Below are 72,089 nucleotides of genomic sequence, written 5' to 3'. Positions count from 1 at the left end.
TCCCTGAAACATCAGATAGTACAACTGGTCAATGCAGATCCTTCACTCTCATCATGCCTCCCCTTCAGATTTGAGGAAATATGAGGTCGGGACAAACGCTGTCCTTGTGGCTATGCTACCAAGTGTTCCTTCTGCAACTGGGCAAGCCCAGGCTTTGTGACCTGGAAGAATATACCCTTGATAATGTAAATATACTCATCCCTGATTACTGCCTCCAGGATAGCCTCTTCAACCTTGCAAGCATCTCATCATCCTCTTCATCTGAAACGGTATTGCCATCCCAACCCTAATCCCTGGAAAAAAATAAGGAAGTACCCCATAGGTGATAGCTAAGCCCTTTGCTACTTATTTAATGGGGTGGAAGTCTTGCTGCTATATAGTCAGGTCAGAGATATGGGGTTTTACCATTTAAAGGCTTTCTTCCAAAGCTATGTATGTGGGAAAGGGAGGAACAGAGACTTTTTTTTGGAGGGGGAAGGCAAGGCAATTGGGGTTAATTGACTTGTTCAAGGTCACACAGCTAGTGTGTCAAGTGTCTGAGGCTGAATTTGAAATCAGGTCCTCCTGACTCTAGGACCAGTGTTCTATTCACTGCAGCACCTAGCTGCCCCTGAGACTTAACTGAAGCCCAAGTAGCCAACAAAACTGCTGAAGGGTTAGAAGCATAGGCTTGCAGTCCAAGCTCCCTAGATTGCATGATGATAGATAAGTGTGTCTCTAGACCATGTACTGTCCAGTCAGGGAGATGCACTAGCTACCACCTTGTGTTGTTTGGGGGTTAATACCAGTTTAGAAATTAAACAGACCATAGGAAAATTGGCTCTCCAAGGTGTGGACATCTCCTGGTGTATAGAATTATCATGTCTGAGGATTGGGTCCTGGTCCAATGCCCAGAAGGCATCATCATAATCCTGATGAGAATTCAATAAGTGGCAATGCCTTCAGCACCAGATTCCTTCTGGTGCTCATAGATTCCTTCACTATATGCCTTATACATGCCTTGGGTAGAAAAGCTTTTGATATGAAATAGTGCTGGGTTTAAGGGGGTGGACTGTGAAATGGTGAAGCCCAATTTTACTGCTTTGTTCTCATGCCTGTATATCAAGGTTTAATTAACCAAGGAGACCAAATATTTTCCTCTTCCCCAACCCCACCTCTCCAGTCTAACCACTCTAATACTTTGACATAAGTAGAATTAAGTTTCCTGGCTCTATGCCCCTCATTCTTTTTATAGGGAATTCAGAAAATATTCTCATCTCAGTGATCTAGATTACCCTACTGCCTTGCCTCACTGGCAATGTGGTAGTTTCCTATTAGTGCCACATCAGTCCTTTATCTAACAAGTTTACGTCAGTTTGAGCCCTGAATGGAATCCAATTGGAGTGTGTCCCACTGCAGACCTAAACCATCCTAATGTTCAATGACTGCTGGATTAAGGCAATGGAGGCTGAACAACTATAATACTCTCTATTTGGAGGGGAGGCAATAAGTGAAAGGAATAAGCATTTTTTAATATGCCAGGGACTATGCTAAGTGCCTTATTTACAAATCTTTTTGATCCTCACAACCCTGAGGGGTAGGTGCTCTTATTTTCCATTTTATAGTTGAAGAAACTGAGGCAGGCAAGATTAAATGACTTGCCCAGGAACACACAGCTAGTAAAATGCCTGAGGCTGGATTTGAACTCGACTCTTTCTGACTCTAGAACCCTATCCACTGGGCTACCTAGCTGCCTTCCTTTGCATCTGTTCTATCAATGAAGTTTTTGGTTTTATTAAACTGCTATCACTGTAATTTTTCATTTGAAATATGCCTTCCCCTTTTGCACTTCAGGAACCTAACAGATATCCCAAGGCTGCATAAGTAACCACACCCTACCTTGCTTATTGCTGCTGTAGTTGGTCTTTTGTTTTTGAAGAGAACTAATGACATCACAGGTGATGTCTTGACTTATACATGGAGGCAAGGGGAACTATCTGCCCAACTTGAGTTCTACAGTATCCCAGTTGAATATCCTTTCTATGCTATAGCTAAGTAAACCTTCTGTTAACTGGTGAATGACCTATACTTCTAATACTGAACCTACACCTACAAGGAGCTAACCTGAAGAAGGTTCACTCAGTTCAATTGTGGTTTTTTAATCAATAAATAAACATTTAGGCTCTGGGGATACAAAAACAAAAAAAGTAAAAAACAGTTCCTGCCCTGAAGGAACTTACGATCTAACAAACAAATATATGCCAACAGGCTATATACACGACAAATGGGAAATAATTAACAGAGCCAAGGCACTGGAGTCAATTGTATGCCTTCATTCATGTTCATCCACTGTGTCCCCAAAGGCTCTTCATAAATGTGTACACACATATGTACACACATGGATATATACACTCACATATTTATACCCATATGTATATGTAATATGCAGATATGGCAAACAGAACATGGGTAGGAAAGAAATCTGAGTTATCTTTGAAAGACTGCCAAGTTCTTTAATGCTGCCTAACTCCTCCCTGAAACGGAGAACCTTCTTTTTAATACCAATATTCTTCTGCTAGTGTTGTATAATTGTACACCACAGTCCCCAAAGAATTGAAATTAAAGATTACCCAAAGGGCAACACAGAAGTGACAAGGCAGCAACTCATATCAAACATGGAATTCTATAGGAGAAATGGAATAAAGGACACAATCAAAGAAAGGTACGATCAAAAAAGATGGGCTTGTCAAATGGTGAACATACCTCTAAGCTCCATTGGTGTCTATGATGTCAAAATAAAGTAAGGGAGGTCCCAACATCTTGAGTAGACTCTGTGATGAACTTACAGAAGGAAAAAGACAAAAGTCCAGAAGACAGGCAAGCATGGATGAATTGGAATCTATGTCACTTTTGGGCACACTCACAGATCCAGTTGAGTGTATTAAGTAAAGAGAGCTATTGGCCCAGTCTGTGTGAACCTTCAGGGCTAGTCTGCATGGAGCTTTAGTCACAATCCAAGTATGCTTCTATAGTAGAAGGAAATGAACTGAATAAAAACAAAGATGGGAAAAGCAGCTGGCTTGGACCAAATATGCATAGAGGAGATCCTTGCTGGAGACTATAGGTATGGCCATATTGAGAGAGCAATTCAAAGAGTATCTAAGAAACAGGAAGGTACTAAAAGCATGACAGAAAATCTGGGATATTATTAATACATTCATATGCCACAAATGTATTCAATCATTTCCAAATCAACGGGTACCCATTTTGTTTCTAGTTTTTTTATGGCATTTTTTTATATTCACAAAAAAATGTTGAATTTTGGCATACGTAGTACTTTTCTGTCTTCAACTTGGACTATGTGACTGGTAGTGGGATAGCTGAGTTAAAGGGTTCAACAAGTATCATTTTTCTTGCATGATTCAAAACTTTCCCAGGCTTAATCATAATCAGTTCACAATTCCACTAGAGTTTATAAGCAACCTGACTTCCCACAGCTCCTCCAATATTGTATATTTAGTAGATAAAGAAGCAACTTGGAGCAGTGGTTAAAGAGCAGACCTCAAACGCAAGAAGACTTTCATAATAGTCATATGACCTTAGGCAAGACTCTTAAGAGTTGCCAGAGCACTTGGAGACTAAGTAGCAGACAAGATGCTAAACAGTAAGGATGATGGGAGTTCCCCGTACCAAGAGAAAATACAAGTCCACCTAGCCCTAGAGATCTGGCATCTTCAGCCAGTCAAGATTTAGGTTCTAGTATGGCCTCTGACAAAGACTAGCTTTGCTTTCTAAGTGTTTTAGGTGACTCACTTAAGACTCTTACTTTGCAGAAAAGCTACTAACCTCCATGGGCATTTTCCTATACCACTTAAATCATGGGTCCTGTCTATCCCTATCACCCTAGTTCACTCTATAGGCCTGAGCATAAAAGCTCCAAGTTGTTTTAATTTACATACATAACGTATGTATGTAAATGTATATTCTATTAATATTATTAGTTACTTAGAGCACTTTTCATAGGTTGTTGATACTGAAGTTTCATTTTTCAGACTGTTCACAGCAAGAAGTTTTTCTTAACTCAATACCCGTTTATTAACCGTTTATTATGTGCCAGGCACTTCGCTAAGTGCTGGGAATACTATTTAAGAATAGCTGGAGTGCTTTTTCATCACAAAGTATTAGCAGTAGGAACAACAGCGCGCGTTTCGAAAGCGCTTCCAGATCCGTAAAGGGCTTTCCACGTTCATTCATGCGATGCTCACACAGACCGTGCGGGGCGGGCAGGCCGGTGCTCCTCGGACCCCTCGGGTTAGAGACAAACAGCTCGCCCAATCCTTCTCTCCTCCTAACTCTGAATCACGCGCATCGGGCTCCTCGGGAATCAAGCCTTGTCCGGCAGCCTCTCCCACTGACTTGCTCCAGGATCCGGGTTGAGGAGGAGGGTGGCGGCCACCTTGAACTGATGACGGATCCCTCTGATTTATACTACGTAGAGCGAGACGGAAGCCAATCACGCTTCCCGCCGCGGAGGGGGGTGAACGGACCGAAAATCCCCTCCTGCCCGGAACCAACCGGAAGAGCGGAAGCCTACCTTCCGCCCCGCCCACTAGGCCACCGCTCACGAGGGAGGCTGGGGGAGGGGAAAAGGTGACAGGTCGGCGGGCAGCTAGCATTGCCCAATTTCCAGTCTTTCCCTAACGGTCGGAACAACAACAACAACAAAAAACCCAGTTATGCAAGAAATGGAAACGATGGCGGAAATCTCTGGAGCCGCAACCAGCTCCACAGTTCGCCGAAACAGCGGAGACGAAAGCAGTTACAGAAGCCAGTCTCTTCCTCTTTGGCCCCTCCCAGCACTCGCGTTCCCTTTTTTGTTTCCAACTTTAGACCAATCCGGGAAGCTTTCTAAATCGACCAATCAAGAGGCTCCCTATAGAGTTCCACCAATCATAAACTGGAGGCGGGAAATTTAAGCGTCCAGGAGGTGGAAAGTCTGACTTCATTTGGAAAACTGGGCGTTTCCGGTTTGGTGGGGAAAGCAGCGTTTTTAGAATTTTCTTTTGATAGTTTCCCAAGAACCTTTTTTGTTAGGAAAGTCTGTTTCTCAGGCAGGTCTATCCGGAGGGGTTGGTTGGGGGGCGGGGTGAGGAAAGGGGGGGAATAGTGAGGGATTATGTGTGGGATAGTGTGGGGGCGGGGGAGCATCCCGTCAGTGCCTATGGAGAAGGGACAGTTTGGGCCACTCTGGGGACAAGCGGCTCCGTCTCTGTGTCCCTGGGCTATGACCCTGAGGGTTCCTTCGCTCTGTGATAACGGTTGTAGAGAAAAGAGAAATTGAGTAAATTACTATTCAGTCCCTGGATAGTGGATAGAGTCTGGCGCCTGCCGGTGCACGGAGAGCTGCCTCGGCAAGTCTGCAAGCCCTGGGTTCAAGTCTAATGATACAAACCCACATGCTGGCCGGGTGACCCTGGACAAATCACAACAAACAACCCTCGTGTTCTAAGCAATTCTCTAAAGCCATGAAGTGCGGAGATGGTGCCAATCACCATTGGTAGAGGGAGTTTCTTTATCTGGGAGTTCCTTATACCTTTGGCATCACAAATTTTTCGTAAGTCTTTTCAGTCATGTACGACTCTCCGTGACACCATTTGGGGTTTTTCTTGGCAGAGATGCTGGAATGGTTTGCCGTTTCCTTCTTCAGCACATTTTACAGATGAGGAAATGAAGGCAAACAGTTAAGTGACTTGCCCAGAGTCACACTGCTAGTGTCTGAGAGTATTTGAATTCAGGTCTTCCTGACTTCAGGCCAGGCGAGCTATGCACAGCTCCACCTAGCTACACTCTACCAAAATAACATACTATAATTCTAATGGCATTGGCACAATGGGTAGAGAGCATCGGACCTGGAGGCAGGAAGACTCCATCTTCCTAAATTCTGATGTATGACCTGGGCAAGTCAGTTAACTTTGCCTCGCTTCCTCATTTTGTAAAATGGGGACACACTGGAGAAGGAAATGGCAAGCCACTCCAGTTTCCTTGCCAAGAAAACAAGTCCGTAGGATCTTGAGGAGTTGGACAGATTGACCAACAGCAATTCTGAAGGTGTACAGCAGATGATTTTCATTTTCTCTGTCTAAAAAAAAAAATACAGTGATGACATTTTTTTTCATTTTGTTCCTTTTTTGGAATCACTTATTGCTACTTTCTCACCAAATCCCTCTCCCATAAAAGGGGAGAAAACCCTCCCATAGGTTATGAGTAGAGTCATTCAAAAGGTTTATCAAATACAGCTACTTTTTGTGTCTCATTCTTCATCTCTAGTCCATCAACCTATGTGCCAAGTATAGATCCACATCAGTCTTTTGGAGTCCTTGCTGTTCTTTCATCATAGTCTTTAAGTCTTTCATGATTTCTTTTTACATTGTTGTCTGAATCCTTTTCTCATGAATTAACTGTGTAATAACATTTATAAAAAAATTTGTTCAGTAATTTTCCAATTGGTGAGCACCCACTCTGACCTCAGTTCTTTTCTACATTAAAAAGTGGTGCTACAAATATTTTTATAAATATGGGTTTGGGTATAAGCCTAGTAGTTGTATCTGTAAGTCAATGGGTATGCATAGATTAGTGACTTTGGGGCAGTTCCAAAAGGTTGAACCCTTCACAGGTCCACTAGCAGTGTCTTAGTGTGCTTGTCCTCTTCTTCAGTTCCAATACAGACAAAACCAGTACTTGGTTTTAGATAGATGGTATTTGCCATATTGAGGAATGCTTCATTCCTGTGCTTTTTAACATGTTTAACATGACAAATCGATTTATTCTTAAAATTTTTTCCCCTCATTCATTGATATAAAAATATGGTATTTATTGTTTTTGTTAATCATGTTTGTTATGTTTATAATTTTCTACTGTTGAATCGAACCCTATATTCTTTGTATAAATCTAGCCTGGAATTTTCCCCTCTCAAAAATAATTTTATTTATTAATTGCTTTTAAAACCCTTTCCTCCTTCCCCTCCCGCCCCCCCCCCCCCCTCTCCCCGGAAAAACACTACAGTCTTTCTAATGAGTAATTACAGCTAAGGAAGCAATAGCTGGCCTTTGCAAGTTCCCAGTTTTCAAATTTCCTCCCCCTCCATCCCTCACCCCCCCCAAAAAAAGAATTATATAACCAATGGAATGACCAAGGACAAAGAAGAAACAAAACAAAACAAGAGAGAGAGCAAGTAGTTTGCTTCAATTTGCATTCAGATTCCATAATTCTTTCTCTGGATGTGACTTTCTATTATGAGTCTTTTAGAGTCGTCTTATAGCCTTGCATTGTTGAGAAGAGCCCAGTCTATCAAAGCTATCCATCACAGATACAATGTGTCTGTAATTGTATACAATGTTCTCTTGGTTCTACTCTCCTCATTCAGCTGTCAGTTTATATAAGTCTCTTCAGGTTATTATGAAACCTGTCTGCTTCTCACTTCTTATAGCACAGTAGTATTCCATTACATTCATATACCACAACTTGTTTAGCCATTCCCTAATTGAAGGGCATCCCCTTAATTTCCCGTAGTGGTATTTTGCAGAGTTAAAGGGTATGTATGCACATTTTTATAGCCCTTTGGGCATAGTTCCAAATTGTTTTTCCAGAATGGTTGGATCAGTTCACAACTCCACCAACAATGCATCAGTGTTCCAATTTTCCCACATCTTCTCCAGCATTTATAATTTTCCTGTTTTGTCATGTTAGCCAATCTAACCAGTGAGATGTAGTACCTAAGAGTTGTTTTGATTTGCATTTCTCTTATCAATAGTGATTTAGAGCATTTTTTTCATATGATTATAAATAGCTTTCATTTCTTCCTCTGAAAACTGTCTGTTCAGAATATTTGTATTTGAACAAGATTTCAGCATGTAATTCAGTATACAAGCTTTGTGTATAAATGTTTGATGGTATGAATCTCTGTACTTGGCAGGTTTTTTTCTGTTTGGATTTTTAGATAATATATATTGATGTTTTTAAGTCATCTTTGCTTCTTTTTTTTTTAAAAGAGAAGTTTGTAGTCACCTTATAACAGATAAAAATAAACCTTTCCTTTATAAATAAAAAAAAACCTTCCTCTTCCTATCCTTTGACCATTTATCAATTGGGGAATGATTTGTATTTTTTATAAATTTGACTCAATTCTCTGTATATTTTAGAGATGAGGCCTTTACCAGAGACACTGGTTGGAAAAATTCTTTCCCAATTTTCTGCTTCCCTCCTAATCCTGGTCGCATTGGCTTTGTTTGTACAAAAACTTTTCAATGTAATGTAATCAAAATTATCCATTTTGCATTTCATAATACTCTGCCTCTTGTTTGGTCATAAATTCTTCCCTTCCCCATAAATCTGACAAGTAAACTATTTCTTGCTCTCCCAGATTGCTTATAGTATCAGTCTTTATAGGTAAATCATGAACCCATTTTTTACTTTATTTTGGTATATGGTGCAATATATTGGTCTGTGCCCAGTTTCTGCTATACTATTTTCCAGTTTTCTCAGCAGATTTTGTCAAATAGTGAGTTCTTTTCCCAGAAGCTGGAGTTTTTGGATTTATCAAACAGTAGATTACTATAGTCATTGACAACTGTGTCTTGTGTACCTCATCTATTCCACTAATCCACCACTCTATTTCTTAGCCAGTACAAAGTAGTTTTGATGACTGCTGTTTTGTAATACAGTTTAAAATCTGGTATGGTGTAATGTAATACCAAGCAAAGGCAACTTCCCAGGTTCAAAATACCAGCATAGGTGCTCTCTATTTTATTCAGTGACAAACCAAGAACAGAGAAGATTAAAACATGACATCATTCAAAATACAGCATTTACTAAGTGTGATTAAATAATCTCCAAGTACTACCCCACCCCAGGACCTTCCAATCATTCAATCAATTACAAAGTCTCTGTTCTAAATACTTCTCCACCCCTAGGCTATACCTTAATTAAGTCCACCACAAAGCCCCTCTTCTCAAATGGAGATTAGTTTCCAAACATAAGGTCAAAAGTTCCCCACCCCTGGATCACAATTGAATCTACCCCAGAGTTACATCAAGTTTAAACACAGCACTTAATACCCAAATGGAGGTCTTTTCTTCATCTTGACACGAGGCAAGTTCTCAGCAATCTTAGTTCCTGGGGAGACAAGGCTTAGCAAAGCCACAAGATACATTGCCAGTCCCTTCATGAATTTATCCTCTGTCTGTAGAACAGTCCTAGAACCCCTGAACACATTAGCAAAGCCCTCTCCCAGGATTTCTGTAAACATACAACAAGAAAATCCTTCTTCAGGGCTTCTGAACCAACAGAAAAGCTCCCAGACCCCTGCAACAACAGCACTGTCCTTCACCAGTGGACAGTATTCACTCTGTCTGCAGGACAGTCTCCAGACCCCTGCAACAACAGTACTGTCCCTCACCAGTGGACAGTATTCACTCTCTGTCTGCAGGACAGTCGCAGGCCTTCTTAGCGAACAGCCAGGTTCCAGGACTTCTTCAACAAAAGGACAGTCTTTCACCAGTGGACAAATCTGGCAAAATAACATCAAAACAGACAGACAAAGTACCAGCAAAACAGCCATGTCTGCTCAGTCCTTGGCAGCTCAGGGGGCAGGTCTCAAAAGTCTAGGGCAATTCAAAGCGGCCACCAGCAATTAATTCTCTTAGTCTCTCTCTCTCCACGAGGTGCTGCTACCAAAAAAGATCTTCCGCCTCTCTCTTGTGTCTCTCCAAATCTACATCACCAGCTCCTCCCAGTTCAGGACTTTCTTTTCACATCAACAAGCCCATCCCACAGGTGGGATTAACAAACTCTGGGTTTTAACACAATCAATTTGAAAACCAAGCCAATACAGGGGAATCTTTAATTGCCATTACTATCACATATGGCTAGTCCACCATCCCTAGCATTTCTTTTCATTAATTCCCTTGATATCCTGGACCTTTTGTTCTTCCAGATGAATTTTGTTGTTACTTTTTCTAGCTCTACAAAATAATTTTTTGGTAGTTTGATTGATATGGCACTAAATAGATAAATTAATTTAGGTAAAATGCTTTTTTTAAAATTATATTAGCCTGGCCTAACCATTAGCAACTGATGTTTTTCCACTTCTTTAGATCTGACTTTATTTGTGTGAAAAATGTTTTGTAATTGTGTTCATATAGTTTCTGGGTTTGTTTTGGCAGGTAGACTTCCAAATATTTTATAATGTCTACAGTAGCTTTAAATGGCATTTCTCTTTCTATTTCTTGCATTGGGCTTCTTTAGAAATATATAGGAATGCCAAGGATTTATGTGGGTGAAAACAGTCCTTTCTTCCATCACATTTGTGTGCTGTAATTTGTTCCAAACCATTCCCCAATTGATGATTATCTATTTTGTTTCTAATTCTTTGTTACCATGCAAAAAGTTGCTAAAAATATTTTGTACATAGAATATTTTCCCTTTTTTAACCCTTTGGAGTATAGACCTAACACTACTATTGCTAGGTCAAAGAGTATACATAGTTTAGCAATTTGGGGGACCTACTTCCAAATTGCTTTCCAGAATGGCTACCATGGGTGGGGAACCTTCTAGGCCCTTGGGTTCAGCCTTTTGACTGAGTTCAAGTTTTACAGAACAAAACCCTTTTATTAAGGCCAAAGGTTCTCTACTCCTAGACCAATTCACAGCTCCACCATGGTACCATGGATTCCTGAAACCATTCCAACAATTGTCATTTTCCTTTTTTATATCTGTCAATGAGTACACTATGAAACAAAATCTCAGAGTTATCTTAATTTGTATTTCAGTATTCATGATTTGTTTCCACTTTTTTTTTTTTAAAGCAATCAGGGTTAAGTAAGTTGCTCAAGGTTACATGGCCAGGTGTTTCTGGGTGGGTGCTAAGTGTCTGAGCCCGGATTCAATCCCCAGGTCATCCCGACACTGGAGCCAGTGCTCTTACTCGCTGTGCTACCTGGTCGCCCCTAGTATTCATGATTTGGAACATTTTTTTTTTTATGACTGTTGATTGTTTGATGCCTTACATTGAGAATTGCTTGCTCATATCCTTTGACCATTTATTTTTTGTGAAAAACTGCCATTCCTACATATCTTAATAAATTTCTTAGATATTTTGAATATCAGTTTTATCAGAGAAACTTGCTACAAAGATTTTTTCCCTAATGAATTATTTCCTTCTTAATTTGATCTTGTTTATGCAAAACCTTTACAATTTCATGTAATAAAAACGAATATTTTCCAAGTTCTTTCCTATCTATGAACTCTTAACCTATCCATGGTTACAAAAGTTATCTCTTTCCCTAATTTATTTATTGTGTGATATTTTATATCAAGATTCGTGGTCCATTTCAAGCTTATTGTACTAAATGTGAGACCTTGTCTTGTACTAAACCTAATTTGTCCTAGACTGCTTTCCAGTTTTTGTCAAATAGTGAGTCTTTCCCCTCAGCAGTTGCAGTCTTGGGTTTTTCTAACTCTATATTTCACTGTATTCTTTTACTTCTGTATGTTATGGATCTAATGTACCATAGAATAATGATAATGATAATGTACATCCTTGCATTATCCATGAGTCTATAGTTTATCTCCATTATATATAAAGTTAACCATTGGCTTAGGTGGATACTATTTAACATATTGAGGAAAAGATCACTTATTCCTATGCTTAGTGATTTTTTAAAAATAACAAATACATATTGAATTTTCTCAAAAACTTTTTCTGCATCTACTATAATTAAGTGGTTTTGATTGTTTTTGCAGTTAAAATGGTTAATTGTAATTTTGCTAATTGACCCTTTCCTACTTGATCAAAATGTATAATTTTGTGTTATTATAACCTCTTTGCTAGTGCTTTATTTAAAAAATGTGTCAATGATCTTTAAGAGTATTGTTCTCTTATTTTCTTCTGATTTGTTTCTCTCTAAGTATCAGTACTATATTTGTATCAGAGAAGCAATTTGTTAGTACATGTATTCCTTTTGTTCTTATTTTTTGCAAACAGCTTATGTAGTATTGGAAGTAATTTTTACTTGAGTGTTTGAGAATATTCACTTGTAAATTCATCTAGTCCTGAGTGGGATTTCCACCCTCCCTACTTTGGAAATTCATTTATGGCCTATTCAATTTCCTTTTCTGGGACTGGGTTATGTAGTGTTTCAATTTCTTTTGATTGAGGATCTTGGCATATAATTGGGCAAAACTTTTTGAAATTACTTCCTTTATATATTGTGATTACTTCTTTTTTCATTTTTGCTGTTGGCAATTTATTTTTCTTTTTTAATCAATCCCTCCTTCCCAACTTCTCTGTTACTGTCAAGGATACAAGCATCCCAATTACCTAGGCTCACAAGGTTTCATCCTTGATTCCTCACTGTCACACATTCTACCTATCCAATCCATTACTAAGTCTTGGCATTTCTACCTTCACATCATCTCCTGTATCTATCCCCATCTCTCAGCTAACACAGCAATACCATGCTGATATCTAGCCTAGATTGTTATAGTAGCTTGCTGGCTGTTTTCCTTGTCCCAAGGCTACTCTAGCTCATCTTCTACTTAGTTAGTAAAATGATTTCTATAAAGCTCAAGTCTGACTATGTCATCACCTCTATCCCCCCCCATTTAACAAACTCCAATGGCTCCCTATTACCACCAGCATCAAATAGTAAGCCCTCTATTTGGCTTTTAAAGACCTTCACAACTCGATCGCTTCTAACCTTTGCAGTCTTCCCCACCTTTATTCCCCAACATGTATCCATTGACACTAGACTTATTGTTACACACACACACACACACACACACACACACACACACACACACATACACACACACATACACATGCACACAATATTCCATCTCCTGACTGGGCATTTTCTCTGGCTCTCTATTGTGAATGGAATGCTCTTTCCCTTTGCTTCCCAGACTTCCTTCAAGACTCAGCTTAAATCTGACCTTCTGTAAAAGGCCTTTTTCTGGTCCTACACATGCACACACACACACACACACACACACTCTACATTAACTTGTATACTGGCTCTCTAATGAAAGATGCCAATACAAGCAATTTTTGAAGCAATAAATGTTGATTATTTGGTGAAGCTAATTTTGTAATATCTGTTGGGAACCATGATAAGAAAAAGACCCTAACACAGAGAGTATGCTTATAAAGATGAAATTCACCCACATTTTTATACAACTAATGTTCCAAAAGGAACATTGCAAAATAAGCAAAAGCTTCAGATGCATGAGATATTCTCCTTCGTCAAAGACAGCGTAGGCACCTAAACTGGAAGATACTCAGTGCCAAGGAAAGAAGGACAGGCTGTGTGTGTGTGTGTGTGTGTGTGTGTGTGTGTGTGTGTGAGAGAGAGAGAGAGAGAGAGAGAGAGAGAGAGAGAGAGAGAGAGAGAGAGAGAGTGAGAGCACACTTTAAGAGTTATTTTTTTGAATTATCAGTGGTGTGTCAATACTCATAAGGATAATAGTATTTTGTAACTCAGAATTTGACAACCTTGGAAGTGTCAACAATATTATATGGAAGGATATTAGACCTTTGGAAAAGCATGAAAAAGACAGCCCATTTGGCACTTCCTGAACTATAGATACCAAAAGCTTTAGTGATCAACTGCCTTTTCTCTCACTTACACCTACTTTATTCCTTTTCCATTTTCTCAAGCTTGAACAATTTTTTTAAAAGCTTTTTTGTCAGTGATACTAACATACAAAGGAGTTTTAAGTAAAGATAAACAAACTATATTGCTGTCATTTGGGATGTACCAAAAATATTGGGTGCTGATAAATCCTTGAGTAACATAAGATTATAGACCACAAAATTTAGATCTCAGTAATTTCTTTTTTGTATTACCTAGGAATAAACAAGATTGTTTATTTTTGGAATAAGATGGAATTTTACTCAGTTCCTAATTGCTATGGAAGGGATACAAGCACAGAAATGATAAAAACCAAAATTGCTCACCAGAAATCAATTACATGGAAGGAAAACAGATATAAAAAATATGAACAGAATAGACACTTTGGCTTAATAGATGTCAATACCACAACCTTAGAAGAGAGAAATCTTCCTCCATTGGATGAGACCACTGAAAACATTCCGGAAAAGGACAGTGTCAAGCCAAGTGAGTATAGCTTATTGTAGCTGGAAAGTCATTGGAAAATTCCTTAAGAAACTGATCCAAAGGGTAATCACCTCCTGTGGAGAAGGTAGAGCTTCAAATTATTATGTCTCTTAAACACTTCAGCTGAAAGTATGCAAAAAATGTAATGTAAAAAAGTGACAACAGCCACTAATTGCCTTATAGGAATTCAATTCAATTCAACCAATGTTTATTAACCACCCACTAGATGTAATGCACCATGCTAGATACTAGAGATACAAAGATTTTAAAAATTATGCAGATGGAGTTTTGGTACTGATAGGATGTTCAAGAGATGGAAGAGTCAGTGTTTTACTTTGAACTTTGGTAACTGGGAGGGTGGTAGTGCCACCAATATAAATGAAGAATTGGAAGTGGGGGAGGTGGTGCAGCTAGGTGGCACAGTGAATAGAGTACTAGCCCTGGACTCAGGAGGACCTGAGTTCAAATCTAGCCTCAGACACTTAACACTTACTATCCCTGTGACCTTGGGCAAGTCAGTCAACCCCAATTGCCCTGCCTTCCCCCCTCCAAAAAGGAAAAAAAAGAATTTGGGGTTGTATGGAAGGGAAAGTGATGATAAATTCCATTTGGGATATGTTGAATATATGGAACATTCCTGTGAATATGGCGAGGTAATTGAAAGTGCAGGGCTATCATACCTAATCCTAGAGTTTGGTTAAGAAAGAAGAGTTGTAATTATAAATTTGAATCATTCGTATTAAAGTAACATTTGATGCCATGAGCCAGAATCAGTTCATCAGTGGAAAAGGGTGTGTATGTATGTGTATGTGTGTGTGTGCACGTGTGTGTGCATGTAATATACTACACGTATATATAATACATACAGAAACACATTTAAAGAGAACAGTGGCCCAAGAACTAAGGGTTGGAGAATATTACAGTTAGGGACCAAGAAGAAAAAGAGAGGGAATGAGAAGGGCATCAAAGACAAAATGGAATTGGGGAAGCTTCATTTCAGGAAAGTAAAGGGAAGACAGAACATCAAGAAGAAGGCTATTCCACAGTGTCTGATAAGGAACTGAGAAAAGACCACTGAATTTGGAAAGGATGAGGCTACTTAAGTTATTTAAGGATTTACTTTCGGTAAAATCATAAGGTTAGAAGCCAGATTGCAGTTTGTTAGATGGTGTAATCAATGGGTTTGCATCAATAAAACATTGACTTTTTTTTAATTGAGAGAACAGTGGAATTGGGGATGGATGGAGAATGTAAAAAGTTAGTAATAACCTTTCTGAAAGTATTCAGGGAGGGATGACTTGATGCATAGCTGGACAGACTGGTCTTATACTGAGTCATGGTATCTGATTTCACTAGGACTAGACAGTCTTTTTAAGTATCTCACATGTTGTATTGTTTCTTTTGCCTTTAGAGTTAACTCTCGATAGGATGTGCCAGATGCTAAGTGATCAGCTAAATGAGATGCTTCAACAGTATAAAAAGGGAAAGCTGCTTCAAAAAATGAAAGATCAGCAAGAGAAAGCCAAAGGAGGAGTATTTAAAGACCTGACCCATCCCAGTTTCTTAGAGCTTTTCCAGGACAGAAGACAGTGAGACCTGAACCAAAGAAGGTAAACTGACATCTTAAATGGACAAAAGTGAGTTAACTGTAATCTTTGTAAAAGTTTAAAGAATAATGTAATAATAATACCTAACATTAATGTAGTACCTTAAGGTCCAAAAAATGCTTTGCAAATATCATCTCATTTGATCCTTATAACAACCCTGAACTCTTCTATTCTAATTCCTTGAGGAAATTAAATCAAATAGAATTTAAGTGACTTGTTGGATTTGAACTCAGGTTTTGCTAACTCTAGGTCCAGTGCTTTCTTCACTGACACCATTCTATCTCTACCACAAACGTTATGTGCATACTAACTTTAAGAAGGTGATCAGAAGTTTCTATTCTAAAATGACTTTTTTTTCTACAAGGAATATAATTAAGGCATGAGATTTTTGGAGACATGAAAAATAGGTGAGAGACACTAGAAGTATCAGAATTTACAATTAAAAAGCCTAAAATGCAGGTAGAAATAAAGAATTAGCAAAAAAAAAAAATAATGTCGAGTGGATCGTAGTAGAGTTTGTAGGTACAATTGGAATAACATTCCTGAAGGCAAAAATAACCTACTTAGCCACTCTGAATTTCAATTAATTGTTCCAGGACTTTCAAAGAGCATTGACACATTTTTTTTTTTTTTTGCCAAAGAGTATTAGTGTTTATTTCTATGAAACAACATGTAAGTTTGTGTCTATGGAAATGTTTTATAATAGTTGTTGTTTGGGTAGGAAATACATAATACAGATAGACAGGTCTTTTAAGCTGAGTGGAGGGCTAATGAGTTCTCTCTGCTTTTTCTTTTGTTCATTAAAAATGGATTTTGAAACGAGAATATGCAATTAATATATTTTCAGATAATACAAAGCTCTTTTGATTTTGATATTTGATTTTTGATATTGAAATGCCACACTTGTGGGTGTATACTGCAAGAAGACCTCACAGAGCTATTTGATAAAGACAAAAAACTACCAGATTAGCTTTTGTATATAAAAGATAACATGTTTTTAGAGAGTAATCCTTCTAAACTAATGAGGCATGAATTATATTCTTGGAGTCCTTGTGGACTGTTTTGGGAAAACCTCAACCCTGTATTCTGAGACCAAAAAGACCAGAATGTGAGCATCATTAGTAACGGTTTTGAAAGCCAAACAGGTAGTTTTATCCTAATGTGAAACATGCATATATAGAAAGGAGTCAAAGATAAAATGGAGTCTTTTTATACTTATGATATATACAATTCTTATCTCTGGGCCTTAAGAAAGAACCAGAAAAGACCCAAAGAGGGGCAGTTAAAGTAATTAATTCAGTATTTGACAGGTATCTCATGAGAATAGATACCATCCCTTCTTCCTCCCTTCAAGTATGGAAAGACCAAACTAAATTGACATATTTAACGTTTTATTAAAATAATGAGAATGGATGGTATTACTCTGAGCATTTTCTCCAAATGACTATCTAGAATTTGGGAACATATCTTGAAACATGAATGAAGCAGTTTTATGACAAATTAAAGGGAGTAACAAACTACTACTTCACAGAGGACATAGAAAGCTTTTAAAAATCTTACTAGTTTAGGCTTCTGCTAAAACAATAGAATCAAGCATTTAAATTAATCAATCAGTTAATTAGATTAGTTCGATAATGGATTTCAGGGCATGTTCAAGTAGATCACTAATCTTTTGAGGTCTGTTTTATGTAAGCAACCACATATTTTCTACAAAATATCCTTCTCTGCCAGCATAAGAGACAAAATAGTAGATTGAGACCATCGAACTTATTCAATAGAGCAGGCTATTATATATGTCCAGTGTCATTATGGTAAACTCCCTAAACAAATAATAGTAACAGCACTATAGATGGTGTTTGATTTTTATGCATTATCTAAAATTCATTTAATTCATGATTCAAGTAAATCGGAGCCAGGCCAATTTGTAAATTTAATTTACCCTTTTAAAGTTAATTAATAATGATATAAGAGTACTTGAATTGCTTTCTGCTTTCAAATATGTTAAAAATCAATGTAGGAATTGTGATATTATTCAGCATATTGTCTAAGTTAGTGTGGACTAAAACATGCTGTTTTATATTCATGACTGAACTATAACATTAACAGTATCAGTTAAGCACCCCCAATTTTGCCTATACTTTTTTGAGGGGGGTTAAGTGACTTGCCTAGGGTCATGTAGCTAGTAAGGTCAAATTTGAACTCAGGTCCTCCTGACTTTATGGTCTGTTCTCTAACCACTGCACCACATTTCTGCCCCTTGCCTATTCTTTTAATCTCAAATCGTTTTTTTGTCATTCAGTCTGTCTGGTTCCAATGGTATTAAGTAATGACTGTAGGTGCTCTTGACAAGCTGATGACTTAGGAGTTTAAAGAGTAAAAGTATGTAGGGGAGGAGTTAGAGAAGGAAAGGGTTCTAGTGGTGGGGAGTGATGAGGCCAATAATTACTTTAGGTTTCCCTGAGAACACCTCCCTACCTGTGTATAACGCCAAGCACAAGCAACTTCCAGGTTCTGATTATGAGCATAGTAATTCTCCATTTTTTTTTCAGTAACAGATTAAGGCAAAACATTCACAGAAAAGAGAATATTAAAACGCAGGGTAACTCAGTCATTTAGTAAGTTCTCAGTTCAATCACAAAGTACAAAAGTCAAAGTACTCCACCCCTGGGTAGTCTCAATTGTAGATTAGTTTCCAATCATAAACAAAATACATTCATTTGGTCAGTCACAAAACACAGAGGCCATCCCCTCCTAGGTCATAACTAGGTTACAGTATCTTCACAGCATTCAATAACCCAAGGAGAGGTCTTTTCTTCATATTTACCCGAGGCAAGTTCTCAGCAGTTTCTGTTCCTGGGAAGACCAAGCTTAACAAAGACACCACAACATTTATCCACATTGTCGGCATCCACTTCAATTTGACTTTTGCTTGTGAAATCAACCTCAGCCCAACAAGGTCTGAGGCCTCTATCAACAAACAACTCTGATACAGTAAATCAAAACAGATGGAAAAAGTACTGGCACTGCAGTCATGCCTCCTCAGTTCTTGGCAGCTCTGGGTGACAGTTCTCAAAAGTCCTGGGGAACTCCAAATGGCCCTCAGCGGTACAGGCAGCTTCAGCTGGCAGTTTCCTTTCTCTCACAGCAACTCTAGCCCCTGGCAATTCTCTCTCTCTCTTTGCTTCCACAATGCTGCTCCCAAAAGCATTTCTGGCCTCTCTCAGTTTGGGCCTCTCCCTATACCTGGCACCAGTTCCTCCCAGTTCAGCCCCTTCTTGTCATGTCAACAAGTCCATCCCACTGTGGGGTTCACAAGCTCTGGGTCTTAACACTTAACCTGAAAACCAAGCCAATACAAGGGGATCTTTAAATTCTATTACGATTACACTGGGTTGCCAGTCTCTTAAACAAATAGAAACAAATAAGCGAAGCATTGCTTGATTAGCAGTAGTTTTTCTCTGGGAAAATGAAGTGCTTCCTGAAAGTCTTTTGGGTTAAAGTTACTAGGAATTATTATAACAACAAAATTTAGCTTTCAGGGGAGAGTTCATTGGGTTTGGGGATAAGGGGAGTGCTACTCTGATAGGATAATACCAATTTTGCATTTGCCTGAATTGGGTGTTTGATCCAAGAAAGCCTCAGTGATATAGAATTTGTCAAACTTAGGTTTGCTTTTAACATGCTTACATTTACATAGTGATCAAGTTTGTCATCTTTGAATGAGAAGGAAAATGTGAGGTTAAAAGAGTTTTACTAATCCCTTTCCCCAAAAGGAGAATTTGAAGGACTGACTTGGGGAAGCAGGATTAGTAGACATGTTCTACCTGACTCCAGAGGACAGAAGTAGGAACAGTAACTAGAAGTTGCAAAGAGATAAATTTAGGGTTGATTTAAGGAAAGAATTAACAATTAGAATAATTCAAGATAGTTGAATGAACTTTCCTTCAGAGATAGTGGGTTCCTCCCTTCCCTGGACATCTTTAGGCTAAAGTTAGCTAGCCATCCTATAGAAAGGATACTTTTTAGTTAGATATTAATTTAGATGGCTTCTAAAGCCCCTTTTAACTCAGAGGTTCTCTGATTCTGAGTGACATGACCAGTTATATTATACCTTAGAATCATTTGAAATAATTCCTTCAACAAATATTTTAAGAAATAAGATATAATTTGTGAACCTACATTTAAAAACTTTGTTTTAAAACCCTGCAAATAGATAAGCAAAACATTATAGAAAAGCTCCTTAACTTCTGGGAATTATTCCTCATTCAAGAAAGCAAAAACCTAAGTAGATAAAAAGAATCTTCTCTTAGTTTCATGGAATAGTATTGAAATATGGAGGAGTTAATTTAAAAAAAGTAAAAAGAAAGAAATGGCCCAGAGGAATATCCCTTGACTGTTAGATTTTTTTTCTCTAAATTTTTTAATTTATTTTATTTACTCTAGGCTATCCAGAGCTCTGTACGGATCACCAGGTCAAAGGCTAAGGATCAAAAGGAGCAGCCAAAGGTATTTTAATCAGCTTATGAGGTCTCTTTGTTGTCTTTTCAAAGAATCAACAGTAAATTTTCTGGATTTTGCACACTTGTAGATATTTATCATCTGTAAAGTATTGTTAATTCTGTGAAAATTTTAGACCAATTAGCCTTTCCAATGCTTTAATAAGGAACATCTGATCATTGTATATTGACATACTAGTGACATGTATTTGCAAAAAGATCATCGTGAAAACTGCAGCTTTTACACCAACATTGGTTGCTGAGGTAGTAGCAAAATTTTACAGAGAACTTGATAAAGACCTGTCAAATCAATATATATTCTGATACAGGGTGACTTTAATGCAAAGGTAGAAAAAAATAAGGATAGAAAGAAGTATGTGTGAAAATATGGTTCACGAGAAAAAAACAAAACCGAAATACTTATAATTTATATTGAAGCCTCGTGTGTCTGTATCATGAACACTTTCTTTTAATAAAGATCCTAAGTGCTATTAATGTTGAGCAACCCAGTCCAAGAAAGGACAGAATTGACTACATTTTTAAAAAGACTTGATATTGATATGGGAGTTATCCCTGAGTTAGCTGTTTTTTTTTTTCATTTTTTTTTAAAAGCAATCGGGGTTAAGTAACTTGCTCAAGGTTACACGGCCAGTTATTTCTGGGTGTGGTGATAAGTAACTGAGCCTGGATTCGATCCCAGGTCATCCCGACTCTGGGGCCGGTGCTATTACTCACTGAGCCACCTGGCCGCCCCTAAGCAATTGGGGTTAAGTAACTTGTTCAAGGTTACACGGCCAGGTATTTCTGGGTGGGTGCTAAGTGTCTGAGCCGGGATTCAATCCCAGGTCGGGATAACTCTGGGGCTGGTGCTCTTACTCGCTGTGCTACCTGGCTGCCCTGAGTTAGCTGTTTTTGTACATTCTAACCATTAACTTCTCAAAACTGATAAGAAAAGAATTGGTTTTAAAAAAAGAAAAACGAGAAAAGGATGGATGAATGGAAAGGCACTTATTAAGCTTTTACTGTATATAAATTCTGAGCTAAGCAATGAGATTACATGGAGGAAAGCTAGTATTGTTCAACAGTGGATCTCAGTTAACTGAAAGATGTTGAGAGATCTCATTGTGCTTATTGTTGATTTCAAAAAAGTATTTAATTCCATAGAACAAAACTTCCTTACAAGCTCTGATAGCAATCTCGACATCAAGATCATTCTTAGTTCCTTGGAAGACACAACAGAAATCACCCTATTCAGTGACCCTCTAAGAATACATCAGGTGAGGAATAAAACAGGGAGATGGGTGCTCATCAGATGTGATGGAGGCAGTCCAGGGCACAGTTTGGGTCAAGAAGATGTTCCATGTGACTCATGATGAAAAAATGCTGTCTTCCTCCCGAGAGAGAACTAATGTTATGAAGAACTGATGAACTTTGAATGTAAATTGAAGTATAATTTTCTCACTTTATTTTTCTTACTTTTTAAAAAAAATATGGCTAATATGAAAATATTTTGTATGATTTTACATGTATAATTGATCTGTTGCTTGTTTCAGGGTGGAGGAGGGGAGGAAGGGAGGAAAGGAATTGAGAACTCAAAAAAATTTTTTTCTAAGTAAAAAATAAATAGTAAATTAGAATGTCAGGAAGGAAGGAAGAAACAAACATACAAACATTCCATGTGAATGGTGAGGTTCTCCAGGTTTTGCTCACAGATGGCATTGTGATGATTATATCAAGCCCCAAGGGACTGCGAAGCTTCTCTTTGTCTCTAATCACTCAAAGGACTTTGGTCTGTCCATTTGTTCAGGAGAGATCAGGTGGACTAAGAATATCTTGCACAGGTTTCAACAGACACGTTGATAGATAACTTGCTCTGTAGTAGATATATCTGGGACAGACAGTATGGTCTGACAATGAGCAGGGCTTAGAATTAAAAAGGAGGCAAAGTGAATTGCTTCGGGGAAATTCCTTTTTATGCTGAAGTTTTGCTGATGTTCCTGTGACAGAATAGCACTACCTACAAAGAACCAAAGATGAGCGTCATACAAAGGGCAATGGGGACAAATGGTGGGTGTCAGCAGTCTGCAAGACGTAACCAATGAAAAACTGAGGAATAGTAGCAAAGGGCGTCATGATGAAACTGAATGATGGGAAGAGAAGATGGGTTGGTCATATAACAAGAGGGATGAAAGATAGGCAGCCATAGTTTCTGCTGCGGACTCTCTCTGTGGTGAATTGTTGGAACAACATGGACAAGTTGCACTGGATGTGCTATAATCTTAGATCACCAGCGATCAATGAGATCACAGATCCAATTGAGTATTTCTTACATTGTATCATTTGAGGTTTGAAAACAACACTCTCAGGAACAATGGATGGTAGTACCTTTATTTTATTGATGAGAACTAGGGCTTTCAAGAGTAAAGTGACTAGGGGCGGCCAGGTGGCTCAGCGAGTAAGAGCACCGGCTCCAGTGTTGGGATGACCTGGAAATCGAATCCCAGGCTCAGACACTCAGCACCACACCCAGAAATAACTGGCCGTGTAACCTTGAGCAAGTTACTTAACCTCGATTGCTTAAAAAAAAAAAAAGAGTAAAGTGACTTGCCCAAGGTCATGTCACTGGTAAGTAACAGAGGTGAGACTAGAACTGGATCTTCTGATTTCTAGCCCATTATTCTTTCTACTCTATAATGAGATACAGATAATCTGAGTTATAAATGAGCAATTAAACTTACAAGATATTAACAGGACCAACTAGATGGTCTTAATCTTCATTTAACAATAGTTAAATGCATTAAGGTTATGCTATGTGCTGGGGGTGGGGGGTGCACAAAAATGTTTTCTCCCTGCCCTTAAGGAACTTGCCATCTAGGAGGGCAATGTGAATTGTGTATTCAGTACCAGGAATGGTGGAAATAGTGTTTATTGAGGGAAGAAGAGGCCACTTCTACCTAGGGGTAGTATATGTGCTGGGCTTTGGAGAATGAGTAGGCTTTGGGCAGTTATAGATGCAATGGGGAGAGAGAGTGTTCCAAGGACATTGAGAATCATGTCCAATAACATGGAGGTGGAAAATGTAAGACATTTTCAGGGTGTGGCTCAATCCAGATTAGCTAAGGCTTATAGTGTGTGGGCATACACATGAGAGTAGTAGGAAGTAGAGCTTCAAAGGTAGCCCAGGACTCTAATGATGGCAGCCCCAAACAGATGGTCCTTCTTCATCCAATGTTTGTCAAATTCCTACCCTCTTCTCCCTTTATCCTGATAATTCAGTTGATCATTCCATTCCTTTGCCATATCTCACTGAACTTTGCAGATTTAGATTAATTTTGAGGAACAGCTTTCTAAAAGTTAGATCCAAAAGTAAAGTAGATCTTCAAGCAAAGGTTGGATGATTACTCATCAGGTATATTGTCAAAAGGATTCTTGTTTAGCTATCACTTGGCCTAGTTGGCCTCTGAAATCACTTCCAACTCTGATGTTCTGTGATATTTATCCCTTCTCTTTTTATCTTATTATTATTCTCTTATTGTCACTTTGGCCTTTGTTGTCATTTATGTTTTGTGTGTTCAAGTCATCTGACCCTTTGCCAATTTTTGTGGAAGAACTCAGCTTAGCATCTAATACTTTTTAATAGATCTATGTTGATCAGGTCAATAATGGGCAGAATATGGAAGCAGTCCAACCTGGCCAGAAGCCAAATTCTAAACATCATTCTAGCAAAGAAAGGAAAGGTATGAAGATTTTGGAACTATAATGTGTTGATGCTGCCACAAGAATAGCTTACTGTATTCTACATAGAATTTGATTTCAGTAAAAAGGACTTTTTTGTCACAGCTCTACAACCTGATATGAGAGTGACTAGATCAATAGCCAAGCAGATCCCTAAACTAGCTTCCTCTCTTCCAGTGAGAAGACCAATGCCAAAACTTGTCAGTGGTGAGTAAAGTGTTCATCATGGGCTTATCAGATAAACAAATGTTATAGTTACTAATGGTTTGTGTGGTTACTATTTCACATTGGAAGTTGTGTGTGTGTGTTTCATTTTTTAATTGTAGAACAGGAAAAATAGGTTAAAGTAAAGCTTGAAAAGCAAATTAGCTTACATGGAGGGGAATTTTTTTTCATTTACATGCTCTCTCATCCCCATTTTATAGTAAGCTCTTCAATGACAATCCTTCCAAGATAATGCATTTTTATAATTTGCTTTAATCTCTCAAATAATAGCATTTGCTTAGCTATGGTTTCTTTTGTCAAGTGAAATTGAATGTTTTTATTTCATCTTTCAGAAAACCAACCAGAAAGAAAAGCACCAACTGAAGAAAGACCCTCCTGCAAAGATTGAACTTAAAGCTGACAAAGCGAAGGTATGAATTTAATCAGTATGCCCAGGAACATTGTATTGCTCCTCCCCAAGTAGAATGAGTGGCTTCTCCATCACTCGTCTTCAAGCAATGATTGGAGACTGGTCATAGATTCTTCTTCAGGAATGGGTTGGACCATTTGACCAATGAGGTCTCTTAACTCTTAATATTATGTAGGTCTAAGATTCTATAATGCTCCCTTTTACTTAGCAAGGTTCTTTTTATAAGCTTATTGTTATTCCCTCACTAAATTGTGGGATTTTGGAACTGGGATGACAGTCAGAGGTCATTGAACTATTTTCCTACCTCCAGCCCTGAGAAGAATGTAAGCTTCGTGAAGCAAGGGCCTATTCAGGAGAGTTTTTTTTTTGTGTTTGTCTTTGTCTTACTAGTCTGTACGTGGCACACAGTAGGCAATTAATTAATACTTGTTGAATGGTGGGGGGGAGGCATGTAGGAGCTAAATTTTCCTAAATGCCTTTGGAAACCTTAAATATGTAAAGTACCTGAAATAAGAAAGCAAAAATTGAGAATACAGTGCTAGTTTGATTAAGTTAACTGTCATGTTCCCAGGCTTTTACTTAAACATAAAGCATCATGGCTGTTTCACAAACCAGATGCTCCATCTCTTGACTCTGGCAGTGCCTCTGGCTGTCCTCCAGGCCTGGAATGCTCTCCCTTTTCTGCTCCAACTGCTGGCCTCCCTGGGCTTCCTTTAAGACCCAACTAAAATTCCATCTTCTACAAGAAGCCTTCCCTAATTCCTCTTAAATCTTCTACCTTCTCTTTGTAATTATTTCCTACTTTTTCTCTATATAGCTTGCTTTATATATTTTTATTTACATGTCTTCCCCATTAGATTATATGCTTCTTGAGGGTAGGGTCTGTCTTTTGCCTCTTTTTGTATTCCCAGTGCTTAGCATGGTGCCTGGCACATAGTAGGTGCTTAATAAACCTTTATTGATTGATTGGCATTTTTTTAGATATCTCAAAGCATTCAGATTCAACAACTATATAAGGTGTAAGCTAAGAAGACTTGGGTTCAGGTCTTACTTCTCATACAAGATGCATGATCCTCACAGTGCTCTAAGACTACTAAGTTGCCAAGAAGGGGTCAGCCAGCATTGGTGGATTTGTCTTATCTGTGAATTCCCTATATCAATGAAATTACAGGTTCAATCCCTATTCTTATTATCATCAGTTCTTTTATAATGGAGGAAGACAGGTAGCAGGACAAAGAGGAATATAAAAATAGAAGAAGGCCACTGTAGCAAAGACAAGTTATGAAGAAGAAACTGGATCCATTTTATGTCCTGTAACCTTTCCCATAGTTCCAATAGTTCAACTTTTGACAGCTCTGGAGTACCAAGGTTTGTGGTTTCCTGCTGTAATGCTGCATGTGTTTAGTGGCCACAAGGGAAAAGAGACAGAGTAGTGATCCTGTTGATAACTGGTTATACAATATTATAGGTTACCAAGGTTTTCTGTAATGCCTTAACTTCTAATTAGGGACAACATTCTTCTACCATTAGAATGTCTAACCACCGCTTGGACTCACTTTGTTGGTGCCTGATGGCCAGGAAACTTTTAAAATGAATGTTCCATAGCAGATTAATTTTCTGGGTGTGTTATCAAATGAATTTTTTGGGTGAGAGGGAAGGTCTGAGATTCCGTTGGCATTGATAACTCCCAGTAAGGAAATTACTTCTACAGATATAGATTGCCAGGTTGTGTTATAGCTGAGTCCTACAGAGCTTCCTGGAGGTACTGGGAGATTGTAATTTGCCCAGGTTTCCACAACCATTGTGTGCCCAAGGCAGAACTGGAGCTTGAGGTTTTCCTGACTCCAAGGCTAATTCTCTCTCCAAACTGCCGGCTGTCTTGCTATGGCCTTATACCCTTATCCATCCATTTAATGTGTCATAGCCTAATAACATTAACCTACTATTACTACTTATTTACATCTAGGTCCTTCCTTCCAAAGTTGGTAGAAAAGGAGACTGCTCAAAGGACCCACTTACCGAAGAAACTTCTCATAACTCTGAAAAATCAGCAGCAGAAGAAATTGCTGATTTCTTAGAAAAGAACACTTATTTGAGACAAGTTTTGCTTCCCAAAGTGAGAGAAGTCCTCCTTTGAACCTGAAAATTTTGTATTTCAGCCACTAGATAGTCTAATGAACTACAGAATGAAACCCATTTCCCCACAAAAGGAGCATGCTTATATGGAACCTAGTTGTTTCTGGAGTCCTTTACAAATTAAAGTGTAAGAATTTAGTTTTAATTATTTTATTGTAGTTTATTTTTTGCCAAGTTGTGTGACGGAAGTTAGAGAGTTATATTTTGTTTAGCCTGTGTTTTTTTATAAGCATTACTTAACTGTAATTTCTTAAATTCAAGGGATGTTTTTGTCCTTATCCTTCAGAAAATTCCAGTAAGAGACATTTCCCTATGGAATTTTTTTTGGGGGGGAGGCTCCTGGGGAGGGAGGTATAGTTAGTCTTACCCTTCAACGTAATCTTTATTTTCAGTGCAGATCTTTGTTTGCTTATCAATACTGCCAGAAACAGTTTCTAAGGAAAGCGTAATTGCTGCAATAGCAACATTTCAGAAAGACTTTTTTCTAGAACTGTGTTCTTAAAGAGGACTACCTCTAGAATTAAGAAAACAAGTGTCAAGATGCTTTCTAAAGCTAAGGAAAGCCAATAGAAGTTTGGGATAATAAGATGGTTACAAAGTTATTTTGCAATGGCAGTCAGCAATTTTATCTTCCATTATCCAAGATCTTCTTTTACTGGGTAGTAATTTTCTTCAGTAAGTTTCTTACTTGCCTTCAGAGGCAACTAGATGTCTTAGTGGATAGAGTGCTAGGCCTGGAGTCAGGGCTTTCCAATCACTTAAATTCTGTTAACCTCTGTTTGCCTAATCCACTGGAGAAGAAAATGGCAAACCGCTCTGTTGTCTTTGTCAAGAAAACTCTGCACAGAGTCACGACGAGTGAACTGAACAAGTTTCCTTTAGTTTTCCAATAAGATGCTAATGTATCTTAGAATTTCTTTGATTCAGAGTAAATATGGAAGGTGTCTATAAATAAGATTTTTTTAAGTAAAAATTTTAAACAATATGTAAATCTAATTTCAAATTCTACATAAGTTAAATATGTGAAGTTATGTTTATTTTCCATTTTGCCTGAAGTATTTTTTTTTATTTTAGTGATAAATCTCAAGAATTGAAAAGAGAAACTTTGAAAGAAAGTAAAACTCACTGTAATACTCCAGTTCAGCAGGATTTGATTGATTTGCAAACTCCTCCAGGATCCCAGGAAATTCTGGATAAAGGTATAATAAGTGAACTTGTTAAATTTTAATCTTTTTAGAGCACAAGTTATTGAAATCTGCTTAGCGTGATTTCTACTGTGTGATTCAGGATTAGTTCATATAGAAACCCCCAAGGCCAGGAGAGGTGAGGAAATATGATTAGGGAATGGTGATAGTGACAGAACAAGGGTTACCAACTGAGAAGATAATGAATGAATGAAAAAAAGAATCCCTTCTAAAGAGTTTAGAGAGATGAAAGGCTGAAGGATGGTCCTAGCCTTGATTGTGCCTTCACCCATAAGAGTTCCACTTCCATAATTAAGAGCACAGAGAATCCTTTATATGATGATAATCTCCTATATTCTGTCTCTCTCTAAATCTCTTCTTCCTTCCATCCTCACCTTCTAATTCTTCTGCCCCTCTTTGGTACCTTCCTTGGCTATCATTGCTACTCTCACTATACTCTTTTCACTTTCTGCTTTCAATTCTTTAGTGAACTGGTTCCGTGCTACACCATCTGCTGCCCTCTAATCCCTTGCTCCCAGGTTTTGTCGCCATTTTCAGTCACATTGTCCTCCTCAGCTCCTCGCCCTCAGTTATCCCTGTATTCAAATTACCAAGTCTCTTAATTTCCTCCTTAAGATCTCATGCAGAGTTTGCCTGTCTTCCCCTATTTCAGACCTTAATCACATTTCACCTGTACTATTGCAATTGCCTATTTGTTCTCTCCACTCCAAACTGTTTGACAAAGCTACTAAAATGATTGTTCTAAAGCAAAGGTCTGATCAATATCACCCCCTCTACTCAAACTCCAGTGGCTCCATATTCTAGGATTACATAGAGGCTCCTCTGTCTGGCATCTAAATCTCTTTATAGCTTGGCTCCTATCTACTTTTCCAGTCTTATACATTAACCACACTGACCTCCTTGCTATTATGAATGCATTGCACTCTGTCTCCCACCTCTCTGCCTTTGCCCTGACTATACTCCATGCCCTTTCCTCACTTCTTCCTCTTGGAATCCTAGCTTTCTTTCAAACCTCAGCTCAAATACCTTCTTTGATTCTCCCTACAACCCTCCCCCCCCCCCCCCCCCCCCCCCCCCCCCCCCCCCCCCCGCCTCAGCTAGTGGCCTCCCCCTGTGGACCTTTCATTCATTGTATATCTATCTGTATATGCTTATGTACACATTGTCTTCCTTGATCCCTCTAGAGCATTTGGCCCTGCAGACCGCTCTCTCTGAGTTTTCATGACATTGTTCTCTGACTCAGGGCAATTTGACTGAACCATAGAGTATGAAAAGGGAACTAACAGATAATAATGTTGGAAAGGTAAGTTGAGGCCAAGGTCAAACAGAGGAGTTGATATTTGATCTTAAAGGTCATCAGGAAGCAGTGGATTTTAGGAAAATCACTTTGTCCACTGGGTGAAATATGGGTTGGAGTGAGGGGAAACTTGAGGCAGAGAGGCCTAATATGAGCTTGTTGCCAGCATCCCGGTGAGAGGTGGAAGGGTCTAAACCGGCAGAGTGACTGTGTGTGAAGAGAACAGTTGGAATGCCAGATAGAGAGAGAGAGAGCAGGATCTGGAAACTGACTGGATATGTGATGTGAAGGAGAATCAGCACGTGTCAGAATGATGCTGAGGCCGTGAATCCTGACTAACCAGAAGGATTATGGTGCCCTTAGCAGAAATAGATGGGTTTAGAAGAAGGGCAGATTTGGGGGATATAAGTGGATGCATTCAGCTAGGGACATGTTGACTTTGAGATGCCGGTGAGATATCCAGTTTAAAATGGCCAATAAGCAGTTGATTTATGGGGACTGGAGCTCAAGAGAGAAACTAGGACTCTAATTTATAGTCATAAGTATTGAGATAATAATTAAACTTCATGTTAAGCTGATGAAGACACCAAGAGAAAGGGAAGAAGAGGGGGCCTAAGACAGCTATGGGGTATATCTAGTATCCCAATATTATGTTACATACCTTCTAGCCCTGGGGGAAGAAAATAGTAATGGAAAAATCAAAAGGCTTGTGAAAATTAGTTGCCAAAGGAGGAACTGTTTTGCAAACTTGAGTTTTCACATTGATGTAAATCAGAAGGTAATAAAGCATTTGAAAAATGGAAAAAGAGAAAGTAAAAAAAAAAAATAAAGCACTTAGCATGTATATACTATAATCCAAAAAGTTATTCGGGTAAACTCATGACCTCAAAATCTGGTTTCAACTCTTCTGTAGCACTTCAACTGAACATTTTTAATAATTCAGCTTTAAAACTCTACATGTCTACGGCATGTAGAGTTGGCACTTAATGAATATCTTGTTCCTTTCCCTTCTTCCACCCCTTGCCAAACTAGCCATTTGGTTGTTTGAATAAGCCATTTAATTTCTCAATAATCTCCCCTCTATCCCCAGGGCAGTTTTCTTAGACTATAAATTACAGAATAATTGCCTGTCTATACTGGGGTTGATAGAATGAGTTTCCTATACCAGTGACATTACCTTCCCACCTCACTGAGGAGAATCATTTTCCCACTCACAACCCCTGCCCTCAAAAAGGAAAATTGGGTTTTGGGGTCTTCTATGCATAGTCAGGTAGCAGATTTCAGGCTAAATATTTGTGCTTTATGAATGAAACTTTTTTTTAATGCTTTATTAACTTCTGATTTACATCATTCTTTTCCACCAGATTTTGAGTTACAAATTTTCCCCCCGTTTTTCCCCTACCCACCGCCCCAAAATAGCAGTCCCACAGGATATCCCCTCCTCCAATCTGCTCTCTCCCATATTTTCTCCCATACCCCTTTCGACTTTTCCAGTGGATCTCTATGCCTAAGTGCCTGTATATCTTATTTCCCAGTTTCATGTAAGATGGTACCATACACACACACACACACACACACACACACACACACACACACATATATATATTTGAATATTTGATTTTAAAACTTTCAATTCCAGATTCATTCCCTTCCTTCCTTGTCACCCACCCTTACTGGGAAGATAAGCAGTTCAGTATAGGTTGTACATGTGTGGCTAATGCAAAACAATAACATAGTAGATATATTGTAAGAGACTGACTATATTTCCCTCCCTCCTGTCCCATCTCCCACTTGTTCTATTCTCTACTTTGATCCCGTCCCTTTTCAAAAGTGGGTGGAAGCTGGAGCCACGGGAAGGTCGTGCTTCTACTCCGCCATCTTGGCTCCACCCCTCTGAAATTTTTTTTAAACCCATTTTTCAAATAGCCAAAGATCTCATTCGCACAACAGTTGGTCAAACAAGACTCCTTATAAGTGAAAGGTTCAAACAGTTTGAAGTATTGGGAAATGATTGTGAGTATAAATCTGACCAAAAGAAGATTACCCACATGGATCTGGATGGATTTGGGGATATGGTTCATTTTCAGGTAAGTAGTGTCTGTTGGAAATATAACTCAAAAAAGAATGGAGTTGGTTTTTTTTTCTTCCAATAACATAGTAATGATGTTTAATATGTGGAATAGAAGTCTGAATTTTTCCAAGCGCAGTACTAATCCATAGTCACACCATGTTTAAAGTTGAGTTTCAGGTTGAGTACCATTGGATACTGCTTTCAACTTTTTCTATATACTACTTTATTTCCAAGAAAGATTCTAAGTCTGAAGGTTTTATTTGCCATTGTAGGGTGAAGAAATGTCCACAGGGACTTTGTTCATAAGCATAATCCTTTATGTGTCTTTTAGAAATGCAAGCATAACTGCACACTGATAGCATATCATTATTCTAAATCCCTTAACCAGTTATTTAAAAAAAAAAAACAAACCAAATTTGGTGATACTTAGGAACAATTTGTAGCTATTATTTTCTCGTTTTCTTTTTCAACTTGTGGCACCAGTCATTCACTAATAATATTTATTACTTGTGTTTTCACGTATTTAGTCAGTTTATCTTGTACTGCTTTACTGGTATTTAGTTATTTATGTGTTACTACTGTGATTGTGAAGCAGATGAGTGATAGGTATTTCCTGTCTGATGCAATCATTGGGGAGACACCTAACTAGTTAAGCGACTCATCCAAGTTCCCACAGAATTGGAGATAGTTAAAACTAGGGCCTGAGCTTCCAGTTATTTCATTCCAGAACTTTACTACTGATTTTAATTGTCCATTATAAATACATTGGATTGTGAATTTCCATTCAAAAGGATCCTAATGTTATTGGAGTTGTTTAATCAGTCACTGTAATTTATAAACAATTGAATTTTCATCTATCATTGGGTAGAAGATGTGAACAAAAAATTTGAAAAACTGAGTAAGCTTCAGGAATCAGAATGGCAAGAAAAAAATACCATAATCCAAAAAGTTCGTGACCTCAAAATCTAGTTTCAACTCTTCTATAGCACTTCAACTGAACATTTTTAATTATTCAGCTTTAAAAATATTTAGTGGGCAATTTTATTTTTCTTCACTAAACAGAATTATTGAACAAATCTTTATTGAGCACCCAGTATGTGCAAGGCACTATGCTGAGTCCCCAGAAAAATAAGTTCCCTACCCTCAGGAGTTTAGTAGGAGAAAAAAGATGTACAAATACCATGATTCTTGCTAAGACCAATCCTTTTACATTACTTAGATCCAATCCCTTCCTGTCTTATCTAGCACATCACCCACACTATCATCTGTCCCACTTCTCCCTAATTTTCCTGTCTCCTTATTTACTTGTTCCTTCCCTACTATCAAAATCAAGCCCAGGTACCCTCCATATTTAAAAAATTATCACTGAAGCCTATCATTTCCTATAGCTATTGCCCTATATTTCTCTTCCCTTTTTCATCCTTGACTTCTCTCCTTTCCATCTCTTAGCCTTCTGCAACATGACTTCTTACCTCATTCATTACACAAGTGAAACTGCTCTTTGCAAAGTTACCAATGTCCTCCAAACCTAATATCCTCTTTTCAGTTCTTTTCCTTCTTGACCTTTCTGTAACATTTGACAGTGTTGACCACCCTCCCAAGTACTGTCTCTTCTGAGTTTTTATGATACTACTCTCTTGGTTCTTCTCTGAGCTGTTTCTCAATCTTCTTTGCTAACTATAGTTGTACTCCAAGATTTTTATGAACCCTCCTTTCAACTATATTCTCTCAGGAATATTATCTTTTCACATATTTCAATCATTATCTGTCTTCAGATGGCTCCTATATCTATATATCTAACCATAGTCTCTCTCTCCTTAGCTCCAGTCCCCTATCATCAACTGTTGCCTATTAGATGTGTAAGATGTCCCATAGACATCCCTGAACCCAACATGTCCAAAACAACTCATTATTTTTCCTCCTGGACCCAACCACTTCTGAATTTTTCTATTAATGTAAAGGGCTCCACCATCCTTCCACTTTCTCAGGTTTGCAATCTTGGCTTTATCCTCAGTTCTTCACCCTCTTAGACTCCACAGATCTAATCAGTTCCCAAATCTTGTTGTTCCTGCCTTTGTAAAATGTTTCACTTAATTAAGTCCCCTTCTCTCTGCTCACAGCCATCACCCTAGTAGAGGCAATCGTCATTCCCTTTTCAAAATATTGGATTTGAAAGCATTGAAAATTCAAGGATGGAACTTAAAAGTCATGATTGGAGAGATGAATTTGGATATCTACATCTGTGTTTCAAAAGTTCACTATTAATAGTAATTAATATTTCTAATATGAGTTTCTTCTCTTTGCCAGGGTTTTTTTTTCCCCTTTCCAGGCTCACTATGTTATGAAACAGTGTTTATCTATAGCCCTTTGAGGTTTCCTAAGGCTTTTACCACAATAATAAAGGAGAAGCAGACTAGAAGGGTTACCTATGGCATGTCCCATCTACCCTCCATTTTCTTTAGAACCTTTAAGGAAAGGCAAGCCATAAGGATATATGCAAAGAGATTATAAGAGAATCGGGGTATCCTCAGAATTTCTTGCATGAGGTTGAGGAAATTGGCAACAGTTGCTGGGCAATTGGGGAAGAGCAATCTTGAAGGGAAGGTGGGGTGAAGGTTCTTAAGTTATTACCACTGCCAGTCTGCCATCACCTGGGAGTGAAATGTGTTGAAGAGGTTCTGTTACTTGGACATTCTTCACAGACACCATACTCATCTGGCTTCCTCTTACCTCTTTAACTGTTCCTTCTCTGTCCCCATGAACGGCCTTGATTTTTAATATTTTAACAACTATTTCAGTATAACTGGTTTTCTTTGTAATCCTATGTTTTTGGTTTTTGTTTTTGCTTTTTGGAGGGGGAAAGCAGGGTAATTGGGGTTAAGTGACTTGCCCAAGGTCACATGGTGTTAAGTGTCTGAGACCAGATTTGAACTCAGGTCCTCCTGACTCCAGGGCCAGTGCTCTTTTCACTGTGCCACCTAGCCAACCCTAATGTATTCTATTTTTTATGTTTAATGATATTATTCTGAGATGGAACCATAGGTTTCACCAGACTGCCAAAAGGGGTCCATGACCCCAAAATGATTAAGAACTCTTGTTTTAAGCTCTTTCTCAATGATCTTTCACTTCATGGATATGGAAATATATCCCCAAACTATCACTAACCTTTACTCTCTATCTTCAGTTGCCAGTAATACCTCTCAAGATGGATGTCCTTTCTAATTCATTATGTCTAGAACTAGGCTTATCTTTCTCTCTAAACCTATTCCTCTTCCTAGCTTTACTATTTCTATCATTTTTACCACCTTAGATTCCCCATGTTCAAAACCCACCTTTTTTTTTCTTGGTTCTTCCTCTTGCCTCACTTGGAATCTAATCAATTACCAGGTTCTGTTAACTCTACATCTGTAATATTTTGTATCTGCCCATCTCTATTCCCCTGCCCCTCCCCTCGTACAGGCTCTTTGTACTCTAGTTGTAGACTACCTCCATTCTCTTCTCCCTTTCCAATGATACTAGCTTTTTAAAACTGAAAGCCAGCTGAAGCCACTTTCAAGTTTTGTTGACAAAACTATGCATTAAATAAAACCTTAGTATGTATAGAGGCAGAAAATAAGAAACTTAGCCAATGGAAAGTAGGCAATATGATTTTTTAAAGCAATGGGTAGAATAAAACTACTTAGTCTAATTTTCAGTGTAGACAAGTATATTCAGATTGGCCTTATAATACTTCCAGACTAATCTACCTTCAGTGTATATGTATATATATATATGTGCATATATGGTCATAGCACTACTTACAGGTGCTAAGTAGTTTACTGTTGCTTCATCAGAATTCTTTGCCTTACACTCTAGACTCTACAATCTGGCGCCTTCATTCCTTTCTGTCATTATCTTTTTCTGTTCCCTTCTATACACTGTGTTCGCTAGCCAAACTTGGCTATTGTCTCTGTCTCCCTTAATACCACTTCCCCAGTTTGTCTGTCAAATATCACTTATCTGTGGATTCTCAGAACAAACTTCAGGGGTCATCTAGTTGTATCTATGCTAGGATCGCTTTCCTTTCTGAAACATCCCCAACAAGTAGTCTTTCAGCTTTGATTTGAAGAGTAAAGGAAAATTCTTTATAAAGATTAACTCCAATGTCACCTTCTCAGTGAAGTAGCCTTGATCTCTCCCTTCTCCCACATCCTTTATTAGTGAAATTTACCTTTTTATCATCTTAATAAACTGTTGTTCTATCATGTGTTATAGTTCTGTAGGTTTTATTTTTGTCTTTACCTCTCCCCTACCAAAATGTAGTTCTATACAAATAAGCATCCCCTCTTCTCCCCTAACCTTTGTTGCTCTAGCTGGACCTAGCAGTCATCTGTATACAGTAGGTGCTTAGTAGAATGTTTGCTGAATAGCTTACTGTAAATAGAAGTGAGCATCTTTAATACATATCATTAACTTTTTCTCTTTTTAGAAGGAAGCTGTCCCAGCTGAAAAATGGAAGTCCAAACAGGATGATGCTGTCAGAACTGCAGCTTGAAGTTGCCTAGCTGCTCTAAAAGTTTCAATGAGAGAAAAACTTTAAGCAGGAAGATCCTCTGTTGGAGATTGTGGCTCCCATGGTATCAAAAGCAAAGGAAATTGATAAGATAGTTTTTGATGCCAGGTTTTTCAGAATCGAAAGCCCAGTTAAGTTATTCTCAGGTTAGTTCTGTTGCTGAAACCATTCATTAAGTAGAACCTTGTTTGTATGTAGGACCTAAAAGGGAGAACTAAGCCAATGGAAAGGAGACAATATATTTTCTTCAGGCACTGAATAGAACAAAAATATTTACTTGTGTTTTTTTAGTTTTGTTTTATTTTCCCTAGAGCAGGCAAGTGTGTTTATAGGTAGATTGACTTAAATATGTAAAAAGTTCTTTAAAAAGTATATATTTTTCAAAGTTCTGCTGTACCTTTTATTTCATTTTATCTTCATAATAGTGACTGTCATCAATGAACAGATGAAGAAACTAGTTCATAAAGTTTCAGTGACTTGCCCATGGTTATGTGACTAGTTGGAGAGAAGTAGGGCTAGGATTGAATATGAAAAGGTAGCATAAATAATTCTGAGTTGACTATGTATCCTTCCCTATTTATTTTGTTTGTAACCTTAATAGGAAGATTTGTCTGTCAGTACTGTAAATTTTATTGGTCTAAGGTTGGGATTCTCAGCACTTTTTTTGTGAACGAGGGCTATTTTTCATTTTCCCTGAAGCTTTAAGATCACTTAAGTGGGGTATCTTTCCGCATGTTTTTCTGATGGCGAAGTCTTAGAGCTGGTAAGGAGGGAAGAGCAATAATGCCTGGGAGACCAGCAGGAGGAGGGGGTTCCTACCTGTTTTATTTGCCCTGCTGGGAGGGAATCCCAACAACAAACCTCAGAGATAGGTATGCGGCAGTGGCAATTGCCCCGAAGGACTACTGGGTAAGCTATTCAAAGACCTGCTACTAGAGGGCAGTCTACTAGTTGGGAACAAATATGCTTGAGTCCTCAGGGCTTTTTGTGCCTAATAGGTTTCTATGATGTCATTACAAAATACTCCAATCTGGATTGAAGATGCAGAATGAGGCATGTTTTGGGCATGGTGAATGTGGGCATTTATTTTGCTTGTCTACACATATTTGTTATAAGGGTTTTGCTTTTCCTTTCCAATATTTAAAAATAGATTTTTTAGAAAAAAAATACCACCTGAATCAATTTTTAGTATTTTTCAAGAAGATCATTCTCTTTTTCTTTCACTACTTTCCTATTTACTCAGTGGTTATTTTTTTTTTCATCAGTTTCTACATTTAAGTCTCAGTTAACATATGAAATGAGCAATCTTAGCTGCCAGAGCTAAAGTTCATATCAAAATTATCTCTAGACTTAATCCTTGGTAAACAATTCTATTCAATGTATTTAGTCAATAAAATATGGCGGAAAGGCATCAGACTTGGAGCCAGCAGGCCTGACTTTGAGTTTTGCCTGGAGCAGTTAGTGGTTATGTGACCTGAGCAGAACACTCACTCTCTCTGAGCTGCAATTTCAACTCCTCTAAAATGGGGATAAATAGCATTTGCACTGCAAGGTTAGGCAGTATGCTGCAGCGGAGAGGATTGAATTTGGAGTCAGAATACCTTGGTTCAAATCCTGGCTGCCAGTAAATAAATACCTATGTGATTGTGAGCAAGCTCTCCTCTCTGGACATCCATTTCTTCATCTGTAAAAACAAGAGGGTTGAAAGAGATGACCGTTATGGACCCTTCCGGCTCCGAGTCGGTGATTCTACCCACCAGTGTTGTTGGGAAGAATGCATTTTAGAAAGGCCATATGATATGTCAAAACACACTAGATTTGGAATCTAAACCCAGTTCTGCTATGTACTAGCTGCATTCCTTTGGTCCTGTCACTTAAGCCTTCTGTCCCTCAGTTACTTTATCTCTCAAATGAGAATATTGAACAGATGTTCTTGAATGTCCCTTTTAACTCTAAATTCTATGATTCTGTGAAGTCAAATATTAAACGTCTATGTCAACATAAATTGTTTTGATAGTGTAGAGATAGCACAGCATAAAGGATAGAGGGCAGATCATGGAGTAAAAAAAGACCTACTTCTGACCCATTAGAACTGTGTGACCATGAGAAAGTCACTTAGCTTCTCAGTGCCCCAGGAATCCCCCAAAGTTACAGAGAAATTGTTGATTTTCAGTGTTATGATGTTCCCACACTTAGAGTTACTCACTCTAATGAAATCACAGGTCGAAAGCAAAAAACAAAACAAAACCCAAAACTTATGGGTGGATACCTTTAGAAAGGGAAGGCAAATTGATTTACCTGCTCTTCCTTCATATGTCTGTACTCCAAAAAAGTATTCTGCAAATAAAACCTGAATTCCTGATTTTTTAAAAATGCTAGCCCCTTCTCTAGTGGACTTTTCAAAGAGGAACTAGATTTTACTGCAGTCATGTTGAATGCATCGATGAAAATAAACATTTATTGAGTGCTTATTTGTGTGCCTGACCACACAACTAAGTCCCCTACCTCAAAGAACTTTCTAATAGGAATAGATAACACGGAATAGTGACGACTTTAGTCCTGTTTTAGATATCATCAAAAGTCCATAGAACAACAACTTTACAAAATGCCACCCTAGGAAAGAAGCACAGATTGTCCTGGGGACAAGGTAACCAAAGGGAATGCTAAATAAATTTGTCTTATAGAAGCAGCAAGTGAAACCATTGAATAAGGGCAAACTGATCACAGGCTTTGACACAGATGGGCATTGTGGCTGTTCCCTTCCAGTGGGAACATCTTAGTGGAAGCAGTGCAGCCAAACAATGGCCTCATACTGAAGCCAACATGCCAGGCTGTGGATGCATCAGCGCCCACAGAGGGTAAAGAGGGTGACTTCTCTTAGAGCTTCTTCAGGACTGGAAACCAAACTAACCATCTCAACTGAGCTTGTCTTGGGATCCTAACATGTGGTCACTGACAGTTCCTTGCAGTAAACTCCTTGTTCTCCAGCCTTGAGCTTCGCCCACTTACCTTATTCATACATGAAGTTTCATACTAGAAGGAACCTTAGAGATTAGGAAGCATGATAATCCCCCTCATTTTACACATGAGGGAACTGAAACCCAGAGGCGTCCATGCAGTGACTTGCCTGAGGTCCCTCAGTCAGTCAGTGGCAAGGCCAGTGCTGAATTCCAGGTCTTCTGTCCCTCAAGTTCAGTGCATTTCTCATGGTACCATGCTCAGCCTGTTGCCATATCTGGAAGACAGTTGATTCGTGATTTCCATACCCAAAGAATTCCAGATTTCATGTTGGCCTAAAGGAATTCAAGGCTTTGCTCCAGTGCCGTCCCACCTAGGAGGCTTGTCTAGATTTTTATCCCCTCTCCTACTTGTTAATGACATATCCTACCCTCACTGAAGTTATCTTGTATATGTTTCCTACTTACTTACCATTTTGTATTGTTTTGTCTTATTTTTATATGAGGGAAGGGGAGTGTTTCCTCCTGATAAAATAGAAGTTTCTCCAGGGCAGAGACTGTTTTCATTTTTTACTTTTAGTACCTAGGACATTCGGTAGTATTGATATATTGACATCTTAATTTGGAGTATTATGATTTTTAAAAAAAAACCTAGGTAAATTATCATGAATCTTACCTTCCTGAATTTTTCCAAAGTTCCAACTTAGCTTCCAGCTACTCTTATCCTTGCATTTTTTGCTTCCAGTATTAGAAAATGCTGTTGGGATTTTTTAGTTCTCATAAAATCTAAGAAGCATTTTTTTTTTTTTACTTTAGTCATCAGTGTGTCTAAAGAGATTATACATAGCAAATCAGAAGATCCAGTTGAACACAAAACACCTGGGAATAAGAAATGAAATCTTCTTGAAGGAAACTGGAACCATTTTGTTCCCCCCCTCCCATTGTATCACTAATGTAAAAAAGTCACAATAAACCCTGATTAAAAACTGTCAAAGTCATTCATGAATATTTTGTAAGCCTCTGTTTTCAGAGGATTACAAATTTGATATGAACACCTTTGACACTGAGCAGCCTTGGAACATTGTTTATTTAAGTATATTTTCAGATCTTTCATTGATCGTTGATGTTGCATATTTATTATTTTTATTATCGTTGTGCTGTGCTTTTTTATGTTAGATTGATTGTATATGGTAAGGTATTTACAGAATAAAGTATTAAAGAGTAAAACTACTTCTATACGTGCTTTGAATCTTCTTTGTGCATAAATGTATGTTTGAGTTAAATCCAACATTAAATATTTCTGTAGTTGGAATAAATATAGCAATAATAATAACTTGTATTTATATAGCATTGTAAAATTTGCAGAGTACTTCATAGTATTCTTCTCATTTGATCCTCACAACAACCCTGTGACATGGGTGCTATTATTATCCCCATTTAATAAGGAAATCAAGTTTTTGAAAGATCCAGTGACTTGCTCTGAGTCAAAAAGCTAGTAAATAACTGAGGCAAGATCTGAATTCAGATCTTCCTCCAAGTCCAATATTACCCATTAGACCACCTGCTTCTAAATATATCCTTATATGCATTAATATATAAATTAATTTGTGGGGAAATTTTATTTTCTTATAGGGAGTACTAGTGTTCATCAGAAAATTACTGGTTTCATGTAATGGCAAGAAAGCGTCTCAGACTTTTTTTTTTTTTAATGTTATCATGTAACTATGAGTGGTAATGACCATTTTCTACTTAAGGAACACAGTCCCCAAATCATTTAACATTGTTAGAATAATTGGTTTAGAAATCTAAACCCATCAAACTTGTTAGGTTAGTAACATTTGTATCATTTTTATTCCTTCCTCTATAATTTTTTTCAAATCATCTCAGAAATTTGGCATTTTCAAATGATCAGATGTAGTAGCAACTTTCTGAGATTGTCGTGCATTGTAATTTCAACTGCTCTGTGAAGAAATAAATCTTAGAAGTTATCCTCACACTGCCCCATTTATTATGAAATACTTGTAATTGTAAACAAACTCTTCCTCTCCCCCCAAGAAATCTACATATTACAAACTGAATAACTTATCTTAATAAATTTGAAGTTTTAACCTCAACTGAACATTAAGTAATAAATAACAGAATGAATAGAGTTAGTTTTATTTTTTTCAAGGAAAATAGTAATTTTCAAATAATCATAAATGAAATGGCTTTTAGAAAATAGGCAGGGCGGCCAGGTAGCACAGCGAGTAAGAGCACTGGGGATCGAATCCCGGGCTCAAACACTTAGTACTCACGCAGAAACACCTGGCTGTGTATGTAACCTTGAGCAAGTTACTTTACCCCAATTGCTTATATAAAAAAAAAAAGAAAATAGGCATAGTAAGTGCTGCTTATATGTATAAAGGCCTCCAGTACACAAGATTCACAGGCATATCACGCCATATACAGAATATTCCAAAAGACTTAGTGCAGTTTTAAACTTCAACACCCTCTGTCTCATGCTAAAGTAAATTCATTTTGTGTAGATGAGAGAGTAAGTCTCTAAGTACCTTAGGGTCTGTGATGTTATGGTCCAAGTGTGGTAGTTCCACTGGCCTTGATTCCTTGAATACTTTTTCAAATCCTTAAGAATCATCTATACCATAAATGAATTGAATCTACACCATAATTGAGCTGAATTAATTAGGACATTAATATCAAATAAGCAAGATTTCATAAGCTCTATTCAGATGCAAAGCATATAAGATGCCATTGTGCTTATTGATTATGAAAAAAAATCCAACCCATTTGATTCCATAGAACAAAGTACCACACTACAGGAAGACACAGGCAAGGTGTCTCCCATCCATACTTCAGGATTGTTTGCTATTGATATAACAACAGGAATAGCCCTGTTTGGTGACCAATAATTAATATCAAATACAACATAAAACAGGAAGATCTATTCTTGCCACTATGATAGGGAAATCTAGCACCGAGCCCAGATCAAGAAAGGGATTCCCTGTGGATGATGATGTCCTCCAGATTCCCCTATTTGCAGATAGCATTGTACTATCCAAAACACTGCCGAGTCCCCAAAAGAGATCTGTTATTGCTATAATCACTCAAAAGAATTTAGCTTGTTGATCCATACGGCAAAGACTAAATGGGAAAAAAACCTCTATTGCCCGGATTTCAAATTGCATGTGGGTGAATATAGTCTATAGAGCTTGTCCAGCAGTCTGTCTAGAGCAGATGGTATAGATGGACAATGAACTGGGCCTAGAGTTTAAAAGGATTTCAGGAAAACAAAGCTCATTTACTGACATTCCTCCCCACAAGCTTCCAGTAAAAGCAAAGACGACCCATATTTTCCATTCTGATGCTGCTAACACTGCCTCCAAAGAACCAAAGATGAATACCACAGAAAAGGCACTGGTGAGGAGAGGCACGTGGTAGTTGTGAGCAGGGCGCAACATATAACCGAGGGCCTCTGAAGAGTAATACTAAAGGATGTCGTGGTGGAATTGTCTAACAGGAAGAAAAGACGGCCCTGTCACATGGCAAGAGCAAGAAATGACATGGACAGCCAGAGTGCACCAGTACTGCTCTCATTATGTCTACAAAAAGTGAGGAAAACCTCCAGGATAGTGTGAACTCCAACCATGGTGGAATTTTGTGAGAATATGGACAAAAAGTTATTGAATGGGCAAGCCAGAAAGGATTATAATCTGCATCACTGGCAGGAACTCTCCAATCTTTTACATCACAGATCTACTTGAATATTTGAAAGTAATGAAAATGTGTAACATAACATTTGAATGCACTGGTTGTTATATTTTTGAATGTTATTCCATTAACAATCTTTTTAAAATAGTGCAGTGCTTAATAAATATGGACATTAAATGTCTGGAATCTGAGTATTACTTAAAAATTGGGTGGTGCTATCATAACCTCTTATTTTTTCTTTCGGGCCTAAAATTAATAATCCCAGTTTTAAAAAGATGTCATTTTGAGTAATTCCTCAAATTCCTCCTTAACTTAGACAATGAATATTGCTAAAAAAAAAAAAGCTTTTAATATTAAAACAAGGACTAAATCCACCCCACTGCCATCATACATGTCAGAGTAGATTTATTTCCTCAAAATAGATAGAATGATTACAAGTGATTTGTTCCATTTGTTTCACCAGTAACAAAGTTTTACTGGGTTCACACATTGATCAAATCTCTTCTAGTAATAGCAGAACCAAAGTAAGGGCAGAACCAAATATCTTCTACTAATATAGGGCAGAACATCCACAAGTTATATAGATAAACCATATATGGTTTCTAAGGGTAGTGTGGTATGGTAAAAAAGGGCATTAGTTTTGGAGTCTGAGGACCTGGGTTCAAATCCCAGCTCTACAAGTAATTACTTGCAAGACTCTGGACAAGTAACAACTTCTCTGGGCCTAGGTTGTCTTAGCTATAAAATGAAAGATGTGCTAGAAGGAATGTTCTAAGGCCTTGTGAGAATAGACTAGTTAATCCTCAAAGGCTATTGAGATTGTCCTGAATTCTTAATGACTGGCCTAGGAGCCTAAGATTTGGGCCACTGACATGACTTCTTGATGGTCTGCTTACAAAAAACCATCACTAAACAGTCAACAAGCACCTCCTTTCTTAAACTTCCAGCAAGCCTCAGCACTGAACCAAAACTCAGCCTTGCTCAAATATCCTTTCTCTACTATGCCTAGTAAACCTTTTTTATTAACTACAACAAAATGGTAATAAAATGAGACTCATTTCTTTTACAGTCTCACATTTAAACTACCATTGCAGCCTGTCTATTCCACAATTTATGGGCATCCCCTGAGGTTTCCATTCTTTGCCTCCTGAAAGAGAGCCATTAACATTTTACAAATCCTTAGAGTTTGTTTTATTGATTAATTTCTCACTTAATCTACTGCCACTCTAATTTCTCCTCCGCCTTCTCCCTCTTCCTATTTCCTAGTTGAGTGAAATATTCCTATACCCAATTCTGTATGGCAGGGCATGTGTGTTTATTCTTCCTTCCTTTGACCAGTTCAGATGAGAATGAGGTTCATTCCACCACCATTGTTTGTGTAGATGTCTATTTGTGCACCCCTAATTATGTGAGATTTTCCTCTAACCTTTTCTCTTTACCTCCCCCTGCCCGGTGTATTCTTCTTCCCCTCTCTTTGCATTCTTCTTTTAAAATCAAAACATAACTATCAGGACTCTCTAATGACCCTTGATGATTATAGGAAACAAATGTATGATGATACTAGAGAACAAATGTATCATCTCCGTATATTTGAATGTGCACAATTTATCCTTGTCTAGTTAGTTATTATTGTTCATCCATATTACTTTTTTAATGTTTCTCCTAATTCCTGTGTTTGAACTTCAGAGTTTCTGTATAGCTCTAGTCTTTTCATCAGGAATGCTTGGAAGTCTTCTGTTTAATTAAAGATCCATCCTCCCCCTTCCCCTGCCCGCCTCCCCATAGCATTATACTCATTTTTACTGGGTTAAGTTATTCTTGATTGTAAGCCTAATAGATTCTTTGCCTTTTAGAAATATCATTTTTTAAGTTCTCTATTCTTTTACAATGTGCCCTTGGCTGTGACTTCTTGGTTTCTCGGTACTTAAATTCTTTCTGGTTCCTTGTAGTATTTTCTCCTTGACCCAGAAGCTCTAAATTTTAGCTGTAATGTTCCTGGGAGCTTTCAAAAAAATTTTTTTTTCAGAAGGTGACCAGTGGGTTCTTTCAGTTTCTACCTTGCCCTGTGGTTCTAAGAAATCTAGGCAGTTTTAAGATTTCTTGGAATCTGATGTCTAGGCTTTTGGTGATGGCTTTAAGATGGTCCAGTAACTTTTCAATCATCTGTCCTCAATCTTTTTTTCTAGGTCAGTTGTTCTTTGCTATGAGGTACTTAACACTTTTTTTTTCTATTTTTTTAACTAAATATACTATTTACTGAAACAATGCAATAGAAAAAGAGGGTTCCTCCAACCCCCTTCTTTAAACTATTGCTCGATGAAAAACTGCGAATTATTAATTGCTATTCTTAGCAATACAATGATCCAGGACAATCCCAAAGGACTACTTTCCACCTCCAGAGAAAGAACTGATATTGACTGAATACAGACTGAAGTATGCTATTTTTCACTTATTTTCACTTTTTCTTTTATTTGAGTCATGTACAAAATGACTCATGTGGAAATGTTTTACATAATTGCACATGTGTAACCTATATCTGATTATTTACCATGTAAGGTAAGAGAAGGGGGAGGGAAGGGAGGGATAGAACTTGGAACTTAAAATTTTAAATAAAAATGTTTTATAAATTAAAAAAAATTTTAGTCACCAAAAAAAAAAATTCTCTCTATAATTAAACAAAGCTTTAACCAAAATTGAAGGAGACATACAAATGTAAGAACCATACACAGATAGGAAGTGTTTACAATCATCAATTCAAAACATGATGTTGATTGAAGTGAAAACTCAACCAGTGCTTTATAGTCACCTAGATTCCCCTGAAGGACAGTGAGTCAATGCTTATAAGCCTTCCTCAGAAAAGACAATTTTGATTAATATTAGACCCATATGATTCTGTCCATTAAACCCTAAGGAAGGATAGTCTTCTGATATGAGTCTTTAATAATTCTGCTGTCTTGCCATTCCAGGCATTAACAACAATATGGTATCTCTAGGAGAAAGACTTTGAATTCTAGGAGGAAGCACTTGTGATAACACTCAGGTCTTTTTCAGAATTCTTTAATAGTTCTCAGACTTTATTTTAAAAGTTCTTGTTATTTAATGAAGTCATTGGCTTCTATTTGCTCCACTCTAATTATCAGGGAACTTGTTGCATGGACATGGTTTTGTTCATCTTGCGCCAAGCTATTAATTCCCTTTACAATTTTTTTCTTTCATAGGTCTCATTTCTTTTCCAATTTTTTCCTCTCATTTCACTGATTAAAAATTTTTTAAACTTCTTTTTTAAGTCTTGCTTCATCTCTTCCAGGAATTCTAGTTGAAGTTCTGCCCATGCTGTGCTTTCCTTTGAGACTTTGCTAGGAGATGTTTTGGAGTCATTCTCTTCTTCTGCATTTGTTTCTTAAGCATTTCTTGTCACTATAACAGCTTTTTATGCTGGAATTCTTTTTCTGTTCATTCTTTTAATACCTTTCTTGATTTTGGATTTTATGTTAGGGCTGGGTGCTGACATACTTCTGGAGGGACTCTCTGAATTGGTCCAATGCAGCTTTCTTGGAGTATTGACTGTTGTTATTCTGGGATCTCAGGGACATTCAGTCTGGAGACCTTCAAGTTTACAATGCTCCCAGGTTGGTCCGATCCAGGGCAAAGTCTGATTTCTGCCACTTACTCTGAGCTCTGTAACTTTTGATCTGGGTTTGTATCCAAACAACAGTAGACTGCTGCTGGATTCAGCTACTCTCAACCTCTTGTGTAGCTCTGCCGGTTCAAAGTGACAAACTGTAAGCTTCTGTTTGGTCTGGAATTTCTGCCCTGGTTTTCCTATGCAGACTTCAGGCTGGGTTAGAACTGAGACCCCGTTCTACCCCTGAGATCCAAGACACAAATGCTGCTTGCTTCTGAATTTGCTCCTCTCTCTCTGTGGGTGCACAGCCCAGGGCCTATGATCACTCTTTACTCTGGAAATGCCAACCCTAAGCATGGGTCACCTTCTCAGATTTGCAGCCTAGACCTTTGTAGTGAGCAACAAAGCTGTTGGTTGGCACTTGTTCCTGAACCTTGCATGAATTCAGCTCTGGAATGGGTCTGAGACTTCTTGCCCACACACAGCCTCTTCCTCTTGCTCTTACACAGGGCATGCTCCCTGGAGTATACTCCTGCCCAGTCCCTGTCCCCATCATCCACAGACCTCTGTCTCTCTGTGCTGACATGAATTGGAAAAGTGACTCACTGAGGTTTCTTATTGGATTGTCCCATCAGGATTTGGACTGATATGTTTTCTGGATGTGTTTGGTGAATTTGCAGTGAGACATTCACTATTCTTTTTGTTACTCTGCTATCTCAGGTTCTGCCCTTTAAACAAGCTCTTAAATACCCTTTCAGCACCAGCCCTGGAGTCAGAAGGGCCTGAGTTCGGATCTGGCTTCAGACACTTAACACACACACACACACACACACACACACACACACACACAACTAGCCATGTGACCTTGGGCAAGTTACTTAACCCCAACTGCCCTCCAAAAAGCAAAAAAATTAAAATAAAAAATAAATAAATAAATACCCTTTCAACTCTGCTGTTCTAGGGTGCTAAGGTCAAACTGCAACTAATTAATCTCCCAACCAACAAAGAGCAAATTCTTGAGGATCAGAATTTTTGTAGCTAGAATTGTTAGATGTCTGATTCAAACCCAAAAGGAATCCTCACTTTAAAACAGACCTAAAAAAATGGTCATCCAACTGATGGGGTGCTTAGGATCTATGTTTGTAACATCAGTCTGTAATATCAGTTTGTAACATTAGTTTATAAAATCAATTTGTAAAACCAGTCTGTAAAATCAAATTCCCGCCCCCCCCCCCAGCCTCAGAGCATTAACTTTGCCCTTTCCCCCTGCCAGCACTTTGCCCAGCAACAACTCATGAACTGTTTATTTCTGCTTGGAACAAAAACAAGCTACACCTATGAATCCTTTGCTAAACCATCTATAAACATTTTAGCTTAGGCAAATATTATCTCTCCTTAGGATAATGGCCAGCTGCATCCATGAATCCATCAATGCACTATCGATAGGTTAACTCCTTAGCCAATTATACATACACTGAGTCTCTGTTAGCCTTGTTTCCCAACATCCATCTTGTCAAACATGACACTGATGGGTGGCAGACTAGGCACTTCTTAGTCAGTCTTGACCACTAGCTGACTTAGTGACGGTTCAAGACTAAAACCACACCTCCAGGTAGTCCCCTTGGGCTATTTCCCAGTGAATAATGGGCAATATGTCTGCGCAGTAGGTAATAAAAGTGCATGTTCCTTTAAGCACTGAACACTCCTTACCTCCTCCCTAATCCCACCCTTACTCACCTAGTTAACATAGTTGACACCTGATTTACTGTCTTGACTCCTTAAAAACTATACTTATGTCTTCTTTATGTTTGCAGGTTCCCTAAGAACCCCTGCCCGCTATAAAGCATAACAATATACTTTTACAATCCTGACTCCAAGTTTGCTTGGGCCTAGTGAATTCCTTCCAGACTGAATCGCAGGCATTCTGGTCTTGATCTTGATCAGAATCCCTGTGTAACCTATTGCCATGCCCCCCTCACAACCTCTTGAAGACCCCCATCATCTCATAAGGCTGTCTGTTCCACTTTGGGGCAGCTCTCTTCAGGAAGTTTTTCCTGACATCAATCTAAATTTGCTTCTTTGCAACCTACACATTCACACACATTTTCCAGATTCTGCCCTCCAGGACCAAACACAACAAATGTAATCCTCTTCAGTATGTTAATGTGTCAGGTATTTAAACTTCTTTCTACTCTCATCCCTCTAGGCTAAACATCCCCATTTCTTTCAGCTGCTCACATGGCACAGATTCAAGGTTCTTCACTATCCAAGATGTTCTCTGCCTCTTTCCAGCTGGTCAGTGTCCTGTTTTTGTTTTTTGTCTTTTTTATTTTTTGGCCAAGGTGGGGAAGGAGATAAATAGCAGCCTACATATACCTTCTGTGACAAAATGTTATAAAAACAACCTGGATGTTTCCCAAAGTTGCTCACACTTCTAGCAGGAAGCGACCTTTCAACATCTTTCTCCAAGTGTGATGATAATACACCAAAGACAATGCACCAGAGTCTACTTTACAGAGTTTCCTCACAGAAATTCCCCCATAGACAGTGACATTGTAGTCATCTCCCACTGCAATAATAAATGAATTAAAGAATAAATCTTTATGTCTTAAAAATATAATAGTATCAATTACCATTTATTTTTTTTTGTTCTGCTTTTTTGGATGGGAGAAGGTAGGGCAATTAGGGTTGAGTGACTTGCCCAAGGTCACACAGCTAGGAAGTGTTAAGTGTCTGAGGCTGAATTTGAACTCAGGTCTGTTGCTCTATTCATTGCATTACCTAGCCACCCCCTTCCTGTGAATCTTAATCTTTCTGTCTCTCTTCTCTATCTGACCAAGGTGAGTGAATTTTATTTTGCTAAAGCTCAGCTCCAGTGGTGCCAACTGTTTATCTGATTGAGCTTATTCAGATTTTGATGAATAATGATTTGGATATTTGTCCTTGGACTAAAATTCCTCAAAAGTGACCGCTGTATAATTTTGTTTTGTGTCGATAATAGTAATAGCTTGTATTTATATAGCATCTCAAGGTTTGTAAAGTACTCTTGAAATATGATTTCCTTTTATCCTCACACTAACCCAGGGAGGGTGCTGCTGTTGTTATTCCCATTTTATGGTTGGGGAAACAAAGTGACTTTCCTGGGATCACACAACTAGAAAGTGTCTGAGGTTGGATCTGAACTCAGGTTTTTCCTGACTCCAGATTTAGCTCACTACTTGTCAATACGTTTACTCCTGTTTGCCAAAGGCCTACAGCAGTGTGCCTTTCTCAGTACCACCTGCCAAGAAACATTACTTGATAAAGCTAAAAGATCTCAAGTTTGGAGACTGGCCAATGAGAGCCCAAGCATGTTCAGTATGCTCAACCTGATGCAGTCCTCCATGTGACTTTCTGAAGAGGTATTTTATGACAATCCTCTGTCTACTTACTGCATGGGTGTGTGCCTTGGTGTACATATGTATTAGTGTGTGCATATTTTTCACATACCATCTATGTACACAGGAGTCAGCTTTTTCCAATGGGTACATGTATCCCCCTGTAGGTCAGGTATATTTGAAGGAACCATGGAGCACCAAGGTGTCAAACAGGCCTACGTAATAAGTAACTGATGGGAATGCGAGGAAATAGAGTAGTCAGAGCTCTTCTGCCGACGTGAGGGATGTATGGAACACAGTTAACAAGACCCTTACAAACACAAGGCTTCCTTTGGCAGTGCTTTGCACAAACTCACAATATGCTTGTAATAGCATAGTGGTAGGTTAGGGATTGGAGCTGGACCAGTGCTTTGACTGGCATGAGGAACCTGCTCTGCTGTTAGAGAGTTGCCTACACCACCAAGAAGTTAAGTGACGGCCTAGGTCACAGGACCAGCAGGTTATCAGAGTCCAGGCTTGAATAAACAAGTTTGTCACCTACCCTTCACTGTTCTGGAGAAGCTTCCAATCCATTATGCAACACTGCCTCTAGTGGTATAATTATTTTAATTTATTGCTTCTAAATGACACTTTATCACACAGAGGGAAAATGAGGGGACACAAAGTTATCTATGAAGCGGGGAAAAAATTCATCAAATATTTATTTTGCCATAACACCTAAACATATTTATAGGGGGGGGAAATCATAGAAATGAACAATTCAGGATTCATTTTGAAAACCCATATTTTTTTAAACCTCCAAAAGTTTGTTTCATTTGTTATAAAGGCTTCCACCTTTATAGTATATCATCCCATAATTTAAGTCTATAAAACAGAAACAAGAAATCTCCAATGCTCTATATCAGAAATTTCATTTATTTTAGTTTTGTTATGCTATAAAAGATGCCTTATTTCTTCACAGTCTGTCAGTCAACAAACTTTTATTAAGAACTTACTTAGGGGAAGCCAGGTGGCACAGTGAATAGAGCACCAGCCCTGGAGTCAATAGGACCTAAATTCAAATCCAGCCTCAGACTCTTAATGCTTACTAGCTGTGTGACCTTGGGCAAGTCACTTAGCCCCAATTGTCCTGCTTTTCCCCCTCCAAGAAGACAAAAAAAAACCAACTTAATAAGCTCTGGAGACATAAAGACAAAAATATTGTCCTTTTTTCTAAGAAGCTCACAATCTAATGGGATAGACCAAAAGCAAAAAGCTAGCTCTCTCTCTCTCTCTCTCTCTCTCTCTCTCTCTCTCTCTCTCTCTCTCTCTTTCTGTATATATATATATGATACAGTGCAAATGGAAGGTAATCTCAAAGGGGAGACACTAGCAGTGGGGGAGGTGGAGGAGGAAAAATCACTAAAAATCTCTTGCAGAATATGGGTTTTAAGGAGAGACGTAAGGGAATCCAGGCGGTAAAAATGAGAAAGGAAAGGATTAGGGGTATATGGAATAATCAATGCAAGGGTGCACAGGTGGGAAATGAAGGATTCTATCCCAGGAGCTTCAAGGCGGCCAGTTTTATGGAATTGTAGAGTTAGGGCAGCTGGGTGGCACCATGGACGGAGTACTGGACTGAGAGTCAGAAATGCTTTATATCTGGTCTCAGACTCTTACTGGCTGGGTGACCCTGGGCAAGTCACTTACCCCTGTTTGTAAAATAAGCTGAAGAAGGAAATCACAATCCACTCCAGCATCTTTGCACAAAGTCAGACACAACTGAAAATGACTGAGAATAAGGGGAGGGAAGTAAAGCATAAGGAGACTTAAAAGTAAAAAGTCATTGCATTTTGAAAGGCTTTAAATCCCAAGAATTTACATTTGAAGTAATAGGAAGCCACTGTAGTTTATTCAATAGCCAGGGGACATGGTCAGACATGTGCTTTAGGAAAAACCCTTTGGCATCTTACTGGATTAGACTGGAGATGGAGATGGACTTGAGGCAGGGAACCAGAACCTTGCTGCCCACAACCTTTTCAGCGCAGCCTTAGAACCCTGGCCTTCTGTTTCTTAACCCTTCCAAATACCTATAACAGACCACAGTCTCTGAAGTTTTCTCAGTCACCATCTCACCTCAATGGGACACTCTTTTCAAATCCTCAGGTCTCAGGTTTGACAATAGGCACTTTGAGGCTCTCCCTGCTGTGTCTGCCTGCTGTATTGCTATGTGAAGCTATTTTCATGTTATTTGAAAAAAAAAATATATATATATATATATATATAATTTTGTCAAGATTTTAAAATTTATCGACAGCTTGTTTCATATTGTTATTTGGTTGTTTCAGTCATGCCCCCATTTGGAGTTTTATTGGCAAAGATTACAGGAGTGGTTTTCTTCTCCAGCTCATTTTATAGATGAGGAAACTGAGGCAAATAGGGCTTGCCCAGGGTCACAAATCTAGTATGTGTCTGTGGCCAGATTTTAACTCAGGAAGATGAGTCTTCCTGACTCCAGGCCCTGCACTGTACCACCTATTCCTTTTCTTTAATATTTCTTTTCATTTTGCCCAGGATCACACAAAAGATATAATTGGACTCAGTGTAGTTACTGAATATGGCATAATTAGTGGACAGTCTGGTGCTTTGGACACAGCCATACAATATCAAGAGACCTAGATAGAGGCCTCCACTGTGCACTGTGGTCCTCCATGGTGATCCACAGATGCATCAAAGTATTCAAAAAGTGTAGTTACTACATGGTCTAAATCCAGTTTTTAAGATTATATTATGTCCTTGTAAAAGTAGTATGAATGATATTTAAACAGTTTAATCATAAAAATAAATGTTTTAAAAATTATAACAAAACTTACAAATAAAACAATAAATGTACATTCTTTTTTTGCATTTTTTTGTTTTCATATGACAACAGAGTTATGTTTGTGTGCTTTTTAAAAATATTAACTTTGAGATGGAAAACGCAATCTACGTCCAGAGAAAGAACTATGGAGTCTGCATGCAGATTGAAACATACTATTTCTCTCTTTTTTTTGTTTTTTCTTTCTTGTGGTTTTCCCCTTTAGTTCTGATTCTTCTTTATAACATGACTGATATGGAAATATGTTTAATATGATTGTACATATATAGCCTATATCAATATTACATGCCGTCTTGGGGAGTGAGGAGGTGAGGGAGAGGAAAATTTGGAACTCAAAATCTTATAAAACTGAATGTTGAAAACTAAAAATAAATATTTAAAAAGATAAAATATTACTTTAAAAATCTATGCTTTTTCAGTGTGGGTACCCCCCCTACCAATGCAAACCAAAACCTCTCTCCAACTTGGTAGACAGTTTTCAATAACTGCTGTGATTGAAAAATCCATTAGTGTAGCCATTCTTGAAATGAGCAAAACCTTGGACAACAAACTGTAAGGTTCTGCCAGGAGGAGAGTCAAATGAAAGGTGCAGAAGAGGCCCAGCTGAAGAGGCTTCTTGGAGTCTCCCCACCTCTTCCCTGTGGATTGTGCCTAAACCTTTTTCTTTCCCTCCCACATATTTTTAAAAAAATATTTATACATTTTCTTTGGTTTCTCTCTTTTACCAGAAGATATTACCCAATCCCTTAGAGGACTGGGGCCTGTGCAACTGACCAGCCCAGAAATTAGCCTAAGGATGTAAGAAAATTGGTGGTCACGAGAAAGGGAGGGGTCCAGAAATCTGGAACTTAATACAAGTGTCTAGTGCAACCGTAATCTATGGAACGGATACACTTGAGGGAATAAGATGATCCATAGAGTGTAAGAACAAAATAATAGGACTTCAATTTATTCTTAAAATAGAGAAATTAAGCTCTACTAATATTTAGTAGACAGATCGGCACTGATGACCTCAATTCATAGGTCAGACACTCAAGACCATGTATGACGTGGGAAATATCCCCAGGAAGAGTGAGAGTTCTACAGTGTAGAAGGGTTGACAGTCATCCATTTTCAGAGCATTGTGATATAATACAGTTTATGTGTACCTACATGGATTTATCAATTATCTAGACTTAATTAACCTAACCCTCACAAAATAGATGTGGTTCAAAAAGATTCCTACAAAAAAAAAACAACCACCATAGATTGAAGATAATAGTAATAAGCACAAAAGCAAATGGCAAGGATGAGATTTATAGATTTAGATCTGGAAGGAATCTTGGAGGCCATTGAGTCAAACCAACTCATTTTATAGATGAGGCACAGAGACGTTAAGAGACTTGCCCAAGGTCACACAGTATCTGATGTGGGAGTTGAACTAAGGTCTTCCTGACTCTAAGGCTAATGCCCTTCACACACCACCATGCTGCCTTCTGCTTCTAACTCTAGCTTTTCAGTTACAAGTTAAAAACAATCAGATCTAACAAAAATTCTGTCAAAATAAGTCAAAATTGTCAAGAATAGTGTTTGAGATAGGGATTTATACCTACTCTTGTTAACAATAAAACTCACCCTAAGGGTAAATTGTGCCTTGAGATATTAGATGATGAAAATATGAAACCATTATGACTACCAATAGACTTTGAAATTACCAATAAGCTTAAAAACTAAAGTCATAATATTCAATCCGGTATTTTATGAAATTTCATCTCACTAAATGCTAATAGTTTAGAAGTTTCTTGAGGATTTTTACTTAATAGCAAAACTATAAAAAGCCACATACCATCATGAAAAATTGCTTTTTTTCCCCCTGCCCCAGTAAAAATGGCTAAAAATAATACACAGAAAACAATATGGCAACAAACTTAAATACATTCCTCTATCAGTAAACATAGTTGCAATACTCATAGAAAAAATTGCTAAAGATTATGATTCTTCAATAAATGAAGAAACATTTATCAGAGCAAGTTTCTCAATTACTGAAGTTTTCTCTAAATGAAAGTACAGATGTTTTTAAAGTATCTAGGCTTGTGGTTTTTGCTCAATTGGTTTTCAATAATGAAATACATAAAGAACTTCTTTCTTTGTGAGCCATTAAAGAAAGGATTTGCCAGAGAAGACATATCCTCAATAGTAAATTACTTCTTTAATAAAAATACAGGAAAACTGTAACTATAGCTATTGTTGGAGCAGCTGTTTAGACTGAAATAGAAAAAGGGATTCTGGGTTAAGGTTACAGAGATAGTACCACATATGAAATCCATTTGCTGTATGCTTAAATAGGCAGACCCCACCCCACCTCCCCAGCAAAAGCATTGGAGCCAGAAATGCACCAAATACTACAACGTGTGATCAGTATCTCTAATTTCAGAAAAACAAAACCTTTAAGTAGCAAAATATTCATAGCACTTTGTAATGAAATGGGACATAACCACAAAAATCTTTTGTACCAAACAGAGGTTCATTGGCTATCATGACAAAGTGCTTAAAAGATGAGTTGCATGTTTGTTTTTTTTTTTAAAAGACATGTTCCAAATTTGATGACCTTTTCTGTAATGACCATAGCTATTATTTTTTTTTGCTACCTAACATGTATTTCTTGAAAAAACAAAAGACCATACTTAATCTGTACCTTCGGGGTATGTGTGTGTGTTCAATCATTTTCAGTCATTTCTGACTCTTTGTAACTGCATTTGGGGTTTTCTTGGCAAAGAGACTGGAGTGGCTTGCCATTTCCTTCTCCAGTCCCTTCATGGTAAAGGTGACATTTTAACAATGAGTGAAGAGATAGCTGTTTGCTGAAAGAGGCTTTGGAGAGAGCTTTAAAAAAAAGAAACTTTTGTTGATATTTTTTGTTTTTACATTGCCTATTTTCTCTCCACATCCCACTTCTGTCTCCTCTCAGAGAGTCAGCCTTCATAACAAAGATTTTTTAAGAGGCAGAAGAGAAAAAGTGAACAAACCAATTAATACATTAAAAAAAATACTGATGTTATATGTAATGTTACACACCCATGGACCCCCACCTCTGCAAAGGAGCAGAGAAAGATGTATTCTCATATCTCTTATTTGGGGCCAAGATTGTGTTGTATTGTTTTGTTATAAATAATTTTACAACATATACTTTCAATTGTTTTATAGTGGTTGTTCTTTCCATTTCTATTACTGTAGTTATTTTGTACACTGTCTTCCTAATTCTCCTTACTATATTTTGCATCAGTTCATATGTCTTGCCATGCTTCTTTATGTTCATCATACATGTCATTTCTTACAGCACAATAATAGTCTATTGGGGGGGGGGTTGGAGGGCAATTTGGGGTTACGTGACTTGCCCAAGGTCACACAGCTAGTTTTTTTGTGTTAAGTTTTTGAGGCCGAATTTGAATTCAGGTCCTCCTGACTCCAGGGCCGGTGCTCTATTCACTGCACCACCTAGCTGCCCCACAATAATAGTAACTATTACATTTATTTCCTTTATTTAACCATTCCCTAGTCTGTTGACTGGGCTGTTAGGTACCTCAGTAGATAGAGTCCTGGCCCTGGAATAAGGAAGACTCATCTTTCTGAGTTCTAATCTAACCTCAGACACTTAATAGCTATGTGACTCTGGGCAGGTCACTTAAGCCTGTTTGTCCCAGTTTCCTCATCTGCAAAATGAGCTAGAAAAGGAAATGGTAAACCACTCCAGGATCTTTGCCAAGAAAACCACAAATGGGGTCAAGAAGAGACAAACATGAGCAAAAAAATAAGTGAATAACAACAAATCTATTGGATGCAGTAGATCATTTTAAGTTCCCTTCCAGCTTTGAAATTCCTTGATTCTCTTTTTTTCTCCTCACAGAGAGATTATTTTGAAAACTATTGAAAATATTTCTATCATTATGAAATTTTGTCCCTGAAAACAATTTAAGTATGTTTTGCACAAGAAAATGTCACATCTACACATCTTAAGAACTTGGAAATAGAATTTTCTTACCTGGTTAAAAATAATCCAAATATACTCCAAAAATATTTCAAAATTTTCTGCTACTATTTGTATCATTTGTAATACATACCCCTCAGGACTTGACCTCAGATTTGTCTCAAAATATTTATTTTTTTATTTGAGTTTTAATGATTTAATTATAGCTGATGCTAATGTTCGGTTTAAAAACCAACCAAAACATATAAAATTGACCTCAAAATAAAGACCTTTTTGTAATATTTGGGGGATTTGATTATTTTACTTGGTATAAACTAGTGAAATAGATACAAAGACATGGGGGGAACCTAAGTCAACAGTAGACATCATATAGCCAAATGATACAATTACAAGATTTGCAGGACTTATATTTGTGGGGGTGACATGATACACTAGGATTGTGTGAAGACCTACGTTATTTTATTCATTTTGAGCGCTCAAACAATGCCTCCTGGTTATAAAGAGCTTACTTAGGGATGGGGGAAAAGAGGTAGGTTTTAAAATTGTAACAAGCAGGTGTCTCTATGGACAGAGTGGGTTAGTCAATACTTGCTCTTTCCTATTCTCTCCTCCCTTCTGGAAGGGGATAGAGCTGAGTCCTCCCAGACCTCAACTCTTACTCCCAAGGATCTGTTCAGGGTTTGCCCTTCACTTTGGTCACTGTTTTCTCCTCCTCACCCTCCCTCATTTCTTATGTTGTTGTTCAGTCATTTCCAGTCATATTCGACTTTTCATGATCTCATTTGCGATTTTCTTGGCAAATATACTGGAGTGGTTTGTCATTTCCTTCTCTAGCCTATTTTGCAGGTAAGGAAACTGAGGCAAACAGGGTTAAGTGACTTGCCCAGGGTCATACAGCTAGTAAGTGTCCGAGGCTGGATTTGAACTCAGGAAGATGAGTCTTCTGCCTTCTGGTACTTTATTCTATGCACTGTGCCACCTAGCTGCCCATTTCTCATATCAGAAGTATAAGATTTAAATGTCATGCCTTATTACTACAATAAATTCAATGTTAGGCGAGGGGCCACTTTATGGAGTTTATATAAGATAATTTATTTAGAAAAATATTAATTGCTTAGTGCCTCAAGTTGGGAAAATTCTTAACCTTCAAATTTTATGTCTTTCCAACTAATCCTTGGCTTCTATTCCCCTTTTCTTGGCCTGCACTAAGTTTATAGACATACAATACAAGTCTTCACGGGAGATCATGGTTTTTTTATATGAAGCAAAATCAGGATACAGGAAAACAGCTTAGCTAAAAAGAAATAAGAAATGTCTATAAAAGTGCTTGCTAAATTGGGGAAGAGAAGACCTTCTGGAACTCACCTCAGTGCTTGAAGACATTAGATTACAACTGGTAGCTTCGGTCTGAGTTCTTTGTTCCAAGATGGCTGCAGGAACATGATAACCCATAATGATTCTCTCCCTTCTTTATGTTGATCGTCCTTTCTCTGTGATCGTCCTTTGCTCACGCTTCCCTTCAGGCTAGTTCCATAATTTCCTGTTGGGCCTGAGGACCCAGCATCTACTACTGCTACTATTATTCCACTCCGGAAATCCCAGCATCTCCCTCCTATTCTGCCCTCCCATGTTGTTGTGGTCATCGTTGTTTGGTCATTTCAGTTGTGTCTGACCCCATTTGAGGTTTTCTTGGCAAAAAATTGCCTTTTCCTTCTCCAACTCATTTTACAGATGATGAAACGGAGGCAGAGTTAAGTGACTTGTCTAGGGTCACACAGCTAGCTTAAGTATCTGAGGCCAGTTTTGAACTCAAGAAGATGAGTGTTCCTGACTTCAGCCCCAGTACTCTACACACTGCACCACCTAGCTGCCCTTCTGCCCTCTCATAGACTGTATGTATGGATCTTTTTCAAAACTCCCAGACTGTATTCAAATTTACCTCCTGGTCCAGAGATTTCAAGATTCCAAATCTCCTTCAGGACTAAAGAGAAACACTTGTGCTTCTGAAACATGAATCCCAGAAATGCCAGTCTGTCTTCATCTCCTGATTATAAAGCTTTTTTACTAAGACAGGAGAGGGGTTGGGGAGACCCACGATATTATTATGTGTGCAATATATGAGATCAGCTGTTCCTATCACATTTTTTTTTTTAAAGCAATCGGGGTTAAGTAACTTGCTCAAGGTTACACGGCCAGTTATTTCTGGGTGTGGTGCTGAGTGTCTGAGCCTGGGATTCGATCTCTAGGTCGTCCCAACACTGGAGCCGGTGCTCTTACTCGCTGAGCCACCTGGCCGCCCCCCTATCACATGTTAAAAGGTAGCAGTCTCCTGAAATTGTTTCCTCTTTCATGCATTAGGGTTAGGTATTAGAGTAGCCAACTCTTTTAGAACAACAGGGTCATGGAAGGGTGTTTAAGAACCAAGAAATATTTCCAGGTTGGGACCTGGAAGGTTTTAAAAGGTGATGGTTTTAAAAACTGCAATTCACAAAATAAAGAACGTTTAAAAATTATCAAGTATATTAAATAGTGCTAGAAACCCCCGTGATTTCCCTTCAGTCTGACATAGCAATCAAAAAAGTTTTGGATGGAAAGCTGGTACATATTCCAAGGTGAACAAATCTTTTCAGCAAAAATGACTAGAACAATTAACTACTGCCTTTCTAGGCTGCTAGTGGCTGCTTGTTTGAAAGAAGCTTTTTGGTTTTGGATTTGAAAGAAAAATAATGTTTACTTGCCCAGAAAGCAGTGAGAGAAAAATTGGTCCAAGTATTTATAACACATTCATGCCTATAGATGGCACTGATGTGACACATTGCACTTAGAGCTCTTGAATATGCTTTAGGAATTAGGATGCATGTTACAAAGAAATCACTGTGAGAAATATTGCTACTTTTGATGTTCAAGCACACAAACCTAACTTGTTGCTTGAGGATAAAACTTGTTTACAAAGTGTATTTTCTGTTGTTGTTTTTTTTTAATCAACAAATCATTTAAGCCTTCATGATTTTGTTTTTGTATGTTATGAGCATGTGGTCAGAGAATCAAATGTGAAAGTCCATGGGCCCTTAATCTTACAAGACAGAGTAATGTAAGTTGAATTATTTAAACTAAATCACACTGTAAGTGATTACTGAATGAATTCTTTTTAATGAAGAGAATCTTTTTGAAAAGAATATATGTTTTTTTAAAATGCTTTATTAACTTCTGATTTACATCATTTGCTTCTGCCAGATTTTGAGTTGCAAATTTTCTCCCTGTTTTTCCCCTACCCACCGCCCCAAAATAGCAGTCCCACAGGATATCCCCTTCTCCAATCCGCTCTCTCTCATATTTTCTCCCATACCCCTTTTGACTTTTCCAGATGCCTCAGTGCCTGTACATCTTATTTCCCGATTACATGTAAAATAATATTAATAATAGTATATATATGTATATATATATATATATATATATATTTGAATATTTGATTTCACAAGTTTGAATTCCAGATTCATTCCCTTCCTTCCTTGTCACCCACACTTACTGGGAAGATAAGCAGTTCAGTATAGGTTGACATGTGTGGCTAATGCAAAATAACATAGTAGATATATTGTAAAAGACTGACTATATTTCCCTCCCTCCTATCCCACCTCCCACTTGTTCTATCTCTACTTTGGTCCTGTCCCTTTTCAAAAGTGGGTGCTTCCAACTTCCCTCCCCCCCAGCCTGCCCTGCCTTCCATCATTCCCCCTTTCATCCCCTTCCCCCCCCACTCTCCTGTAGGGTGAGATACCCTATTTAGTGTGTATTTCATTCCCTCCTCAAGCCAAATTCAATAGGAATAAGGTTGACCCATTCCCTTTTGCCTTCCTATTCTTCCCCTCCATTGTAACCATTTTCCCTTGCCTCTTCTGTATGAGATAGTTTACCCTAATCTGTCTCTCCCTATCTCCTCTCATTATATTCCTCTCTCACCTCTTAATTTCATGTTTTAAGTATCATTCCTTCCTGTTAAATTGGTCCTGTGCCCTCTATCTATGTATACCTGTAAACATATATAAACACACATTCACATATGTATTCATATGCCCATATCCCCTCATATATAGACTTATATATATTTCTATTCCCTTCAACTACTGAGAAAAGTTTCATAAGTTACAATTATTGTTTTTCCATGTAGGAATGTTAATAGTTCAACTTTGATAAGTTCCTTATGATTCCTTTTCCCTGTTTACCTTCTCATGCTTCTCTTGCTTCTTGTATCCTAATGTCAAATTTTCTATTCAACTCTGTTTTTTTCAACAAGAATGCTTGAAAGTCCTCTATTCCATTGGATGACCATATTTTCCCCTGAAACATGATACTCAGTTTTGCTGGGTAGGTGATTCTTGGTTTTAATCCCAGTTCCTTTGACCTCCGGAATATCATATTCCAAGCCCTTAGATCCCTCAGTGTAGAAGCTGCCAGATCCTGGGTTATCCTGATTGTGTTTCCACAATATTCAAATTGTTTCTTCCTGGCTGCTTGTAATATTCTCTCCTTAAGCTGGGAATTCTGGAACCTGGCTATAATATTCCTAGGAGTTTTCTTTTTGGGTCTTTTTCAGGAGGTGATCAGTGGATTCTTTCAACCTCTATTTTGCCCTCTGGTACTAAAACATCAGGGCAGTTTTCTTTAAGAACTTCCTGAAGGATGATTTCTAGGTTCTTACTTTGATCATGGCTTTCAGGTAGTCCAATAATTTTAAAATTATCTCTCCTGGATCTATTTTCCAGGTCAGTGGTCTTTCCCATGAGATATTTCACCTTGCCTTCTAGTCTTTCATTTGTTTGGACCTGTTTCACAGCATCTTGATTTCTCATAAAGTCACTAGCTTCCATTTGCTCCAATCTAATTCTGAAGGAATGATTCTCCTCATTGAGCTTTTGAGATTCTTTTTCCATCTGGCAAATTTGGCTTTTTAAGGCATTCTTCTCCTCATTGACTTTTTGAGCCTCTTTTGCCATTTGAGTCAGTCTGTTTTTTAAGGTATTATTTTCTTCAGTCAGGCTGTTGACTCTCATTTCATAATTTCCTTGCATCTTTCTCATTTCTCTTCCCATTTTTTCCTCCACTTCTCTTATCTGCTTCTTAAGGTCCTCTATGGCCTGTAACCAGCTTGTATTTTCCTTTGAAGCTTTTGGTGCAGGAGTTCTGACTTCACTGTCTTCCTCATGTTCCATGCTTTGCTTCTTTTTGTCCCCAAAATAGGAGTGTAATGTTGGAATCTTCTGTCTGCTTTGTTTCCTTTGTCTGGTCATGTCGCCCCTCAGTCACTTGACCCCTGGGCTTTTTGTCACAGTAGTACTCTGCCACCAGACAGGGGAGCTTTCGTCCCAAATGCTGAGGTTTTCTCAGTTGCTGGAGGTATTAGATGGGTGCCCTCTCTGAGGTCTCCACACTCTCTGGCAAGCTGGACACACACCCCAGGACCTCCACCCTAGACTGCAATCCAGATCCAGTTAAAGCAAGAGCGATTACCCCTCAGACTGGTGCTTGGTCCCCCTATACTCTGCAGACCAGGAGCTGAAGGTGTCACGTGGCACTGGCTGGCTGTGCCAGTGTCTCAGCGGCTTCTCGCCCCGGGAGGCAAAAGCCACGCACTCCCACTTACTGGGTTCCAAAGTCCAGACTGCACTGACCTCTCACTTTGTCCTTCGCATCTATGTGTTGATAAATCTGGAAAAGGCTACAGCTGCTGCTGATCTGGAGTCCCTCTGGCTAGTCAGGCCCGCCCTGGGGCTAAAGCCTGGGCTTGGGGCTGGGCTTGGCTCCCTGTGCTGGATTTCTGCTGGCCTGCCGGGGTGTCCTCAGCAGGAGGTTAGCTTCTCTGTGTCATTTTGTGGGTTCTGCACCTCCAAAGTTTGTTTAGAGTCCCCTTTTTACATGGATTGGGGAAGGTGGAAACCGGAGCCATGGAGAGGTTGTACTTCTACTCTGCCCTCTTGGCTCCACCCCCAGAATATATGTTTATTGATGTTATGCTCATTTTATATTAAAAATAAATGTTTATATTGAGAGATATTTGTCATGCTTACCTTGTTACATAAAAATCTAGATTTGTATAAGATCAATTTAGAGTTGGTTATATACAGTGCCCAAATTATAAACAGCAAATATTCTAAAAATTTGTTCTTAGGTCAGTCATTTGAAGCTTCCTTCAGAGACAGTGTTATTTACATAGTGACTAGTTTATCAAGCTATCTCACAAAAATGATTTATGATTTATGGTCCTCTACTAATAAATAAAACCCATTATGTGTAACAATATTTCTGAGGGGGATATACATTTAGAATCCAAATGTACAGACTTCATCTTTACCTATAGCAGCAGGAGCAGTGACTTTTCTTCATCTTGTCTGCTTTTTCCACAATATAGCATAAGAGATTTTATCAAATACGGGGATAAAATACAAATAAGCTGAATTTGCAGCTTTCCCTTGGTTTATCAATCTAGTAATCCTGTCCAAAATGGAAATCAGGTTAGTCTGGCATGGCCTCTTAAAATATTATTTGTTCTTTATGATCCCTGATTACTTTTCTAAGATGTTCATTATCTTCTTCACATCCATTCTAGAATTTTGCTAAAAATTGAAATCAAACTTAATGTCCTATAGTTTCCTTCTCTTCCCTTTTTTGAAAAAACTAATTTAATACTTGCCCTTCTCTGAATCTGCAGAACTTTTTCTATTCTTTGATCTTTCTAAGATCATTGTCAATGGCTCAGTACTGACATTGACCCTTCTTTCAATATTCTGCGGTGCATTTCATCTGGAACTGGACTTTAACTTATCAAAGTCAAAGTTATTTCCATATAAGTCTGGGGCATCGATTCGTTATTAGCCATCTTGCTTCCCACCCTACCCCCTTTAGGCTAAAGGGTACCACCATCCTCCTGCTATTTTGGACTTACAGCCTAGAAGTTATCTTAGACTCTTCACACCCTGCCTCCTCACCCCCATATCCAACCTGTTGAAAAGGCCTATTGGTTTTACCTTTGTAACATCTCCCAAATATTCCCCCTTCTATCTTCTGACACTACTACCATTCTAGTGCAAGCCCTTATCACCTACATCTTGACTATTACAATAGCCTGCTAGTGGATCTGCCTGACTCTAGGCTCTCTCCACTCTAATCCATTCTCCATTCAGCCACTAAAGTGATCTTCATAAAACACAAGTCTGATCATATTACTAGCAAGCACCCTCGCCCACCCAGGATGGTCTGCTAGCACAGGTTCTTTGATCTGCTTTTCTAAAGGAAAGACAACTTTAAAGGGGTCAACAATCTTACTTTAATTACATATAAGCAGAAAGAAGTGAGTATCCAAGAAAGAATCCAATAGACGCGGCTCCAACTGTCTAAAGAGAATAATACAACCACCTACATATCCCACCAGACAGGGAGAGCATCAGTATCTGAGTAGTCAGGGTGCTCTTAACAAATGGCTATGCAGAGTCCTGTCCAGGGAATCAAAAGGTCCTTCCCATGAGCGAGCCCCCAAAGTAAAATACCAACCTCTGAGTATACATAGTTTTCAACTATTAGGCTCAGAGCTGCTAATAACACAACAACCCTCGAGACTGGGTGCCTGATTAGCTTAGTACCAAAAGCCTCCCCCTAAGCAAGCTCCTCCCTCAGTGGGCTCTATGTGACTCAGGATATATCACAGCTGTGATGGAAATACCTGTGTTCCTTTAGTCCTGGGAACACAACTCCTGTTTCAAGGAAAAGGGGACACATGTGGTCACAAAGGCCTATTAATGGACAGGGAAGATCTTCCTATTCCATTAACATTACATCATGTCACCTCCCCACCACCCCAACCCTACTTGATATAAATCCCAAAGTTTCCTATTAACTCCAGGAACAAATACAAAATGCTCTGTTTGGCCTTCAAAGCCCTTCAGTCCAGCCTTCTCACGCCTTGGTCCTCTACACGTACTCTCTGATCCAGTGTCACTGGCTTCCTGACTGTTCCATAAATGAGACACTCCATTTCTCAGCTTTTCTCTGGCTCTTTCCCATGGAATGCTCTCCCTCCTTGGCTCCAGCTACTGACTTCCCCAGCTTCCTTTGTTATTGCTGTTCAGTCATTCCAGTCATGACCCTGTTTGGGGTTTTCTTGGCAAAGATACAGGAATAGTAGGCCATTTCTCAGGTGAGATTCAAATTCAGGTCTTCCTGACTACAAGTTTGGCACCCTATCTTCAGTGCCTCTCAGTAAACAAGGAGGTTACTAGCATGGCAGAAATTTTATAATCAGCTATCTGGATGTAGTCAGATTATTGACTGAATAAAATAAATATGAAAAAACAAATTGTTATCATATCTTTGGGATACAGACCTAGTAGTGGAATTGCTGGGTCAAAGGTATGCGCAGTTTAATAGCCCTTTGGGCATAGTTCCAAACTGCTCTCCAGAATGTTTGGATCAGTTCTTGTCTCCATTTTTTAAAAGATTCAAAGCAAAATTACTCTAAATAGCCAGCTTCCCGGGTGCATTTAAGTTACCGGATTTACCTGCAATTGGATTTACCTGCAACTTTCAGGAACATAACTGTGTAGAGAGCTCTGTCTCTAGCAGCTACTCTGCTAATAATACAACCACCTACATATACCACCAGACAGCTTTTGTCACTCATCATTTCTGTATGTTTCTCATCTACTAACTCTAAGCTATTTCCTAATGTTTTCTAAAGCTATGTGTGCTAAGACCAGACTACGGCATTGTTGGACCACAAAAATCTCCTACACTTGATGGCAAATTTACCTGATTGCAAAGGAGAATGAGAGCACGAAGAAAAGACAATCAGCTGACCTCTTATCCTCAATACAAGAGGGAAATGCATTGCTTGGAAAGTCTGCCTTGCTTTCTCCCCCATTGCTAGATCCATGTTATTTGGAAGCCAAACAAGTTATTGCGGTGAAGGGAGAGAAGAGACCAAGGCTCCTTACAAAGTACTTCAGAGGAGGGCAGGAGGGAAATTTGCCTCCCACTTTGAATTTAAAATCAAGGGAAGTGTATATGGAATCTAAGTCTGAAGGATGACAATCTTTTCTTTCTTATGTGAAAATATTCTTTCTCCTCAATGCAGTAAATAGGAAAGATGCAACTAGCAAAGCTCTGGAAAGCAAGGTACAAGATGGTGATAGCAAAGAGAAAGTCTGCTAAAGCTTATTCTGAGGAGAGCCCTAGAAACTTCCCTTTTTCTATGGGTTGATCTGTATCCTCAGACGTGTCACCAGGATGAAGTTTGCTGACTCGGAGATGAAGCCAGAAAGGAAGGAATTGAAAGGAAACATCCCTACTGGGAGTCAGTAAACAAACTCCATTACCCCAAACAAATGGATGTGGCCATTCAAGCCTGATGGTCTTGTGCATGAGATGCCCACTATGGCCATCATAGCTCCCATGGCTCCCATGTCCTAATCTTTGCCAGATCATCTTGGACCCAATACCTGCTTTAGTGGTTCTGTGCCCACCCATACCTTTAAGGCAAAACAATATAAATAATCAATACAAATATAAATATTTAAGCATAATAATAAATACACAGTATTTCTAATAGAACAAATAATAAACTAAAATAATCATAGATAAAATAAATATAAAAAAATAATTACTGAAGGGTTGTTGACATGACTTGGTAAATCAGTAAATCCATGAGAAGTGGGAACAGAATGTGAACAAGGCCCAGAGTTCTACTGAATTAATTTATCAAAAATGCAAGCTAGGTGACACCATGCAGGAAGTATATAGGATTGGATGAAGAGTCATTCACACCCTGTAGGGCTTCGAACAACTGAATTGAGTTGGGCCAGCCTAGTGAGGAGCAGCTTCATCCAAGCCCATGAGAGTGAATCACTTGGGGGCTGAAACTGGAGTAAGGTGGGGAGGGTGGGGGAGAGAAAAGGCACCTCATCCTTCATTTTGACCCAGAAAAAAAGCTATCCCCTGTCTAAGTTGAATTTCATGAGGACCTCATGAAGGGAAGAAAAGAATTTCCAGTAAGCAACAGCTGTAGGTCACCCCTTTACCATATGTGCTGCTAAGCTTGAACTCACTCTCCCCTAGACTCTGTGTGTACTTGTGGGAAAGGGGGCTTGGGGGGGAGGGGCAGAATCCTTTATACAAACTATAACACCTGTGTGGAATGTGAAAACTTCTCAGAATGGGTCTTGGAATTTGGTGTCAGGTTTGAATGTTGGCTTCCCCCTTCCCCCTTTATTGCTGCTGTCAATCAGCAGCAAGCCCTTTTAGGAGTCTTTCAACCCCCACCTGGCTTCAGTTCTTTGTCTCCTTTCCTGTCTCTGTGGGCCCCTCCTCCCAGCCAATGGGAGCCAGGGACAACCTGAACTCACAGCCCCTGTTCACCCTGTGTTGCAGGCCTCCTCTCTCTGATCTGTCATGGAGAGGACCATCCTCTTCTCCCCGGAGAAGAGAATAAAAATTTCCTGTTTTTATCCTGAGAAACCTCCGAGTTCTTGATTAAATTTTGAATGGGGTTTTTCATCCCACACACACCTTACTAAATACCTGTTTCTAAAAGCTACTGAAGTCTGACTGGCTAATCATGTGCAGAATAAGTCTTAAGAATGGCCCAGGTGGCTTTTTGAACTATCAATACACCCAGAGGTTCTCCTCATATGAATCAGCTGTTAGAAATCTGGACCCTTGGGAAACCAATAAGTGCCCCCTGCTGGAAAATGAAACCAGTGGCCAGCTGATGCCTGCTGAGAACAGCAAGGGAGCAGACTAGTAAGAACCAAGTACCATTCCTCTGAGAAAGGCCAGAGGGGAGTGATGATGTGATGGGGAAAACTGGCAGCCCAGGCTAATGCCTAGGGCAGTGTTGTAAGTCAAGAACACTATTCAAGTGTCCTGGAAGAGAATTTCTTACTCTCCAGGGTTGGGTAGTGAAGGGGCAAGGTGGGGAGGGTGGCACGTGGGGAGAGGGGGGTAATATTTACTTTGAGTTTGGATGGATCAGTTTCTATTAATTTGTAAATAAAGCTATGTTTTCAACTTGTATGTCTATAAAGGAAATAGTGACTATTCTGGAGTGGGTATGTCTGGAGCATCATATATTAAAATTTGGAGATGATAGAAGGTCAACAACTAACTCTTTGTGATCTCATTTAGGGTTTTCTTTTTTCTTTTTTTTTTAAGCAAATGGGGTTAAGTAACTTGCTCAAGGTTACATGGCCAGTTATTTTTGTGTGGGTGCTGAGTATCTGAGGCCGGAACCAATCCCAAGTCTCCCAACTCCGGGGCTGGCACTCTTATTCACTCCGCCACCTGGCCGCCCCATCACTTAGGGTTTTCTTGACAAAGATACTGAAGTGGTTTGCCATTTCTTTCCTCGCCTCACTTTACAGATGAGGAAACTGAGGGAAAGAGGGCCCTTCTGAGGGAACCTCTGCCATAGATTCCAATCTTACCTATAAAGCATTTGGAGGGAGAGCAGGAGACCCTTAGAGGCACACCCAGAACCCATTTCCTCACACAAATGTAAAGAAGAGCACACAAATTTCCAAAATACCTGAATTCTAGGAAGCTTCTATTTTCTTGTTTGGTTTTGCAAAGATTTTAAAAAGAGAGGGTGTAGGGGCGGCCAGGTAGCACAGCAAGTAAGAGCACCGGCTCCAGTGTTGGGACGACCTGGAGATCGAACCCCGGGCTCAGACACTCAGCACCACACCCAGAAATAACTGGCCGTGTAACCTTGAGCAAGTTACTTAACCCCGATTGCTTAAGAAAATAAAAAAAAAAAAGAGAGGGTGTAACAACAATGCAGTATTCACAATGCCTATGGTGACTCTAAGTATGCTGATATGGTTATTAATCACAAAATGTAACAGGTTCTCTACATGGAGGACACAGCTAGAACATTTATCCAAATATCAGAAAACTGAGCCCCAAAAACAGAAAGTCAAAGCCATCACAGTAGCCATGGAGTTGGCACACAGAGTTAATGCAGTAAACACCCACATTCTCAAGGCTTCAAAATAAAACAGGCTACCTCAGGCAGAGATCCTCTTCTCCTCACTCATGGTAACTGCTCAGCTTCCACGAAGCTTGCTCCCAGCAGCTCCAGCCCCCCACAGTTCCCGTCTCCAGCAGTCCCCAGCAGGGGTCCTTGGCAGAAGTTCTGGTGCTGTGCTCTGTCCGCTGGTGTTGCTGCCTCTTCCAGTCACATGCTGGCTCTAGCCTGACTCCTACTTAGCTCTGACTCCCTCCTGCCCCATCCCTTCCTGCTAGGTCAGCAAGTTCAAGGGGCATGGAAGATCTTCAAATCCCATTATCATTGCAGAGGAAAAAAATAGGGAATTCAGCAAAACTAACCAACACATCAACTGTTTCTGAGAATGTATGTATTATTCTCCACCCATGATCCCTCACCTGAGTAATGAAGGGAAAGAATTGCATTTTCTCAGCACTTTTCTGGGTCCATGCTTAATTATAATTATTATATATTTATTATATTATATATTGTGATTATACATAATTTTAATAATTATAATAATTAATTAACAACAAATAATTATTCTAATTATTTACACAGAATTCCATTTTATTTTATTGAAATTTCCATCTTCATGATAGAAGATCACCCTGGAAAGTTAAGGGTTATCTTATGATCAAAAAGACAGGGCTGGAAGGGATCTCGGAGACCATCTAGGCCAAGAGCTCATTTTCTAGATGAGGAAATTGTGACCCAGAGAATGGAAGTGAAGCTCAAAGTCAGATAAGCAGCTACTGGCAGAGCCAGAATGTATCAGAGGATATGCAAGGAGTGCTTGAAAAGGAATCCCATCCCCAGAAGAGCAGGGAAAGAACAGCCCTATTCAATGTATAACATTCTACAAGAGGTGGGGAACCTGAGGCTTCAAGGTGTGACCCTCTAGGTCCTCAAGTGCAGCCCTCTGACTAAATCCAAACTTCACAGAACAAATCCCCTTAATAAAAGTATTTGTTCTGTCAAGCCTGGACTCAGTCAAAAGGCCACATCTGAGCACCCAGATGCCTACTTGTGGCCTGGAGACCACAGGTTTCCCACCCTTGCTAGACCCAACTACCCTGGGAATAGTCATGGTTTCCCTCACAGGCAAACAGACTGACAACCTAGACAACTTTATTTAATTTAATAGTAAATGATAAGATTCACAATAATCTAAATCTAGGTCTTTGCATATGTAATTTGCTCATGGGATAGACCCTACCTGAACTGACAGACTCCACCCTTACCCCTGGGCCTCAGGAAAGATAATAATAGATGCTAATTGGCCAGAAGGAAAAAATTTGCAATCCATGTGATAGCAACAGGCTGAAAGAGAAACAAAAATAGCAGGATATGACTGTTTGAAAAACTGATTTTGTTTTGTCCCAATAGATGAAATGAAATCACATTCCTGAGACTGGAAACTACCACAACTTCATGATGTCACTTGGAAAAAAAAAAAGAACACTTACATTGTAGGATTTCTGGGTTTGCAGTATTTGCAGAGCATGGATGTTTTAGGGAGCTATCTTATATAAGGAAAATATTAAGCATAAGGGTACAGGCATGATCAGGCCTGGGTTCAGCAGCACAGTTGAGCCAAAGAATCTTCTCCTTCAGGAAGGAGAAGTAGCATGAACATTTAAAAAATATATCTTATTTATTTCATTAAATATTTCCCAATTACATGTACTTTTTTTTTTTTTTAACATTTTGAGTTCCTAATTTTCTCCCTGCTCACAACTTGAGAAGGCAAGCAATATAATGTTGATTATAATTGGAAATTCAACATGAACATTTGAAAAAAATCTCAGCCTTCAAAGGTACAGGCTGATATATCCTCTGTACAGCTGAACGTGCTTATTAATGAATTGTTATATATGATGTATAAATTAATATTTAATAAAATAGATTCTATATAAATATGTGTATATATACATATACATATATATGTGTGTGTATACATATATAATGCTCATTAATTAATAAGGCTATCCATGCTCCCTATCACACAGGGATTTCCAAATCTGGCTATGTTTGCCCCTCATCATTCTAAGCTAACATCAAACGAAAGAGATGAAAATTGAATAGGCCCTTACTATATTCCAGGCCTTGTGGTAAGCATTGATGATACAAATATATTTTAAAAGAAACAGTTTCTGTCCTAAAGCTTACTTTCTAATAGGGGAAGACAACACATAAAAGGGAATTATGAAAAGGGAAGGGTCCTCAGTTATATCCCATTATTATTGTTACTATTACTATTCATGCTAATAGTGGTAGCTCATATTTCCATAGCATTTTCCAGTTTGCAGAGCACTTTCCTCACAACAGCCCTGTGAGGCGAGGCAGAACGGGATTTTTATGTCCATTTTACAAATGAGGAAACTGAGTCCCAGGGAGGTGAAGTCATATGACCAAAGTCAGAACAAAAATTCAAGTCTCCTGACGTCAAGTCCAGCATTCTCACCACTAATCCATGCTGCCTATCCCCAGCCTTCAATTCCTGTACCCCTTATCTCTTCTCTTCCCCCATATCTGTGTTCTGTTTTCCTACCTCAGTTATAGGCTCATCAGGGACTGGGTCTCATGGTGTAGGAAATATCCCCAGAGTGGGTCAGCACATCTGGGTTTGGATACTGCTTCAGTCACTACTTAAGTGACTTTTTGGGTAAGTACCTTTCACTCTTGGAGTCTCAGTTTCTTCATTTGAAAAATAATAGGGTTAAAATGGATTGTCTTTCCTAGTTCTAAATCTTAGGATCCTAGTATATGGAGACCAGCTAAATTTTCCCCTCAGGGTCCTAGGGTACACTCAGGGGGTTAAGGTGTCTTTCTCTACTGCTCTAGACTAAAGCTTCCATTCTAATTTGTTCCCCAGGCCCCACTGTTAGCTACCAGAGATTAGCACTCCAGTTAAATTTAACCAACTATATCAATTCACTTTTACAAAGAGTAATTTACTTGGAAGATACATTAAGAACAGAAGGAAAAACATTTCTTTCCAACATCTTGAGGGGGTGAACACACCCGCTATGCCACCTTGGTCCCTGGAGAGAATGGGCATGTACTTAACATAGTTTCTAAAGTGCGTAAACACCCCCTCCCTGCAAGGCTAAGTCTATTCAAGGGTATACTGGAGTGCTCATAAAAGCCAAATGTTAAATTTTCAGTGTGAGCATTTATATATCAGAAATCTACAAATGCTACAAATCAGGGCTTGATTTATTGTTTTATTGATTGTCTAAACTTAAGAAAATTATGATGTTAATGCAGATTAAACATGTCTATCATGCATACATATTTTCCCCCAGAGAGGAGATTGTTAAACATTTACCAGCATATTCCTGAGTCTAGTCCAAATACAGGATCACTTCTGGATGAACCTTTGTCTCAGCTACTACTGGACTGGGTCCTGGAGGTCACTCCTCATTCCTCTGGGCCTCAATGCTAGACTGGCTGGCTACAAACTCTATTTAATCCTCCACTCCCAGATCTGCTGGTTGCTTTTTCTCCTGACCTTTCAAAATTCACAAGGCTATATACTCCAATCTCATTCACCTAAAATGAAAGAATAAAAATCCCCAGGCAAAGAACCAAAGCCCATATTCATCTTGGCCTCTGACAGGGAGCCCAAGGCCTCTGCTTACATCACTGTCTCAGTTCTCTCACTTGGAACAATAACAA

At 38.6% G+C, this 72,089-nt stretch overlaps 1 pseudogene; it reads left to right on the top strand.

Annotated features, from left to right (window-relative positions):
* Nucleotides 1-13,918: 13,918 nt before the first annotated feature.
* Nucleotides 13,919-28,162, top strand: LOC138173682 (disks large-associated protein 5-like; annotated as a pseudogene).
* The last annotated feature ends 43,927 nt before the right edge of the window (nucleotides 28,163-72,089 follow it).

This window comes from Petaurus breviceps, unplaced genomic scaffold (genome assembly GCF_028583685.1).
Source record: "Petaurus breviceps papuanus isolate PSGF00001 unplaced genomic scaffold, PetGlider_PUasm1.0 64, whole genome shotgun sequence".
NCBI classification, from domain to species: Eukaryota; Metazoa; Chordata; class Mammalia; order Diprotodontia; family Petauridae; genus Petaurus; species Petaurus breviceps.
Note: the sequence above shows the minus strand (reverse complement) of the source record. Positions and strands in the feature narration are given on the sequence as shown.